General features: G+C 43.1%; 1 protein-coding gene across 1 annotated transcript; it reads left to right on the top strand.

Annotated features, from left to right (window-relative positions):
- The first annotated feature begins 776 nt into the window (after nt 1-776).
- On the top strand, nt 777-27,439 carry ADPRHL1 (ADP-ribosylhydrolase like 1). The gene is made up of 7 exons (XM_063392736.1): nt 777-3,830; nt 7,651-7,815; nt 12,815-12,940; nt 15,467-15,607; nt 18,650-18,777; nt 22,272-22,404; nt 23,384-27,439. Exons 1-7 carry the CDS (start codon nt 3,617-3,619, stop codon nt 23,539-23,541), a joined length of 1,065 nt encoding a protein of 354 aa, XP_063248806.1. The 5' UTR covers nt 777-3,616; the 3' UTR covers nt 23,542-27,439.
- The last annotated feature ends 25,613 nt before the right edge of the window (nt 27,440-53,052 follow it).

The following is a 53,052-nucleotide window of genomic DNA, read 5'->3' on the forward strand; positions in this document are numbered from 1 at the left end:
CATCCTTCTCCAGTGCTTTCACCAACCACGGGCTGCTGTGGTGTTGCACAAGTCTTGTCTTCCTTTTCTGTGACAGTGAATCTGCAGACACTGAGACTTGAACCATGGCAAGCCTTTTTTCTTTAACGTGTCAGCACCAGTAACTTCCCTCAGCTGATGCCAACCGGCATCTCAATTACCAAAAGGCACAGCCCTTCTGAAAGTGTAATGTATTTATAACCATAAACCTGTTCAGCAAAATATGTTTTCTGATCTTTTCGTTATCTGCAGTGTGCTGGGTAGAACTAGGTGACACACCTCCAAAATTAACTTTTTTGTTCTAGACTGTTGACAGAGGGCTCTGCAACTGCAGCTGCCTCTACAACCACATGAAAAAATACTGTATTTCAGATGAGCAGGTGCAATGTTCACCTCTTAATGAGAAGGGCTGGGGAAGTTAAGGGGCATTCACATTTTGATTGAATATTGGCATATCTCCTCTTGTTGGTGCATATACTTGACCAATTCCCATGGTCAGGGGGTTTGTGCCTCCTTTTCCAAGCAGTGAACTGTCCTATTGTTTGGCAAACCCTATAGGTTTCATGTCATTACCTCAGCTTTCTGTCAAGACAGTAAAGAAGTCCATCCTGTGGTGTTAAAGGATTCTTTTTCCTTCAAGGCAGTGGTGTAAAGCTGTATGGAAATAATTCATCTCCATTGTTAAAGAATTGAGTAAAACCAGTTTATTTTTTCCCTGGATCTCAATGAATGTATTTTAAAGGAGTAATCCTCATGCTCGAGTAAAATCCTTCACTTCAAGACCTGTAAAAATGCAGCTCTGACAGAAGTCTGGCACCCATCTGGTATTAACCTTACTTTTCTAGGATATGGCTCTGTGTCCTTTGGATGGGTGAACTTGGAAACGAGCATTTCTCTGCCGAGTGTCTTTGAATGGCAAAGGATCACTCACTCACTCATGGGGGAGGCATTTGTGGTGTAGTCCTCTTTTGACTGAAAAGGGCTGTGTGGACACAGCGTCAGTGCAGCTCCAGTTCCTTGGTTCAGAGCAGAGCTCAGTGCCTGTACGTGCACGGGCTCTGGCCTGGAGCCTGTCCATGCACATCCCTCTGCTGCAGGAGGCAGGAGCAGCCGCGTTTGCCAAAGGCTGCTTTCATGTTCTCACCTCGGGTTTCAAATGCACTTGAGCTGGAACATCAGGGTGTTGCCACCCGTACAGACAAGCCTTTTCTCTGTCCTGCCTTCCCATTCCCTTTTTTATGGATTCTCCCCATCTGAAAGCTGTCGAATGTACACTAATGAAAAGATACCAAAGATGCATTTTAATATGATTTACCAAGAAGTTCTGCCAGCTCTGCTCAGGTTTGTTTTGTTTTGTTTTGTTTTTTTCCCTATTGGGAATAGTTACCTATCTTCATGGAATTACTGTCTTTTATCTCTGTTTGAGACATGTAGGTATGATATTTTACAAACAATTGTCTCCTTTGTGGGGAGTAGGGGTAGTTCGGTGTTTTTCTCTGCCGAGAAAGCTCACAGTAGCTGGAAATACCACATGAGAAGGAGATCATGTCTAATTAAAAAATCAAATAAAAATGTCTTAACTGCATGTTCTGTTTTACAGAGTTGAAAAATAGAACTTCTCTGAAATTTTCTGGGTTTTTATCAGAGAATTATTCCTAATTTGGGCTGTGTTCCGAGCAGCTGAGTGTGTTGCAACAGAGTGAAGTCCATGGGAGGCAAAAGGGCAGTGCAACTGCCAGCCACATTCAGAAGAAAAAGATAAATGGAAAACTAAGAATAGCTTTGCTCATTTTCAGGGAGGAACCTTCCATGTGATGAGGCCCTTAGTAGCTCACCACAGTGCCTCAGCAGGTGATTCCTCCTGTCCCTGCTTTGCAAGTTCAGATCCCCACGTGCCTGCAAACCGTGATGCTATGCAGCAACAGAGAACAGGTGTGTGCCACAGAGGGGTGGACAGACCTGTAACAGAGACGTCAGTGTCAGTGCTTGTGCCTGGAGTGTCCTGTAAGCTGCCCTGGCCTTGGTTTGCCATTTTTAGTGTTTGATTTCAGAAACGTGGAACGTGAGGTAACCTGCACTGCAGGGGTGACTCTAAGATTACGTCTGTGTTGCATAAATGCCCTGGTTGTGGGAGATGATGCCTGTTCCCCCTGCCCCACACAGGGCAGTGGGGCTGGCATCCACCACCTATGGCAAACCAGCCCTAGAGCAGGCTGGATGTGCCCCACTGATACTTGTCCTTGCACATGTGCCTTTTTTTTTTTTTTTTTTTTTTTTCTTTTTCTTTTTTTTTTCTTTTTTCTTTTTTCTTTTTTCTTTTTTGGCTTTTTCAGTGCAGAGCTGTTACTTTCTAGCAATGAAAACACACTCCCAGTGTCCTTTTCAGCATTTCTCTCAATCAATCCCAATCTTTGAAACAGGAGTGCACTAACAAGAAGCTACTTTCACCATTTGGGCACTTTATCTCTTCTAATATAGAACAGGCATGGCAATACTTCTGTGTGTCCTGAAAATCCATTAAGTACAGAGATATTTCTACACAGGTCAATAATTTAGACCGTTATTAACTTATTGCTTATTGACTTGTTGCTTTGGGTGCCAGGATGATGCATCCCTTATGTTGCTGGCCTTTTCCATCTGAATAGCAATCAGTATTGCCCTCTGAAAAATATCAAAGAGAACAAAGACCTTTCCCTGGCTATCAGTTATCAATTACAGTCAAGTCAATCAATGCTTTCTGTTTACCTCTCTACATTTATATTTACATTTCTATGTAAAGTAGTAGTAATTTGTGAGTCTTTGGGATTTTATTAGACTTGCAGGATGCCGTTTCAATGCATCTTTCAAAACAGTTTCCTTCCAGAGTCCAAGTGTGGACTGACCTCAGCTTTAGGAAAAAGTCACTCTTTTCCAGGGAGTGAGAGGCATTGAAGTCGATGTTTTGCTCAGTGTTTATCCAGAATTAGCAGAACATTCTTGTAGTAGGTGGAACAGAACAAGAAAGCTGTTAACAAAATATCTCCATGTGGCTTAATTAGAAATGGGAGAGGTCATCTGCATTTCACTAGATTTCTTACTGCTTAATCCCTCCTTCTAGTGTATAGAGCCTGGAAAACTGCTTTTATAATTGCCTTTACTTCTGAGTGGTCCCTTAGAGGGAGGCTGACTTCAGCATATCAGGAATGGGCAGAAGAAAAAATATTCTTTTACAAGTTATTGAATAAATAAGCACCCCTGTGGAGGCATCTGTTTTTCTGGGTGTAGAGTTACTTTGGCTGGGTAGGGCTAAGGATCTCCTGGCTTGCTTTAAGCTGGGTTGCAGAAACAAGGATTTTGCAGGTCTGCTCTTACAGTTTCATTGAACAAAGCCCCTGAAAAATCCCTGGGTTATGAAATATTTCCTCTCTGTCGGGTCCCAGACAAGAGATGGCATCTGCAGAGCCAGAAAAGGAAGTCCTTGCCTTATAGAGAGAGCTCTTGGTGTGACACAATGGCTGATATAAAGTGTCGGGGGAGCTGAGTTGAAGGCAAAGGAACAAAGGAAGATCAAGATTCGGTGGCTGTCTCAGGCAAAAGGAAAGTGGAAAGTGTCTTGGGAATGGATAAATTTAAGGCTGCGCTAGTTCTGGCTGGGGTAGGGGATGCTCTTGGTTATCGCAATTTCTCCCGCGAAAACAATGCCTTAGGAGCAAAAATCCAGCAGGAGCTGAAGGAAATTGGAGGGCTTGAGAACCTGGTGCTGTCTCCCGACAAGTGGCCAGTAAGTGACAACACGCTCATGCACATGGCTACAGCTGAGGCTGTCATCACAGGTAGGTACGGCGGGAACAGCAAGCGCAGTCTGCAGAGGAACAGAGCTGTTGAGCTGCTGCATTTCTTAGAATAAGCCTGATTGCTGGGGAAATCATGGGAAAGCGTGTCAGAAATGCTGCTTATGTGAGTGACAATGTGCATTAGTTTGGCTGCTCCATCCTGTGAGCATCTCACAGATGGGGGTTCTTGATTTCTGGGGTGTGGAGGGGCTCTTCTTGTATTTTCCCTAGAGATGTACAGTTGGTTAGAGCTTAAAGACTAGAATACCACATTTTGTCCAGTGTAACAAAAATAATTGCTAAGTAGATTATCTGTATGCTGGAGTACATCAGGGAATAATATAGCCACTAGGGAGTGTTCTGTAACAGATAAGAATTCTTCTGAGTGCACTGTTTGTGTCCAGAACTCCAGGCTGGAGTAGAGTTACCTTAGTACCTCTTTCAGGCTAAAAGCACTAGTGCTGTCTCCTCTTTGCTGTCCCTCAGCCAAAGGGTTGCATCTGCAAAAACCTATTTGTTTTATAAGGAGAGCTCCATGTCATTAGTCCAAAAAGTATCCTAACATATTGTATTTATAATGAAATCTGTCAGAATTGTGGAAGTTATTAAGATGTCTTCTAAAATCACAATGGTTTGACAGAGGACATTTGTTTTTTCTTAAGGTAAGGAGTCTTTTTTAGGATAAGAGGTGTTTGTATCGACTTTACCCATCAAACTAGAGCTTTCTGAGACTGGCAAGATGGAAAGTACACCAGAGGACAGTGACTTCTCAAGTACATTTTGCCTCTTAAAATGGTTCAATTTTTAAAAATCTCTGTACAAGTATTCCTGATTTTTCTTAAAACTCGTAACACTGCATAACTAGCAGTAGCAGAAGCTCCCAGTGTAGCTAAGTATCCTTCACATCAATGAGATTTCCTTTGTGCTAGTATTTCACTCCTTTATCTGCCTGTTTCCAATCTGCTCTAAATTTAGTAGGTAGAGATCATTTGAAGAGTGTGTAGGACACTTCATACTTGGCTTTAGCTAACCAATGGTTTAAGGGGTAGCTAATACACTAAAGATAAGGGCAAGATGTCAGCCTATCAAGAAAAAAGATGACTAGCATATTTCTGAATATAGGCTATGATTAAATACATATTGTATGTTTCTTGCTTATTGAACCCTCTAAAATCGTAACTTCTGGGTAATCAAGTCTGACCAACAGTAAAATAATAATTCTTTTCTTAAATATAGCAGCCTGTAAATTGCTCTAAGAAAAAAGTTTAAGCTACTGTTTCCACTGATTGTGTTTACCCTACACTCTCATTTCTTTGACCTGATCAAACAAGCATTTTAAAAAGGTGCTTTCATGGGCTGGAGAATAAACAGCAAGATGGAGTAGTGAATTTTAGTAAAAAAAAATCTTCATTTCACAACATTGGTGAGTGGGATAAAACGAGTCCTTCTCCCTGCTTCCCACAAGGGAAACAAGAACCTCTCCTCCCGGCACAGTGTCTCCTGGCAGGGGGAATGCAGAAAAGCTCCTTGGCTTGCTCATGGCCCAGCCTAGGTGCCAAATCACCCATGTCAACAGAGTGAAGCTGAAGAAGGTGAATGTGAGGCTGAAGGCATCTCTGCCACCAGCCCTGGGGACCTGCCCTTACTGCCGTGGAAACAGATTTTAAAGAATATATTGGGCAGCTGGAATGTTACCAGCCAAAAAAAAAAAAAAAAAAAAAAAAAAAAAAAAAAAAAAAAAAAGAGGAGATAGGAAATAAGCAATAAAAATATCTGTGTCATTCACTGCCCTGCTTCCTGCACATCCTGTTTGCCTGCCTGGCTGCCTGTTGGCCACAGCATTCCCAGACACTCACCTGCGGGCAGTTGCAGGATACTTGTGGGCTGGGACAAACCTGCTCATGGCAGGTTTGAAGCCATGAAGTCCTGTTGTCACTGTCAGGGCACGGCCCTCAGGGGAGCTCCCAGCCTGAGGCTGAGGCAGCAGCCAAGCGTGAGGCGCAGGCTTGTGTTAAAGACAAAGGCAGTCCTCGCTGGGGAGGGGATTTTGGCCAGAGCCTTGGCAGCTGCACGGAGAACATCCTACAAGGGGCACGGCCACCAGCAACCAGAGCTGGGGCACTGCTGCAGACTGAGCTGGTGCTCCCCAAATCCACCATGTGCCCTGACTGGAAGATTGATCTGACAATGATGGATAGACCAAACATCTGCTTCCTGGAGGAATCTGTCCTGTAAGGGAGGAACAAGGACAGCATCATCAGACCCAAGGAAATTGTAACGACAAAAGGGTCATCGTTTTCCTCTCTTGCTTGCACACGGGTTAAAAAAAAAAGAGTTCATATCTAAAGAAAAAACCTGTCCTATTGATGGCTGAGACAGCAAACTGGCCCTGGGCATGGGAACCGTTGTGGCCTTGAACAGGCTGGAGGAGCTGGACCACAGGGACTCTCTGCTCTGGGGGCAAGGTTTCTGCAGGAGCTGCCAGGCAGTAAACCCTGCTCCTGCCTCCTGTCTGGATAAACTGTGACACCTGACTCCTAAATCTGGAAAGAGCTGGCAGCTTGAAAGTGTCTTGTTTCTTCAGGATTACACACTGTGGTGGCCAGTATAACTGGTAGGGTATTATTTTACATGAAAGAAGAGGAATCTTTGTTCTACCCTTCATCTTCTTTTTTGCCTGCCTCCATAACTGGTACTTCAGAATGCCTCTTACTTCCGAGACTTTCCAAACTTTCTCTTAAGATAAATTGTGGATTTCCAGAATTCACCATCTCTGACAAAATGAAGATATTTTTAGAAGAACTTCCCCTGTCATTCAACCTATGCAACTAACCAAGTATTAAATGGGGTTTTTCCAAGTATGTAGAAAATATGTAAGTGGATAAATCCCTTTGGCCTGTGTTTGCACTCATTACACAGCTGTAATAGATGCCAGTGGAAGCTTTTCCTTGTCACAAGTCAAGGGCAGGACTCTTCAGGACCAACAACAGACAACACCAGCCAAGAGAAGCAGCAATACTGAAGAAACAGTCTATGTTTAACAGGGAGAAGGTTCCTCCTTAGGTAACACTGTAGGAGTTCGTAGAAATAATCTATAAACAGATACTGTTAGTGAACTTATTACAGAGAGAAATTTATGTGCTGGAAACTGCCTTCAGGCAGTAGGGATTTACTACTCTTACTGATTTTTATACTATTTTTTTAAAACCTCACTGTTCATGATATTGTAAGATATTTGGATCCCTGCATGAAAGGCCGACAAATTTTAGACAAAATACTTATAAGGTACAGGTTTAAGAAAGGAGGTTACTAATTTGCTTTTGTATCTAGTCATACATCCCTCTTAAAAGTGATTCTCTAATGTGGTAATTAAAAAAAGAAAAAAAAGGCTTTCCCTTTTAAATTGGATTCACATCTGTAAAGGCAGGGGCTCAGCCAGGCACAGTTGGCTTTATCCTGACCCCATGGCAGCCACGCTGTCACCTGACAGTTGATCATCTCTGTAATGACTTCACACCAACAAAGCTTAAATAAAGGCCCTCAGCAGCTACTGTTGATTAACACAATGCTTCATCATTCCATTGAAGGAATAAACATGGAAATGAAAGGAGGGAAAGATGAGAACTGAAAGACAATTCTCCATCCAGCCTGCTGTCATGTTGTGTAAAAACGTGACAGTGGCACCAGAAACATGACTTGGTATATTGGAAGTGGAAACAGGAGTATTTCTCAAATGCACAGTGAGCTTGCTTGCATATTTTCTGTGTTTTTTTGCTGTTCTGCCTTCACACAGCAACCGTCTCTTCCCTCCTCTGTGCAGATTACTGGTGTTTAGAAGACCTGTACCGCGAGCTGGTGAAGCGCTACGTGGATGCTGTCGACAAGCTCTCGGGCAGGCGGCCGGACCCCGCCACCATCGAGGGCTGCAGGGAGCTGAAACCAGACAACCACCTCCTCGCTTGGCACACGCCCTTCAATGAAAAGGGTACGGCACCCCTTTCCTTTGGAGGGCCTGGACACAATAATGCATGCTCTAGGTGTTTGTGGCTATATGGAAATTGTTTCCTTTTCTGACATCAAAGGCCACTACCCCTGAATCGTTTCCATGTTTGCCTGAGGATGACAAGAGGTCTGCCAAGAATTCCTTCTGTAGGGCACTGTGTCCTCTTGTAAGCAACCCCCTCCCTCTTTAACATCTATTTAAAGAGACTTTGTCCTTGGCTCTGTGCCTTAGGGTCCAGAGCTTTGTCCTTGAGTTTAATGGTTATTTTAAGAAATATTTTCTGCCTTTTTTCCTTTAAACATTTGTAGACTTGGATCTTTTCAGTGACACCAGATCTGAAACAAGATGCCAAGCCTGTAAATTGCTCTCAGCACCAACACATCCACTGGAGGGAAAGCAGAGACTTTTCTCCATTTGGATGCCCTGCTACAAAACTATGATTGTTTTGTTGATAATCTCTAATATTCCTAGCCTGGTTTCCTACGCCTGACCCTCTCTTTCTTTCTCTTTATGATCATTTACTTTTACAATGAATAGAATTCTCACTTCAAGTTAAATTATGCGCACACAGCTATGCACACACACACACAGTGCCATTAATCTCGAAAGCCTGTAGAGACACCCCATTATCAGAGGGGGGAGACCCAGACAGCCATAAAACGGTGTCAGCTCACACTGGTGTTGGCTGTGTGGGTGACACTCAGCCTCTGCAGGACACACTGCCTCAACAGAGCTGCCTACTGATGCAACACCATGGCAAAGACCCGGTGGCACAATGCCACAGCTATTTTGGGCCTCTGCAGCCAGTTTGACAAAAAAAGCATCTCTCACTTGTCCCCTGCTCCCCACAACAGCTGCTGGGAGTGAAAAGGGTGTGTTCTTCCCACCCTGGTATCAGCCAGCCAGATCTGAGAAAGTGTCCCTTTGGCAGTTGTCATTTGTTTTGTGACTGACAGTGGATAAAATTTGGTGAAAATAATTGTGGGAGCTGCTGTTGGCCCCAGGTAGCTCAACATTGTTTGACAAGCAGTTGAGTATGGCTGTTTCCTGGTCCACTGTAGAGTTGGAGCTACCTCTCTTCTTTCAACCTTCTTCCTCCCCAGCTTTCCATGATGGACTATCTATTTTGGGAATACTCTGGGCTACAAGAATCTAAAATTAATTCCTGCCTTGAGATCTGGCAGCTAAAAGCCACCTTCTCCATCTGGTCTGACAAATAAGCATCCAGAACATTTCAGGAAGCCTTTTTTTCACCCTAAGATCAGAAAAACCAATGACCTCAAGCGGAGATGTTCTGTCTTCTGTGGGACCCAACACTGCTATGGACATAATTAACTTTTAATTGAATTTGCACAAAATTATTCTTCAGGCAAAAACATGACACAGGCAATAAATGCCTGGGATTGAATGCCTAGCAGGCAGATTATATTTTGGATGGGCTGGAACCAAAAGGCTGATTTGCTGTGGGCATTCTATCTTATCTTGCTTCCAGCAATAATTCATGTGCGAGCCTTCATGGGCTTATCTTAGGTAATTTTGCATTGCTTATGGATGCTTCCTTGCTCAAATTCTTGTGATTTTAGTTAGCAAACTGAATCCCTTAGTCAAACTGCCCTGTGTGTCTCTGCCATCTCATGGCATGCTCATTGCCACACTTGTTGCAGAGATACCTGGATTATGTTAGAAGCTGGTAAGATTCCTGTGAGCACCAGAAAACCTGCCCAAGATTGTCTAACACCTTCCATTTTAAGAGCTTGTTTACCATTTACAGCACTGATCAGCACAAGGCTAAAATACTCTCCATTAAGTGTTTGCCTCTGTTTGTCTGTAAGTATTGGTTTAAAGTTTTGATGCAGAGGAGTCTGCTGTTTCTGAGACATGGTAAAAATGTTTTGACCCATTGCCAAAAATTCAAATAGTTCAGAAGAGAATTGTTGATGTTGTAGAACTGGAACCAAAATCTGAGTAAGGTGGTACCCCCTGAGCCAGGGGTTTGCTTTTGGAGCCACTGTGAAAGGCCAGTCAAATGATGGGTCAAATAGCTGGGCTCTACCTGGATCATGTGTATTTCAGGCCAAGACTGCAGCATCTAAGCAGGTCTTTTTTGCAGTTGTGGAAGCAACTTCTGGGCTTCCTAGAAGCACTTGAGAATATTTTGCTGGTGGTATTGGCATAGGAGCCAATGAGGGAAAAGTGTGAGGAAAAATGCAGAAAGTTGAGGGGAACGTTGAAGAGAAGGTTAAGCTGCAGATGTGCAGGGGATAAAGGTGCTGGGCTCTAAGTTTTCATGCAGAATGATCCGCAGTCACAAAAGGCCCATCCTCTTCAGAGTTTAGCAGCCATTACCATAATCTTTGTTGTTCTACAGGTGCAGGGTGAAGAAAATCACACTGAGGTTAGACACAGTAAAAAAGAATAATGTAGTGCATGAATGAAAAGGAAAATAACTGGGAAACATGGATAGGTACAGCAAAAATTCACTGTCTCCTCCAGGACAGCAACTACAGACTTCACAGGAAACTAGGAGGTCATGACCTCAAAACAAGCAAAAAAAAGGACTTCTTCACACAACACCCACATAAGCTGTATAACTATTTTCCAATGCCAATTTGCAGATGCTAAAGTTCATGTGAGTCTGAAAATGAACTTGGCAAATTCACCCAGGGGAAATCTTTCAAGAGTTTTTAAGCAGAAAGATGAATAGCCAGCTGCCTCCTGGATCAGGGAGACAAATTGTCAGCAGCTTAGTCAGTACAAAGGGATAATGTCATTGTACTTCTCTTTAACGATTTCTTAAGTATCCTCTTCATTGTCAGACATGATGAGTTGGCTTGACCTTTGGTCTGATCATGGGGTCCTTATGTTGTCACATATGTCACTCCTGTTGCTTGGACTAGTCTTGCTGTCCTTTGCGTCCTTAGTTCAAATGGTAGACATGAGACATGGAGTTAGCTCCTTGAAGCTCTGTCTGGGTTTAATGTTACTCCATGTGATGGAATTTTTTGTTACCAAGTTTACTTGTCTAATTCTGTAGAAGATTTTAATGGAACTTCCCAGACTGTAGGGACACTATGAAGTGGGAAAGACAAGCTCCTCCAAACCAGCAGATTACTGTAGTACATCTTCCATTTCGGATATACTGAGAGATGTTATTTAATTAGCAGCTTTGTGCAGTGCAAGAGCCTCCCCTCTTGGATAACAAGCATGGACTGTTTCTTCTTTGGAGAAACCACATTTTCATAGTGAAGATTCTCATCTGCTACTCTATGGCAACAGATGGTTTAATGAAGAGTTTGGTCTTGCAAGCAGGAGAAGATATATTCTCCCAGTTGAGTGGTGCCCTGAAAGACTGGATTTCCTTCCTGACTTTTCCTTGTGGTTTCTATGTGATTTGTGGAATAGGCAGACAGTTTTATCTGTTCTTGAATAATGCTCTCAGAGGAGAAGTCTTTTCCTAAGAGGGAAGTTCAGATATTGCACCTGGAAATGCCAGTAGGTGGTTTATGTTCGTTTGGCTCAGGCTCCAGTTTGGCTTGGAGTAGACCTCACTGCCACCCTCACTACCCTACTTGGATTGCACTCATAATCTTAGAATATCAGAGCTGGAGCCACTTGGGATGAGACTTAATGGCAAGAGGTGTTCCAAAAAGAGCCCCTGGTGCTTTGCTCTCACAGCAGACAAAGCCCAGTGGAGCAGCTGAGGGCCCTTCTTCAGATAAGTGACTGAAAGCTGTGACCCTGGCTCCTTGGCATCTGCTGCTTCAATCCACTCTGGCCCCTGAGTTGTTCCTGCTGTGCCATCATACACACTAATGGACATCCAGCCTTTCTCCATGCTGCCTGTCTCAGAAAGACAAGGAGATTGGGCTCCTAATGCAGGTTCACATAGGCTAAAATTAGGTAGCATAAATATGCCCCTTATCTTCCAGGAACTAAGAAGAGAAATGCTGATTGCTCCCAGCTATTCCCAAGGTCACTGGGAAGTGTGACTGAGCAAAGACAGCGCTGAAAATGCCAAGTACTTTGAAAAATCGAAGCCTCAAGGTGATTGCCTGCAATGAGTTAATGCTTTTTTGGGCATTGGCTCACCAGCTGCGTAGAGGAGATAATCACCTCACTGGTGCCTGGTGAAGATAATCTCATTAAAACTTCTCTGGGATACTAAAATTACTGTGATAAGTACTGCAGAGAAACTCATTAGTAAGTTTAACTCCACTCAATGAAGTGTTTAAAACTTGAACACCTAGGATCACACTCTCAGTGCTAAGGATTAAAAGAAATTCTGAATTAGCTATTCAATAAATGAATTCTGTGCTGCATGGAGGTGGAGGTTCCCAAGATTAAGTTCAGTAAGTGTAGGCTGTAGCACAACAAGCACTAATTTCAGGTTGCATGGGAAACTTCAGTTCTGACATTGCTTAACTTCGTAGGATTTGGCTTGGTAGCCTTTAGTTTCTTTGGACATATTATTTTTGTGCTTAGCAGAAACTTGTGAGGTTCTCCAGGATGAAACATTGAAAGGTGAACTGTGAAGCTCATATAAAGTGTTTTAATTGTGTGCTTACAACTATAAAATAAGAGAGTGGGGAAATGTATCTGTTTCTCAAGGTTCTGTATCTGGTGTGGGTACCTGGAGCAAGCAAAACAGCAGTGTCAGGCAAAAATGAGCGAAGATGGGATGAGAGTTTGGATCAAACAAGTCCTGTGAACAAGGGAGTGCAAGGCTTTCTAAACCCACTATGCTCTTCATAGCACTTGATTATATTGGGATATACCTGCAAAATCAGAATGACTATATGCAAAATTCCTCACAGGAAACTTTCAAACCTTGTAACTCATTTTGGAGGGTAATTTCCTATTCCCTGAGAAGTTCCCTTCCCACACATGAGCTGAATTAATGGAGTGTGCTTGTCTCACATTTTATCATATTTGTGTGAGATCAGTCTCTGTTTAAATGCTTGGTGTTATCCTTTTACTTTAGGTTCTGGATTTGGAGCTTCCACAAAAGCCATGTGTTTAGGGATGCGGTACTGGAAGCCGGAAAGGCTGGAGTCACTGATTGAAGTGAGCATTGAATGTGGACGGATGACTCACAACCATCCCACAGGTAATGCCTGCGCTCTGACATCCCCTAAGGCAGCTCTGCTCTTCTGCTGGGACTAACATAGCTCCCCTGGTTAAACCACTTCTGCTTTGCAGGCTTCAACGCCTCCGTTTGAACTTTGCTTGGTTAATACACACATATGTATATTACTTCTATAAGCTTATATATTTGATTATATATTATGCTGACAGCATCCTCAGGCATATTTGTTTTCTCTCCTAAAATCCCAATATGTAAACATAACCTGCCTTGTCCAAAGCATATTCATGTTAGTTGCCCTGATCAAATTTTAGGATTCATGCATATCTAGATGACTCACTGTTATCATGCAAATTTATGGTTCAGGGGATAGCAACATTTTTCTCTTGGCAGGCTTTGTCATATCTAATCACTGTAGGTAAAGGTAGTAAGCCAAAAAAACCTAACTCCACATATTTTAGGATACAATCTGAAACATTTTCTAAACAAAATCTAAATAAGCAGATTTAATGTTGTTTTTAATATTCAGGTCTGTCATTCTGATAATTTTATGCTATGTAAACATGTATTCATTCTGTCTGTTTTAAACAGCAATAAATAAAACCATAATGAATGGTGACATGTTCAACACGCTCCGTGCTATGAAGCAGTCAGAAATGCCATCAGGATGCCATAAAGTTAGGGGGAAAGGGTTCAAAACAAAGAAGGAAATTAGGCTGGTATGTAAAGTCTGTGGTATATTAGTAGCTACTACTGCTTGTAGTCCTTGTCTGTCATACCAGAAAGGGCTTATGAGATACAGAAAATGGCAGCAAGGAGGATCCAGCTTGTCAGACACCTTCCACACAATGAGAAATTACATCCAGAAAGAGTTTTCAGATGGGAAAAGAAAACAAGTGGCACAGCAGGGACACAGGAAGGAGAGGGGTGGAAGGGCCACATGCACCTCACGGCCTTCCTGAACTGTGTCAGGGAAATGCCAGTTATGATCCTCATAGCTCAGACTCAGAAAACCCAACCAGTGTCTCAGCTGGGACTGAAACAAGCAGACAAAGGAAATACTTCCCCATGTTATGCACAGTGAAGCCTCAGACCTCGCTGCTACAGGCAGCTGCAAAGTCCATGGGTATGCCTGGGTTCAAAGGAGACCAGGCAAGAGGTTGTCTTGTCAAAATCAATCAAATGTGTAATTAAAATGGCTCCTCAAACTAGCCTAGCTGCTCTGGGGAATTGAGAAGCCAAACCATGTAGGGGCTCACCCTGTGTTGCAGAGGCAGACACCTCGGCCAGGGTGTGCTTTCCCCCCCAGTGAGGAGCAGCAGGCTGAGTGAGGTCTGCCGTGGGCAGGGGGAGCAGGGCAGCAGCACCAGAGGGATGGGCAGCCTGGGAAGCGCACAGGAGGGGACTGCCAGCCCCCACAAAACCTTCAGGGCACCCCAGCCTCTGCCACCCTCTGACTGAGTTGTCCCCCTGCCCTCTGCTAGCCCTTTAATTCACACTAAACCAGCGGCTGCCACCCTCACAGTAAATGTGGCACTCAGGGATCTTTGTGGCCTTTGGGCTAGATGCTGTCTATCTGAGTGAGACCCTTTGGCCTGGGTCTACAAGGGCTTTTATTCCTTATCAAAACATATACGGGACTCTAGTTGGATGTGCCTTGGGCCTGACCCAGTATTGCAGGTCTTGTAGCAGAGGGAATTAGTAATCACCTCATCTGGACTTGTCACCTCCTAAGATATTTTGGTTTACCTTCAGCAAAACACACAAAATTCACTATTACCTCTATGTATGAGTGAACACTTTTGGACCCATGCACCAAGAGAAGCACCTGCAACAATACTTTGCTCACCTGGGATTTATTTAAATGACTGACTGGTTTTCTTAAGCTTCTTTTGCACACTGCACCAGATTGGTTTTTTGCCCTTGACAGAATGCCAAGAGCATAAGCAAATAGAAGAAATGAGCCGACTGTTTCTGGTGTTGTTGAAGTGTTGCGTGCCCAACAACATATTTAAAATGTTTAAATATTTTTAACCAAAGTAGAAGACCTGTATGTCTTTCTTGGAAAATTTCTTGTTTCCTTTAAGGGGACATGGGTTTATTCCTTAGAGTCAAATGAGCCAGAAATAGTGTTAGATCTAGCAACCACCACTCTTGGGCTGGATGATGCTGTAAACAAGCTTGTAATTGAATCACTTTGTACAAGTCAATTATTTCATGTGACTTCAATTAGAAGATTTTCAGCACCCCATTGGTAGATGATGTTTATTTTTGACCCCTACCTCAATTATCTATCACATTACACCACTGAGAACAGAAGCTCCCTCCTATGTAAGGTAAGTTGCAAACCAATGGGCAGCACTCATTAGCCAATAATCTCAACATGCCACAACGCAGGCTGCAAACAGGCTGAGATGGCTCGTGTACATGTGTTCATCTACCTGACAGCCATGAGGCATTCCACTGGTGATTTTATGAGGAAAAACAAGGAAAAAAGTATGGTACCAGCACAGATGCACACTGGTAATCCTTGTTATTTGTGGATTCCAGGTTTTCTAGGGTCCCTTTGCACAGCTCTCTTCGTGGCGTATGCAATACAAGGGAAACCCCTTGTGCAGTGGGGAAGAGACATGATGAAGGTTGTGCCAATGGCTGAAGAATACTGTAAGAAGACCATTCGTCACATGGCAGGTACCGTGCCTGGATCAAGAGTTTATTTTCTTAAAGCTATGTTTAGCTGGAAAGGCACTGAAGAATTATTGCTCCCTAGTCTTTCCATCTTGCTGCTTTTCTCCCCCTCTCCTCCCTCCAAAGGTTGTCCTCCCTCTTCCTCTGCTCAGAGAAGTAAACTCTTCACACGTGGTGCCATCTTCTTCCACCACCATTTAGTTGCCTGGTGTATTGGTGGCAAAAATACAAACCAAAATAGCAATGACCATGCCCTACTGCACAGTTTTATTTTTAGGGAATCTTCAGAGATTGCTGGGCAAGGGGGAGGAAGGAAATTATATTTAGCAGGTTATTAGGCAAACTGACTGCTGAGATTAATTATTCAGCTGCCTCCCATCAATTAGTGCAGTTCAACATCTTCCAGAAGAAAAAACACTGACACTCCTCATCCTGCCAGGAAAATTTCACCTGCAGATGCCTCCTGAGTAAGAGTTAGCTTTTGACTACAATTCAGATTTGACTTGTTGCTTTTCTGAACAAATATTTAAAATACAACCTGTTGTATCCTTGTTTGAAACAACAGAGTGTCACCCAACTACTGAAGTTGATACTACTACTTTATTATTGCTATGCATGTGGACTTTGGGGCAAAGGCACTCTGGTCCCCTCTTGCCAGGAAGTGATGTCTGTAATGGTGAGACCTGCCATGGACAGATGAAACATCAAGGAAAGAGATTAAAGGATAGCTGTCGAGAAAGACTGAATTCAGTAGAAAACTTTACTCAGGAGCAATCAGAAATTAAAACTTACCCCTGAAGAAAAGCTGCTGCTTTAAAATCTGAAAGGAGCCCCAGGGAGGCTTTCTGAAAGACCCTGCGTTTTCATCTGTGTCTCATTGCACACCAGGATTTTTTTAGCAGAGACCCATGAGGAGCAGGTGCAGGATTAGTGTGATTGAGCGTCTCTCTGAGTGGCTTTGCAGCAGGTCCCTGTCACTCCACCCCAGCAGGACCCCTCAGCGTGGAGGTATGTGTGCTGGGCTCCTGAGGCATGCCCTCCAGCCAGTGCCCGTATTGTTGAGCTTCATCCTATTTTGGTAGTGGGAAAAGTGTCCTGCATTAAAGTTAAGCTCCTTGGCTGCTGAGATGCACTGCAAAGAAATCCTGCCAAACAGAGTCCTCCAGGTTTAGAAAATTCTATTTTAGCTATATTATCCCCCATGGATAACAAACAGAGAGTTCGACTCTACACCCCTCTCTGATATCCAGTTGCAATTGCTGGCCAGATGGTTCCATGGACCTGAATGTGACCATCACCTCAGCTGGGCTCCAGGGGTGGTGCAGAGCCTTGCTAGGGGTGGTGGCATGGGATAGGACCATGCTGCAGGTCCACCCAACAAAAATCTCCTTCAGCTGCTTGATGCCTCTACTTCTGAAACTGTGGAACAAGCACCTTGCTTGTTAAAGTGCTACATAGAAAACATGCATTTTTGAGGCATTTATGGTGTATTGTCATGGGGGAATCAGGAAAAAAAACCACAAACAAACAAACAGCTGACAAAAAAGAAAGAGATCAGTCAGGTCACTCATAGTTCTAAAAACTGTCATAACCAGCTGCTGTAGTGGGTGTTGATAGTTTACATTTGCTTTGATTACATTTGTTTTCCTCTAGATGCTGTAGATACATCTAGATGCTCTCTGTGGCCTGATGGCTGTAAATGCCCTTTCACTCTGTTTTTATAAACACCTACCCTTTTTAGGGTTCTGGTGAATGGTTTCTTTGAAATGAGGCCAAACTGGGTCACAGACCCAGAAAAAGGGCAGCTGACATTTCCAGATGTCTCGGGCATGTGGTTCAATGCCCATCACTGTCTGGGGCTGGGACACTGGCAGCTGACAACTTTGTGAAAGTCTCAGGTCCTACAAAGCAGCTTGAATTTTTACAGAAAAGCCCCTACTTAAAGATCTTAATTTCCAAAGAGTCACCACTTTGGCATTTTAGGAAAAGAAGCAAAATCAGATTATGTCCTTCAGGTGAATGCTTTGGTTGTGTGTGTGCTTCTCAGTCACTTGCAGCACACATCACTGGCCAGCCAAGCAGGAGAGAGACAGGGAAAAAGTGGGACTGTTAAATTTTAATTTAAACCCATAGTCCCATCCCAAACTGCTGGTTTGCCTTGGCATACTTAGCCATCTGGGCCACCTCACTGTTCTCTAGCTCCTTTTCCCCCTCAGCTTGCTAGGCAGGGTTCCCTCAGGCCTCAGTTCTGCAGGCAGGTCCAAGTGTATGTGCTTAACAGTTTGGTGTGACTGACTTAGGTGCCTTTTAAAGCCCTTATAAAAAGGCTGAACCAGAGTATTGGCTTGAAAATAAACTAAATTTAATAAGTTTATTTACATGGGAAACATTAGCATGATTAGAGATCACTTCCCAAAGTGACAGAAAAAAAGGAAAAAGACATATGGTTATTAAAAAAGGCTTATTTCTATAGGCACATAGCGGATATGTGTGTTATCTATCCCTTTGCTACATTTGAAATGTATTATAATATCTGCAAATGGGAATCTTGGAGTTTCCTATCTGTTTTTTCCTGAATGATGACACAATAAATGTGATGAAAATAAAACAGAAATACTGGAGAATTTATGCAATTAAAAATTGATAACTGAGGTAGGTGGCAAATTGTATTTAGAATGTGGAAGCATTTTTAGATATTCTTTAATCATAGTAAAGGAATAAAAACTGGCCAAGAATTGATTATTTTCTTTTTGTTGACTCTTTTCCTTGGAGTGCTCTTCAGTAAATTCTTGTAAAGTTTCATCTTGATATATCTTAAATGACATTAAAAAAGCACAAAATTCTGAAAGTATTTTCTTCATTGCCTCCTCTTTTTTCAATTAGATGTCTCACTCCATACATACCTAGTGTATATGCAGTACATTACTGTAAAATACCTGGGGTTTCATGTCAATCAGTATTGTTATTATCTTTAAAATATGTTAAAATAGAAATGAAAATGTTCTCGAAATGAAATAATACATCATAAATTTCTTTTGCCTTCAGAATATCAAGAGCACTGGTTTTACTTTGAAGCCAAGTGGCAGTTTTATTTGGAGGAGAGAGAAATCAATGAAGAAAACCAGAATCAACCTGTCTTTCCAGCCAACTATGATGCAGAGGAGAGAGAAAAGGTAACAGCAACTTCCAAAAGTTCTTGGGATGGCTCTGAACCAACAGAGGTATTTTCAAAGAGACACACCACTATTTTTCAACTGATTACACTGCCAGAGTAGTCAGGAAATCTTGTTGGGTCTTTTTTCCCTGAAATGTCAAGAAAGAAAAAACAACTCCCATCCTCAACTCAGGTACATGTTAGCTTAAAAAAATAAGCAGTTACCACCAATCCTGGGTTTGTTACAATGGGAGAAAACAGTGCAGAGGCAGGCTTAATAGTCTGGTACCCAGAGCAGGTACAAAACATGGGCCATGGCTATCTGAGGGTGGAAAAGGCAAATGTCCTGCCTGGGGCTCTCATTAAAACCTAATGGAGCTGTGGCCAGGGCCCCACAAAAATACCCCCAGGTATTAGAAGCTGGATTTGGTCATCTCTAGTGGAGGATGTCCCAGTCCAAGGCAGGTGACTGGAACTTAGTGATCTTTAAAGGTCCCTTCCAACCCATACCAGTCTATGATTTTTTGGTCCTTTGAGCAGAAGACAGACATCCCAAGTGGTTGATTCGCTGCCAACTTGGGCTGTGCCAAACTAGTTTTAAGTGTCTTGAGAGATGGTGTTTCACCACATTCCAGGAGATACTATTTAATAATGTACATGATCTTTTCTTTGCTGCTTATATCTTCTTAACTTGAGAGAAATAATGTGTCTTCTTCCCTGCTGTTTACAGCTATCTGATATGGGCTGGCACCCCCCAAAGCTCTCCACTTAGCAGCTAAGCAATAAATATGTGGTTCTTGTCATCTTTTGTCATAAATCAATCCTTTTTCTCCAGACTGTTTAAGCATAGGTCTATGCTGAGAAGTCACTTCGTGTATTTTTAGGTGATTATCTGTGCAGTGAAAGGTGCCTATGGAAATCTGATTGACTGTGGATAAAAAGAAATTGCTCACTCTAAATATAAAGAATAGATTCCCTTCCAGGTTTATTTTACTAATTCAGTGCCATGAATTCGCTACTAGTTTTATATTCCTTCCAGTACTACTGGAGTCTCAGCTAAGCTGTAGGAGAGATTAAACCAAGTAGTAATTTCCCTTGATCATTTCAGGAGAGAACTGTATGAATTCCTAATACAGAAGCAAAATTTACCTTCATTATCCTAGTCCAACTATTTTGGCCTACTGAGCTATTTATTTTGATGAACAAAAAAGGAAAAATGGTGCTTGACCCTCAAACTCCCCCACCAGGCAGAGATCATAGCCTGGCAGAAGTTGAGACACTTCATTAGTGTGCTAATAGCTATGGAAAGACTAGATGAGGAGAAGGTGACCATTCTGCCTGCCTTTTTCTCAGGAGTGCCTGAGAAAAAGGCATTTTGCCTCCCTCCAGCTGTCCCCTTGTGTTTGGGAGTATAGCCCGCTGCCTTTCCACATGTAGTCAATAAAGAACCAGTATCAGGCACAGCCCTTGCCCACAGGTCACCACATGCATGTTCCTGCTTGGCCAGGTGCACCTTTCTGCAGGCACAGTGCCAGCTGCACGTGAAAGTGAAGCCTTCAAACGTGGCTTGGATAGATCCAAGCATGTTTCAGAGGCTATTTCCCTCACAAAAAGAAATCACACCCTGAGGTGCTTAGCAGCAAAGGCCACATTCTCTACAAGCTGGTATAAATAATTTTTCAGTGTTGCACGTTTGGAAGATGTTAGAGACGTGGTGAATGGGCAGACATTGCTCAACACCTGGGATCAGCAAACAAAACTAATCTGATTCTGCAAACAAAACATACACCTGACTCGCTTTCCTGTGATGGACATAATGTGCTACAAAACGAGGGAGCAACAAAACCAAAGTCATCCAGGACAATTAGACTATAAGGACCTTGTTTCCTTAAGACTGAGTTGGTTAAACCAGCAGTGAGAATGAACCCAGAAAGGAGGAAAAAAAAAAGAATGGAAAAGGAGTGCTAGCCAGCAGCAGGTCAGCCCCTGAAGGGTGAGGAAGTCAGAGGCAGCTGTAATTACTGTGGCAGGGGTTGACAGCAAGGAAGGGACGTGTGAATTACCTCCTGGGCTTGGGAGCAGCTCAGTGCCTTCAGCAGGAAAGTGCATGCCGACACCCCATCCAAGTCCTGGGTCCTTGCTGGCCCGCCCAAGGGGAGCTGGGCTGGTGCCACAGCACAGCACAGGGCTGCACAAAGGCACCGGAGCTGAAAGGAGAAGGAAGGAGTTCGGGAAGTGCTGCCTTGGGGCAGTTAAGACCTGCCAGGTTCAGTCCTAGGACAGCCATCCCCTATATAAAGCCATTTCAGCAAGGCGAGATGACATCGGATGTGTGCAGAGCATCAGGGATGAGGAGGAATGGCCGGAGTGACACTTGGGCTGCCTGGTGAACACCCAGAACAGCCCCTCCAAGCTGAGCCCTCCTGCCATTGGTGGCACTGCATGTGTGTCCGTGCTGCTCCACCAGCACCCAAACTGCAGCAAAAGGCCTGGAAATCTGCATGGGGCGGAGAACAGCATAAAGGTATACATAATCCCTCTAAACAGTAAAAAAAAAAAAAAAAAAAGAAAAGAAAAAAGCAGAGTGAGCAGAGTGAAGCTGTAGTCCAACTCTGCCATGTTTGATGCATATGTAGATAAACCTCAACCAAGTATGGAACAGCTCAGGTGAAAATGAATATAGAGAAATACAAACCCTTCATACATGTTGCAGAAGCCAAGACCCAGCCAACCAGCAACACTGAACTTGCCATGATGTAAGTTAAATTTCAGGAAATAAAGCTGCCCATGTCTTAATAGGAAGGTATTTTTTAACTACAAATTTATTAGTGTCAGGGATTTGGGGCTGGAGGTACTTGCTCTAGAGAAAATACAATTTTCCTTTGCAAACCTCACTGTGGGTTTGGAGCTCTTTCCTCTTTCTTCTCCTGGGGAGGAACTGTTTCTTAATTTGCAAATTATTTTCTCTTTTGTTCAACAAGTGTTTTTAGAAGAGAAGAGAAAAGGCTTGGCAAGAAAAAGACAGAGAAAGGGGCTTGAATTACATAGTCTGAAACCAAAGCCCTAAAGAAATTACTGGATCAGAACATTTTCACCCCCCGTGAAAAAACTTGGCTAATTGAAACATTTGCAAATGTGCGGTAAGGGGAGTTGAAAATATTCCCAGAGGCAGGAAGAGGGCTGACGAAGTATGTCCTTACCAACCTTATTTTTTTATATGATAAGTAATTTCTAGGATGTGAACTTGAAATCTCTCTTGATTGGCATTTCTGGCTTGCTTAAGCCAGCCTGCAGCCCAGCCAAGGACTCGGTGCACTGATCTGGACCGCGGGCTGCCACCGGCGCCTCAGGCGCCACCGGGGCCGCTGGGGCGGGGCTGTGGCAGGTCCCAGGCCGGCCCACAGGGCCCGGCACTGCCCTGCCGCCCTTCCCCAGCCCAGGGAGCCACTCCCCGGGGGAGATCCCTCCCGGTATGGCCTGTGCCCCCAGCCTGACAGTGTGTCTCTCCCGCAGACGTACAGGCGCTGGAGCTCCGAAGGCCGGGGGGGAAGGCGAGGCCACGACGCCCCCATGATCGCGTACGACGCCCTGATGGGCTGCGGCGGGGACTGGACAGAGCTGTGCAACCGCTCCATGTTCCACGGAGGTGAGGCTGCCCTGCGCTTCCCGCCCTGCTCCCTCGCCAGGCCGGGATGGAGCCCTCCTGGCTGCCAGCTGCCTCTGTTGGCCAATCTGCCATGTTGTCCGTAACATTCTCACCTCGGGGTTCAGCCTCTAAAGCCCATTCTTCTGGCAGTAGCTGCCACACAAGCCACTTACAGCACTTTTCAAATGCTGCTCCATCTACATCTCATGGTTCTGCCAGGGGTGCTTGAGGAGTCCAGCACAGCTTTCTAAAGAGCTGGCAGATCCTTACAGAATACAAGCACCTCTGGCAAAAAAACCCACATTTAGCTGCATGTAATGAAGCCAAGTAAGGGAGAAAAATAATACAGAACCCAAATATGTGCCAGCCAAATAAAATCCAGCACTTGGAGGCACACAATTAAGTACTTCTACAGCTTTGTGAGGGAGAACTTTCTCATTAGCAGGTGCATCTTGCTGGGCATCCCTGTGTGGTGTGGGCCCCGTGCAGGGGCTCTGGGTCTCTCAGCTGCCCCAACACAGTGGTGAGAGCCCACAGTCCCTGCGTGCACAGAGCATCAGTGCTCCTCAGCAAGGCTGCGTGTACTAGAGCCTGCACAGTGCTGGGCTGTGCTGTGAGGAGGGAAAGGACGCTATCCAGTCCAGGACCTTTGTTGTATATTAGCCACCCCTCCAGCTATTATTCCCTCCTTTGTTCTTAGCAGAGGCCAGCTGCCTGCAAGGGCTGCAGTGCTGGGGTAGATTTTCCTGAAACCAAGTGAGCTCCCAGACCAGGAGTGCACACCACAGCGGCATCTCTATGTGCTTGCCTTGGCATCACTCTCTTGATCTTGCCTTAGGCATCCTTAGCCTTTAGGACTGACCCGACACGCTCCCACTGAGCTCCATCAGTGTGGAATGCTCCCTTCTCTGCCCGGTGCAGTTTTTGGTTGTGTTTTGTGGGCACTAAGAGACCACTGCAATTGTGCTTAAACCCACAGGGGAGAGCGCGGCCACCGGGTCCATCGCCGGCTGCCTGTTCGGCCTGGTGTACGGCCTGAGCAAGGTGCCCAAGGGCTTGTACCAGGACCTGGAACAAAGGGAGAGGCTCGAGTTCTTGGGCGAGAATCTTTACCGGCTATCCATGGAGGAAAAGTAAAGCAGTTTCTGCCATTTTCTCTTTCTATAAAGACTATATCAAACCCTGTAGATATCTGACTGGTGTTCATAGGGAAGGAAGTAGCCCTGAGTTAGTCTGAAGAGCTCTGTGTACATCGTGTGCAAGTGAAGATAGCTGAGTTATTAGACTGATTAGAATTATTAGATATATGTGATATTTGTGGGTTTTTTACAGATGTAGGTATTTCTAAATATAAGGAGTGCTGCTTAAACCTCAAATGGCAAAAAATAAATAAAATGTCTTTTGACTGATTTCAGTCTAACTTGCTATAATACCACTTCCTAAACAGCTGTTTCCGGTAATTACACGTACGAAATTAATTTTCAGAACTAATGCTTTCTTGCAAAACTAATGGTAGTACCCACTCACGGGGATATTCTCTGTATATTTGACAATCCTTTCACCACTGTGTCCCTCCTTGTTCTCAAATCTAATGTGTCTCTGACACTTGTAAACCTAATGTCTCGTGGATTAGCTTTTAATGAATCACTGATCCCTGTATCAGCACTGTGGTGTAAGGTATTGTTACATTAGAAGCTTCCAGAAAAGGAAAAGCCAACACTAAAAATACCTCCAAGGAACAGCAAAGCATCAGTGTGTCTAAAATTTCTGATCGGTGTGTCTAAAATTTCTGAATTATGCTTTTATTCTTCTTCAGTCTTCAGAACAAAAGTTTCTCTAAAATATAACTGGCTGAAATATTTGTAAATAAATTAATCTTGCACTATTTTCTAAGTATCAGTCTTTATTTTTAGATTAAACAGATTATATGTTGCTGTATCAGTATCGGAATCTTTGGCTGAGGTCTTCAAGCAGTTGTAATAGGTCAACAGTTAGGCTGTGATACATTTCACAAGTCTGAACACCACGTAAACCCCAAGAAGAAAAGTTACAACTGCTTTACCTTTTTCCTTTTTTTCCCCTTCCCTTTATTACCTTTTGTTCTTTTTCACCTCTCCTTGCCTGTCTTCATCTCACGTCTCCTCTCCAAGTTCTTCCTCAATATTTTTTCTTTTCTTTTTCTTTTTTCTTTTTTCTTTTTTCTTTTTTCTTTTTTCTTTTTTCTTTTTTCTTTTTTCTTTTTTCTTTTTTCTTTTTTCTTTTTTCTTTTTTTTCTTTTTTCTTTTTTCTCTTTTCTTTTTTCTTTTTTCCTTTTTTCTTTTCGTTTTTATATTTTCTTATCCTTTTTTTCATTCTTTTTTCTTTTCCTTTCTCTTTGCCTTTCCCTTTTTTCCCTTCTTTTCATTTTTCCTTTGTCTTTTATTTTCTCATTTTTCAAGAAAGCCAGCAAGCTACAATTGGGTTAAAAGTTGCGTACCGCAAACTAGGCAAACAGTAACCCTTATGAAGGAAATCCTAATGCCTCCAAGAGCAGTACAGGCACCAATATGGAATCCTCAATGAAATAACACAGAATTGAGCTCAGAATTTGTTCCCACATTTAACTTCATTTTTACCTTAGAAGTTCAGAAGGTGAGGTCCACGTACTACCTTCTAATTTCCACTCTGTGTGACTGCCTACGTGGTGTTGGTTTCTCCTGTCTTTCTCCAGCTGCTGAACTGTGTTTTAAAAAGATAGCTAAAAATACATGAGTACTTTCCTACGCCTTTTTCCATGTAAGCCATTGCTGGGATCATCCCTGGGATGTTATGTGACAGACACAGGAGCAGGTGATGCCTGTCAGTAGGAATAGCAGCCTGCATGACAATGTCTGTATGAAAAGGTTTTCAGTTCTGTGCGTTACCTCTCACCCTGTTGTTTTAGCATGTTTTCTCTTGGCAGCTTCGCAAGGTGCTTTCTTGTTTGCTTTGGAGATGTGTTAAATCAAAGGCAGCAATTGTGTCAGTAGCTTTTGGTGCCAGAGAATACCAAGACTTTCTGAAAACATTGCTTCTAGTTTAGGATGCCTCTAGCACTCCTGTAATAAATTCAGCAGTAGAGAAGAGAGAAGAACATATTCTGCATAAGGTAGGACTTTCTCTAGTACTTTGACTTTTCTTCTTCCTGTAGAAAAAAAAATAATCACTGACAAATATTAAGAGCATTCATAATTTTTCCCACTTTACCTTCTATCCTACCTGGTCAGGACCAAGTTGTGTTTCAGAGATCAGTAAGAGAATCTCATTGAAAAAAAAGACTGAACCTCTAAAGCACCATTTCTGCAGCTCTTGATGTGAGCAGCGCCTTGGCCATCATTTCACTGAACACACTCAAAAGGCCGGTGCAGTGTTTTGAGTGGGCAGAGCTGCTCCTGGTTGTCTTCCTTACCTAGGGGCAGGTCATTGGACCAAACAGCACACAGAGCCAGGTAGCGATGGGATGCCCAGGGATGAGGGAGGCTGAGATGCTGCACTTTGCACACTCTAGCTCATGGCCATTTCCCCAGAGCCAACCAACGGTAAGGCAGACCAATCCACTGATCTCTGACAGCTTTTGCAAGTTGGACAGTTTTTTTCAATTTTTTTCTTGTTTTTTGATGAGGCCTCCATAGTGCTGTTTCCTTCTGCCCATGCCAATGTCCCAGCCAGTCCTTTGGGCTGCCAGAGTGTCTGAAACAGTGATCAGATATTTAATGTGAAATTCAGGATCAGGAGACAGGGCCTTCTCTTTTCCACACCAGAGACACTAAACCAGAAAATCCTGCAGCTGTATGCTTTTAGCAAATGCCATGGGATGCCACCACACCCTGCTACTCATCTGGGGCCCTGACAGAATGAAAAGGCTGGAGTGCACTGGTGTAAGAGGCAGCAGGCAAGTCTGGGAGAGAGTGCCAGCTCCTCTCCCTTCGCCTTGGCACCTCAGCTCTCCTCTGCTCATGACACAGGTCCACTGCAGAGGTTTCTCTGGGACAAGTCAGCCAGCTGGATAGGGTTGCACTGCTGCCCATTAGCATATTAGGCTGTTACCACTCTGATGCTGCCTGTGACAAGTGTCCCCAAAGAACCTATAAATAAGTAACTAAGCAGCCTGTCTTATGCATCTTAATTATTTGTGGGCCAAGAAGACAGGAAACTTTTGAAAGTGGCCTTGCCTCCTCTACAAGTCCAAGCAGTTTGTCCTCCAGACACTGAAAACCATGCAGCAGCACTTTCAAAAAGCAGCAGCAAATTGAGGCACATCATACACATTAAAAAGAGTGGAAGCCAACATCTCCAGAGGAAGAGAGGGGTGAGAGAGAGGCCATTTTGCAGGATCAGGGAGGAGCCCAAGTATCTGCCTTGTCATATGGCAGTCATATGCCACAATGCTAGGAAGTGAATTCTGCTGGCCCGGGGTTCCCCCTGTGCATGGGATCTACCTGTCTGGATACTCCCAATGGGACAAGAATTGACTGTCTATAGTTGATATAGAGGTGACTGTATTTCACTGATAGATTACATAGTTTAAGAGCAGCAGGATGCAACTTGGGAAAAGACAGTAAGGAAAAATTAGGCACGATGACTTAGCCTGTTTAGAATGACAGTCATGCTCCCAAACATGAGAAGCCTCTTACTTAGGCCTCCTTCCTTGAGGGGAAACCATGGTGTTTCCTACCTCATCACTACCTCCATTTTCTGTGGTGGCCTCAGAATTCAGTGTCATTGTACCACTGCCCTTGCACAGAGTACATTTCAGATTTACATGGTCACGATGGTCATTTGCAGGTGACGTCATCTTGGAAGAGCTGCAGATGCCCTAAATAGGTGCCATAGCTGTTTGTTCATTTTCTCCTGCTGGCTGGTGAATATGGATCAAACACTCAACCCATGCAACATGTCTTGGTACTTAAGGCAATGCAGTATTCCCACAAATGCTACATTTCAGATGGCATCCTGTAATAACATTCTAACATGGAAAAGGAAATCCCTGAATAGAGCTCACTCATAGTATATTTTAACAAAGTTGTTTGAATTTTATAGCTCATATGTGATAATTTACTGTGAATATTCCTAGCAGAGAGGGTCTGATCTTCTTCCCTTCACAATCAATAGTAATTTGGTTATGCTGAAAGCAAGACTAGTCTGTATTTTACTGTGGCCATTTATAGCATCCAAAGCAGTCCAGAAGCGAGGGGTAAGCAGAGCATCTGGTTCTGCTGCTTTTCTGAGAGATCAGAGATGACCCTAAAGCACACTGGTTGATGGCTCAACTTGTTTTTGTGAGTACACCAGACACTAGTTAGGGAAGGGAGGGATGGCAAGCTTGCAGTTAAAATATCAGCAGACTTGCTAGGAGAGGGAATTAACCTGGATATTTTTAGCCAATTATACTCTGAATTCTGGTTCTTTCTTTATTCGGAAAATTCCTGTAGTTGGGATGAATGGGCTTCTTGGTGTAACATAGAAGCTTTGCCTACTTGGCTGTGGTCAGCTCAGTAAGGAGAGGGTGGATGATACCACCTGTGCTATGCTGAAATGTGGTTATTCCCTATCAAAACTTACAAGGTATTGTTTGTCACACTAGACATAGGCCAGTTGTCAGGCTTTTTCTTTTATTGGCCTTTAAAAATACCTACAAAGTCATTATAAATAGACCTTCTTCCATTCAAGATGTCAAATGCACCCCTTGGCTGAGGGAAGTAATTTTCAATATGTGCACTTGAAATGCAGCCAAGTGGAATCCAAATGTCACAACCCAACTGGAAAAGGACTAGCCCCTCACTTTGCAAACAGCCTCCATAATATTGCAGTGGGGGGCCGGATCCAGTTTCTTTCAGAGACCATGGGGTGCCAGCTGCTGGGACACAGCTGGGCTTTCCCCAGCCTTCTGAGCTTGACACTCCCTAAAGCATGAGCCTCTTTGCAGCCTTTCTTCATTTTCTACTTGTGGACTTAATTTAAAGAATTTTTTATTCCACTTCTGCATATAAAAATCAATCCCCTGCTGGTATGCAGGCTGCATTCTGTGCATGAAGTTATTTCACTGCATGGTGAAGTAACCTTCCAGCTTTTCATGGTGTCAGAAAGCTGACACCTCTTGATTTTTCCCTCCTAGACCCATCTATTGTTATTGACTTCAAGCTCCAGCTCTTGTGCTGAGTTCAGTATTTTATTTAGTAACAGATCCACACCAATTAAAGCATTGCCTAAATCCCCAGCTGTCCAAGGGCCTGATTCTTCAAACAAGCAAAGATCCAACATACCATCCTTCTTCCTCCAGATTAAAGAGACTGTAGTCAAGGGACATGGCCAGGGTTGTTGTTGTGGTGATAGCCTTCACAAAGCAGATCTAAAAGCATAGTCCTGACGTGGGATTTGAATGCTATCAAAAAGCAAGTAACAGCAACCCTGTTGTGTTTTTTTTTAAATTCCGGGGAAGTGTCTACTGTCTTCTAACCTGTACCAATAGTAAAAACCATCAGTGGCACATTTAGGCCCCTCAGCTTTGATATTTTGTTTTAATGGTTGTAAACCAGAGACAGAACCATGGTTTCCTGCTAAATGCAATTTCATCATATTTATCTGTGCCTACACTTTACCTAGCAGGAAAGGAAAGTACCTTTCGTGTTGCCCTCCCTTTAGGACATGGTAATTCTAAATGAGAGACTAGTGGCACAGAGGAGATGGGGTGACCCCGACTAGCATTGCTTGCTTCCCTAAGTGCTTCCGCTGTCCACAAAAGACAGAAGAAAGAGCTGACAGTGCTGTGTGGGACGATGTGAAGCCCTGACACTCCTGCTACACCATGCCTCATGAAGCTTGTCGAGCACTTTGCATGCTTTTTAACAGGCCACTAACATCAACTCTCTTGAGAAGTTCTAAATTTAAGTGGTTTTCTTTCCATTTCATGCGTAGCAGCATGCCATTAAAGCAAAGTAAGAAGGTAGTGACAATGTTGACAACTTGAAAAGACATTTATGTTTTCTCTTGCACAGCACCAAAAGCACACACTTCTGTGGAGATAAGATGCTTATAGACCCTCTGGTGCTGAAAAAGAAGCTCAATAGGATGGCAACAGAGCAAGGAGCCTTTGCTGTTCTCAGCAGCCTGCTGCTATACGTCACCGAGCTCGCAGCCGGCGATCCGCAGATCAGCAACAAGAGGACAAAATGGGCAGAAGGTAAAGAAAACCAGGTGAGCTCTAACCAGCCGTGTGCAGATCCAATTAGGGTTCAGTATCCAACCAGATTTCAGCTCTTGCGGTCCAGGTTTCTAAACAACAATCGGGAGCCGTACACCAAGAAAAGAAGAGAAGTTGGCAAACTGGTCATTAAAGAGAAGATGTGGATGAGCAGGGCCAGTAACAAGCTGGACAGAAGTAGAGACAGGAAGGGAGATGGGAGAGCAGTGGACGAGGATGCAGACACAGCACCCAGCGAGAGGGCAAGGTGGAGTAGTGTGCCTGGAAAAAACACAGTGAAGAATATCCTGAAGAAATTTTTAGCTGCTGAAGAAAAAGAAGCCAAGGAGAAGTCTCCTAGCTGGAAAAATAAGGGAGCAAACAGCAGTTTGCCAAAAAGAGTCAACAAGAATTCAGTCTTTTCCAAACTGAAGGAGCAGTTTGAACAGAGCACTCTCTGCTCTGCTGCAGAGGTGAAAGCATCGCTCTTGCTCAAAAGTGAGAGAAAGCCTAAACTCTTCCCCAGCAGAAAAGCTATTCATAAGCCTGAGGTCAGAGTGCTGCGTATGGCAGCAATGACAGCCACAGGTATAAAGAGTCCAGAGTCCCAAAATTTAGTGTGCTCCATGGTCCCAGTGCCCAGACTCAGCATGGCTACCAAAATTAACCATCCTTGGAGCTGGTCGAAAAACAATGCCACAAAGCAACCTTTTGGTCATGGCACACTACTGCAGGAAAAGGAGGAGTCCAAGAGAGACCATGGAGAGAACACAACACTGGCAAATGCAGCACAGGGCAGGGAGGACAAAGAAGAATTACTGGTGGCACCAGAGGCCATGTTAAATGCAAAGGACTGTGCTGAGGCTAAAATAGATTCCACAAAACAAGGACCCAACTTTCATCCTGTTCTAGATAACTCTTCAACTACTCATAAAAAAAAAGCTCTTGCAGATTACATTCCCCCCTTACCTGAAGGTGGTCTAGATTGTGACAGGACTAACATGGCAGCTGGGCCTGACACATCTTCACTATTGGGAATAACCAATGCTCTGCAACATATTAAGGAAGACAGCCCACCTTCTGACTCACCTGACTCTAGCACAGTTGAAGGGTCCCATGAACAAAGTCCTCAGGATACCAAATCAGGAGAGATTCCTGAAATATCTCTGTATGTATACGGTTCAGATGAAGATGACACAGAGCTCACAGAACCAGAAAAGGATCCTTGCTTTGCAGGGCAAAAATGGTTTCCAGAGCAGAAAGTACTGGAAAACATTCTGCCATTTTACTCTGCAAAATTTTCAGCATCTTGTGAAGTTGAGCCTTCAATGGATGATCAACAGCTAACTGTCCTAATACCAGCTTCTGGCACAAAGCCACCAATAGAGGCACTGGATTTAAGAGGCAAATGTTCTGAGGAAGCCAAAAAAGAAGCAGCATTTCACAGTGAAGGCAAAATATCTTCTAGCAAAAATTATAGTGATGTCCCAAATATAGAGGAGGAAAATAACACACCCAACAGCCAAATGCAAAATGAATTAAAAACCATGCAGCCTCAGCCTCCTCAAATGAATTTTAGCTCACAAAATAACTTTAATGTTTCCAATGGGGACATGCCAGTTCCAGATACAAATCAGAACAAACCTACACTCTCCTCCAATGAGAGCCTGGAGCCAAAGCCTGGTGCTGCAGGAGAAGAGGACACCTCTTCTCCTCTGGAAAAGACACAAAGCCCTTTGCCATGTGACCTTGTAAAGCACAGTTCCTTTATTTCAGAAGATTTTGGTAAGGACAAATTATCTTCATCAAATGAAGTGATGAATCACTCAAACAATCAAGCCCTGCAAAGGAGTTTCTTAACTGACCTGGAGACTTGCCACAAGCCATCTGAATCTTTCATTGAGCATGAAGAGGACACTGCAGATGAGATGCCCTGGCCTCACTCTGAGGCATGGCAGTCACCCTTGTCAACCCCTTTACCAGTATCAATGAGTGGGATTGCAGGACAAAGTATCCATCACACTCTTGGAAATCCTCAAGCACTTCAGCATATTGATTTGGTGGGACATGGAGCTGGTGCTGTGGAACATGAGCATGACAGCCATGGCTGTGAGAAGCACCCACTTCCCCCTTCAGATGAGTTGACAGATCATGGGAATGACACAATGGGGGAGAAGAAAATTGTGTGTGATTTTAAGAACCAAGCACTATTCCCAGATCATGCAATAGAAAATGGAAACTCTACAGAGAAAGAGACAAATACATGTCAGAGACTTGAGAAGTGTCTTTCACATTCAACCACAAAGCCAGGAAAACATGAAAATAAAACCACACTAGCAGGAAATCCCCTATTACCCTTGGAGAAGAGCCAAACACCAATATTAGATGATACCAAAAAGCAAGGATGTGATATGCTGGAAGAGAACCCGATTCCTCCATCAACTGAATCAGTCTCAGACCAAAAGAAGGATGCAAAAAGTAGAAATAAAATATCTGAACACACAAGGGATAAGCTCTTCTTCTCAGATGATTACATGAAGCATGAAAGTGATAGCATGGAGACAGATGAGAAAGAAGAGAGAAATGTGTTGCATAAATTTGAGCAGGAGCAAGTATTCACACCAAATGATACTGTGGACCATGATAATAACTCTTCAGAGAAAAATGATGCTCACAGTCCTCAAAAATCCCAGTTGCCTTCATCAGAGAATGATACCAACTTTCAAGGAGTGAAAAATACTGGACAGAGGCTGGAGCATCAAGCATCTCCAAGAAATTTTGTGAAACACAAACATGATATGACAGGAGATGAAAACATCTATTGCAATAATAGGAAAGAACACCTGGACTCATCAGATGAGCTAATGAAACACACAAATTACCAAGAAGGACTAGAAAACATCAAGTCAGACTTCAACAATTATTTAATGCCACCAAGAAGTACAGCAAGACAGGACAATAAGATGGCTGAGGAGGACAACACCACTCTAGAGACACAGAAACAGATGTCACCAGGTGACCTTGTAAAGCCTGAAACTAAGCCAGATGAAAAAGAGACTAAACATACCTCTGAGAAGTTCCAGTTGCCTTCTTCCAATGAAGTGCCAAATTGTCAAGACAGAAGCTCTTCAGGAGAGAGGAAGCAAAAGACACCAGCAGTAGAAGACACTGGATCACCTGAAACAGAAATAGTAAAAGAAGATATTGAGCAGCAGTTTTCTGGGAAACACCAGATACCTCCATCAAGAAAATCAGAAATGCATGAGGAAAATATTCCAGGAGACAAACAGCAAATGACATTTGAAGATTTTCTGACACCTGATACAAATACTGGAAAAGAGAAAGACAAACTTCCAAGTTCCAGGGAGTATCCATCAGTACTACCAGAAACATCGGTTAAGCCTCAAGAAAAAATTACTTCAGAACAAAAGCAAAGAACATCAGATTCTTCAGGTTTTAAGAAGCCTAGTACTAATTCTGTAAAAGAAAAGGGTGGAGATCCAAATTCTGAGAAGCTGCCTGCTTCAAAAGAAGTACCGAAGCCTCAAGAAAAAAGCATTTCAGGAGATAGGAAGCAAAAGACACCAGCAGGAGAGGACACCAGGTCACCTGAAGAAAAGACTATAAAAGAGAAAGATAAATACCAAGATTCTGGGAACCATCTGTTACCTCCTTCAAGTAAATTACTGAAGCCTGAGAAAAATATTCCAGGAGGAAAAAAATCACAAACTGTATCCGAAAGGTTTACAAAGCCCGATGCAAATGCTGTGAAAGATAAAAGCAAACATCCAGCTTCTGGGATGTGCCAGTCCCCACACTCAAATTTGCCCATGAAGTCTCAAGAAAATAACCCTACAGCCAAAAAGGAGCATTTGCCACCACCACATGATGAAAAACCCATGTATAAAATTGATAGTCCAGAAAAGAAGAGTGAACATGAGAGAAGAGAGAAATACCAGCTAGGCTCTTCAGCTCAATCAGAGAGGCACAGCAATGACGGCTCAGGAGAGGAGAGCCCTGGGAGTGATTTCAGAAGCTATCAAGCTCCATTGCCAAGCAATGGCATGAACTGTAAAAGCAGTGCTGTCCCAAAAGAGACCAGTTTGTCTAATACAGAGAAATCCCCCAAATCATCCTCATCATTACATGTTGCATCAAAAGATGAGGTAAATCCTACTGGAAACAGAGAAAAGCAGCCTGCATTTAAGAAGTACAAAGCACTCTCGTCAAAGACTTTGGTGAGGCATGAGAAAGGTGCTGCTGAAAGGGAGGGGAGCGGGCAGGCAGCTGGCAAAACAAATGAGAAAAAAGCAGAGCTGGAGGACTGTTCTAAAGCAACGCCATTCTCAAAATACACAGTGGAAAGCTACAGTGAAGGATCCTTAGATTCAGCTTTCAAACCACTGATCATTAGAGTAACTGACACATTTAAACATCACAGCTAAAAATTACAACTACAGCTTAGGCAAGAACTTACAACAGATCATGCTACCAATTCACTTGATCTCTCTTTTCTTCTTTTTTCTCCAGGGCATTATATTATCATTTTTTAATCACAAGGAGATTGATGTGCATCTATCAGAGCTAAGGTTTTTTTCTTTCTTAAACGTTAGCCTGAAGACATGAATTAAATTAATCACTGCAAGTGAATTAGCTAATCACTGAATTAATCATCAGTTTATAAATTAAATATGAGAAGAGCTTTGAGATCATCATGAATTCAGCCCTGCTTCAAATTCTCCTTGCTAACTAATGGGCTTTGTTTGTAACAAAGACAACTGTTCAGGCTGAACTCTATTTGTATTTACTTGTTCTAATGAAACTCAGCTACTACTTCTTCCAGAAATAGTGGTAGGCAGTGTAGCTTTCATTATGTCAAAAAGCACTTGTTCTAAGCTCTGCCTTTTCACAGATTAGCAGGAACTGTTGATCTATTGCTGCTCTGAGTGACACTGTTAGCAGTAGTAAGGGAAGGAGGGGAATGCTTCATTTATCTGCAGAAAAATCCTCAAAGGACGTTGATGTTACAAGGGGATTTACCACAAATGCAAATGGTCAGCCTCATTAATAGTAATACTAGAAAAATTGTGATTGAACCTCCTCTGAATCTATTTGTACTTTGGCCACACACACCGTATGCATTATTGTAAATGTACACCGTTTCAAGGGGCTCTTAATTACTACAAATGAATATGCAACAAGTGTAAGAGCTCAGAAAAGCTCAATGCTGAAAGGCCGTGAGGACAAGGTAAGCCAGAGGCTCTCAACACTTTGACATAGCAATTCAGCTTTTCCTGGGACATCTGTCCCATTCCAAATTCTGGGGCACACAGACATGAGGCAGGTGCCTCAGCTCGCATTTAAAGTCTTAGGAAGTTTTTATTTTACAATGGAATGTGAAACAGAGCAGTAAAAAGCAGCCAGTGTCACTGAATCCTACTAACAGGGTATGAAATTTTGTGTTTACAATAATAACATCTTCTGCAAAAGGTTTGTGTGTGAGGAACGTTGTTTTGGAACAATGAGGGCAACCCCAGGTTTTTGCCTGGGGTGTCTTAGTAAAGCTGTGACAGACAGAACATCTCACAGTGCCAACTCTCCCATACACGAGTTTGGCTGAGCATTGGAACTGCACATTCATATTAAAACTTAACTGTGGAGGGACCCTAAAGACATATCCTAAGGACTCAACTTCAGCAGGAGAGAAGGTTCATACAAACAAGGCCCTGCTTCCCTGTGACAGTGAATTCCCTTCCATTTTTATGATGCTCTCATGGCCACACTGCAGCCGAGGGCTGGCTGTTCCTTAAGCCCAGGCTGGCGGAATGCCTCCACCCACTGCCATCAAGAGACTGAGGACAAGAACAGGCTGGCAGCAAGCTGAGATCAAACCCATTTGCCAGCACAATGCACACGAGTCACATACGTGACAACTGGGCTGGCCCAGTCAGGGATATTACTGGGAGGAAGTGGGAACATGAGCATGGTGTCTCCTGACCACTGAAGAGGCTTACACTTGTGACTTCTTTTTCCTTCCCAACCTGCCAAGAATTAGGCTTTCTGGCATGCAGATGGTCACAAAATGAAAATTTTATTTGTTTATCACACCAGTCCTCAAAAACTAAAATAGATTTTATTGGAGATATAACACCACTCTTACACAAAGGGGTTTGCTTTGCTCACCAAACTTCTATAAGCTGGCAACTATAAAGGCCACTTTGTACTAAACTAAAAGCATAATTTACTTTCTATTGTCCATTATTCCATTTCACATTTGTGAAAAAAAAGTGAAATGAAAGAGCATAGAGAATTTGCACCAGACTTGGACAATAAATTCTCTATTAGCTGGCTTCTTCTGCCTGCACAGGAAAATCACAGAGTCAAAGAATTGTTGTGGTTGGGAAAGATTTCTAAGACTATTGTGTCCACACATTACCTAGCACCACCAAGACCACCACTAAGCCATGTCCCTAAGCATCACGTCCACATATTTTTTTAACACTTCCAGGGAATGTGGCTCCACCACTTCCCTGGGCAGCCTGTGTCAATGCCTGACACTCATTTTGGTGAAGAAAGTTTTCCTAATATCCAATCTAAACCTCCCCCAGCACAGCTTGAGACCATCTCCCCTTGTCTATTCCTTGTTACCTGGAAGAAGAGACCAACACCAACCTCACTACAACCTCCTTTCAAGTAGTTGTAGAGAGTGATGAGGTCCCTCCTCAGTTTTCTTTTCTCCAGGCTAAATGCCCTCAGCAGGTCCTCATCAGACTTGTGCTCCAGACCCTTCACCAGCTCCATTGCTCTTCTCTGGACACGTTCCAGTCCCACAATGTCCTTCTTGTAGCACAAAGCCAAAAAGTCAGCACAGAATTTGAGGTGTAGCCTCACCAGTGCTGAGTACCAGGGGACAATCACTGCCCTGGTCCTGCTGGCCACACTATTGCTGATGCAGGCCAGGATGCCCTTGGCCCTCTTGGCCACCTGGGCACTGCTGGCTCATGTTGACCCCCAGGTCCTTTTCTTCCAGGCACCTTTCCATCCTCCCTGCCCTGTAGGACTGCTTGAGGTTATAGTGACCCAAAGGCAGCACCCAGCACTTAGCATTGATGAACCTCACACCACTGATCTCAGTTCATTGATCCAGCCTGTCCAGACCCCTCTGCAGAGTCTTCCTGCCCTCCAGCAGATCAACCCTCTTGCCCAGCTTGGTGGTGAACTGACTGACAGAGGCTCAATCCCCTCATCCAGACCATTGATAAAGGTATTAAACAGGACTGGACCCAGTACTGAGCCCTGGGGAACATCACAGGTGACCAGACACAAGATGGATGCAATTCCATTCACCCTCACCCTCTGGGCCTGGCCATCCATCTCGTTTTTTACCCAGAAAACAGTTCATGCATCCTAGCCATGAGCAGCAAATTCCTTCAGGTCAATGCTATGGAAAACAGTGTCAAAGACTTTATTAAGGTCTAGTTTGACAACATACACAGCCTTTCTCTTATCCACTAGACAGGTCACCTTCTCATAGAGGGAGTTTTAATTAATCTTATTAGAATTTAATTATTGTAACTAGAAGCCATCTCAATTATACTTTTGCTAACCTTTTAAAAGAAATTGTGGGAGGACATTGCCCCTTATTCACACCTGGAAATATTAGTACTCTGTAACAAACTGAAGGAGTCTTGTCTGTGCCAGAAAGTTAGACAAATATTAAGCAGGTGCTTCCCAGCAGGGCTTGTCCTTGGGCACCAGGAGGCCCTAAGTCTTTCAGTTTACCCCTGCCTTGTTTGCTTTTCTCAGTAGAGATGCAACATTAGCAGGCTAAGAGGCATCATCCTGTGTTCAGGGTAAGCCAGGCAGGGTCATCTTGTGGGGGTCAACTTCTAGGTTGTTGCGTGGCTTAATCTCTGCTGATAAAACATCCATCCAAGTCAAATGACCCTCCCCAAAGTACACATAAAACCTGACATAGATTTGCATGAACTGCATCCTCATGGGTAAAGCCTCACTTAAGGAAATTACTTTGTTCTGGGAGTTAGCACATTTAATCCTTCAGGAAAGAAAAGAGCAAGGCCATAAAAATTCCAGTGATGATGGAACAGTAGAAGACTGGTGTGCCTTGCAGTAAACAAGTCACTCCAGACCATGTGGGCAGGAAATTTCGCACTGATGATAAGCAAAGAAATGCCAGAAACTAGTATTTCAGAAAGAAAGAGTTTGAGGAGTGATACATTAACCTATGCAAATGGTGCCAGGTGTGCAAATGGCCAGGCTTGAACTCTGATGAGATCTTTTCTGACACAACAGAAAACAGTTTAATTCCCAGTGTCCAGTAGTCCTTCAAAATTTTTTTACCCCCAGGAGCAGAGGCCTTCTGCCCCTGCTGTCCTTTAAGAACATCTCCCACTCCATCACAGGAGAGGCAGTGAATGGAGGCCTCCCAGCTGCTCTTTCAATTTGTCTAACCTAATAACAGAAATTTTTGAGGCATCTGCCAGCACATCTCTTTGCTTTTGTGACTCTGGATAATGGGTGTAATTCTGTGCAGTTCTGTTCCTTTTCCATACTAGAGCCCTCTGTTTTACTAAAATACAGTTCTCAAGGCAAGCATCTCTCAAGGTCACTGGAGGAATTAGATCCTTATCCTATACTAAAGGCAGCAGGAATTTTTTTAGTAATGATTCCTTAAAGCCCTGGCTTAGCTATAGACACAGATATACAATCACAATCAGGGAACAGGGAATATTAAAAAACCCCAAAGCCCAAGCAGACAAGGTTTTTCAAGGTTCCCCCTCTGTAGTGACATATTTTGAAATTTTGTATTCTTATGGAATTAGACTCTCATTGAAAGAGATTTTTAAGGAGACTGGGCAAAATTAATGACAATTATTGCCTCAAGCATAGTCCATTGCTTTGGAGTCTCCAAAGTGAAGCTTTCCAGAAGTTTATGAAACCCTGAATAAAAGAGGCATTTAAGGAGAGTCCAAACTCTGAGCTGGAGCTGGGGTATCTGAAAGGTCCCATCTGCAGAGGGGACTCAGTAGTTATTGGTGCATAGAGATTGAGGCAACAGAGAAGCCAGGCAGGCTCCCAGTACCAGCCATCAGTAAAATCCTTCAGGATTTTTATTTAAAGGATTTTTTTTAAATCCTTCAGGATTTTCTTAAAGTCCTCTCTAATTAGGCTATAGTCAAATTTCCTCTAGCTCTTCTTCTTGACGGACACCTGGCAGATGAGCTGAGTAATACAGAAATCCCAAAAGGATTGGTTTGGGGTGATTTGGATAGTCAAGCTTGGACCTGGCACATACCAATCCCGTTCACAGTGCTGGACAAGTGGCCACCACCTCCAGCAGCCCCATTCATCCTCCCACATTTCTGACTGAAGGACAAACCTCTGCCTTTGGGGCCCTCTCCAGGTCCCCAAACTCAGAACTAGTTCCACTGCCCTCTGGATGTTCTCCCTCCATCTCCTGCAGCAGTGCAGTCCTTTCTTAAAGTGCTTGGAGCTGACTGGGACAAACACAGGCCTCAGAATCCTGGGTTTGCAAAGAGACCATCACTTCCTCCAAAAGTTTCGTGAAGTGAAAGTGATGTTTTTATTTCTGGGACTTCAGGTGCTGGGAGAGCTCAGAGGGCCATAGGAGAGCTCAGAAAGGGCTGCTCAGCCATGCTGGATGAGCATTGTCTCTGTATAACAAAGAGCTCCTCATTGATTTTTGTTTGTTTGTTTGTTTTTAAAATTAAAAAGGGCACATAAAGCATAGCTATTCCCCCCAAAAGAAGCCCAAATCCCGTGAAGGTTTACTCCATGGAAGAACAGAGGCCAGTGCTGTATCTTGAGACACAACTGGTCCACTGCAGTGTCAGGAAATGTGTCACTGCTTTTACCCAGATATCAAAACCAGGAAGAAACAGTTGTCATGGTAGTGCTGTCTGATTACAAATTGCTCAAAGCAAATGAAAAAAATTAACAACTGCACACTTTTGGCTATGAACTGTATAACTTAGTACTTGATCAGCATCTTTTACAGTTGGATAAATCTTAACACATCACACATGACAAAAAAGATAGAAACCAAGACCATAAGGTATACCATTTGACTCAGGTTTCCCCCTTTGTACTATTTTGGGTGTCAATGGAGCTGATAAAAGGAGAAAGCACTAAAGATAACAGAAGAGACCTCATATCCCAGCACACGGAGCTATTCAGCATCTGTCCCGGGCACAAGGTGCTGCAGATGAAATCTGGGCTGCTGACAGTGGAAATGCCCCACCTAACGGCTGAACTTGTAAAGCAGGATGCAGGCAAGCAGTGGTGAAAGGAGAGGAAAAATAGTGCCAGGAACAGTAGGAAAATTTAGGGAAACATTTCTTCTCTTATTCCTGTGTCACTGTGGACACCATCCAAAAGAAGTTTGTCTGGTTGATCAGAGAAACCTGACAAGCAGTATTTCGTATCCTTACAGATTTTGGGGCAGAGGGTTTCTCTGGAACACTAAAGTAAATCTCTCTTACCTGAGAAATGAGCACAGGGATATGTATTATCAGCAAAACTGTTTTAACTATTGCACTCACTATGTGGTTTCCAAAATTTATTAGTCCCGTGAGCTTTATTTCTCCTTTTCATTTCCATAAACATCTTTTTATAGAATTGAAACATTTTTCACTCCTTGATGAAAATTTAGGAAAAATAGGGGGTAAAAAAGCTTGCTAGGTATCTACTTTCCTGCCAACTAAAAGATTTTTTGTATACTGAATAACCAAAGAATCAGCAGGTCAGTATTTTAGCTCTTATGACCTGAAGGACCTGAAACCATTTAGGGAATTGCTACACACCTCCTGTTACTGCGTTTGGTAACCTCAATGTGTCCTCAGTTGTAGGTGCAAAAACAACTGTGTAAAATGATGGGATTTTCATTTGGCAAACAAGCATTACAGCAGGCTCTCAATGGCTTGTCACGCAACAGCAGAAATGTACTGCCAGAGGGAAAAATCACTGGGAAACAAAACCATAAAAATCTATAATACACTGAACTGGTTATCCTCAAAAAGCCACAAAACAGCTGTCATGGGCTCTCTTTTAAAAAATTGATAGTGACCCCAAATATCCAAATAGGGGCAGCTTATCACAGATCTGATTTTTGGGGAAAGTGCTCAGCATTTGCTCTCTGAAAATCAAGATTCTTTCATAAGATGCCTCACGTTAGGCAACCAAAGCCCCTTCTAAACAAAGTACCTTAGATTCTGGAAATACAGGAGAGTTTCATGGGCACCTACTTGTCCCTGCACCTACAAAAGAAAAGCATGTAAGCCAAAGAATTGGTGTGCAGGGATGAGCAGCTCCCTGCAGCCCTGTGGGTGAATGCAGCCAGTGCCTCGCTTTTACCACAAAGAATTCCAACTACTTTCTGCAGGCTGCACACCATTTTGACCTGCACAACACCATTTGCTGCTGTTGCTGGTTGAGATGCAGTCTAAACAGTAGCTGGATCCTTTCCATCACTGTACTTCCCAAGACTTCTGGAAAGAATCAAAGAAAGAAGCCTTTTGGAACTTCAGAGCCAGTCCATCCTTCTCAAGAAACAACCTGTGAAGTCAAATTACACCATCAGAGTGAACTTTTTGTGCCCCTTGGGATTCGTACCAATGCAATGGACTATCAAAAGGCAGCTCTGGATTGCTAACCCAGTTACTGAGATCTTTCATTCTTCTCAGGAATGGCAACAGTGCAGGCAGCAGTGATCCAAACACCCAAATAAGGACCCACCAAATGTATCTCAACTCTGTCTCCAAGCTCCAGGACACTTATTACAGAAGACCAGAAGTCCCCAAAAGACATCTTCTTTATTATCTCGTTTAAATTACACACATCATATGACAAGACAGTCTGTACCATTGTCTTGCCATACAGATTTCTCAATAAAACTGTTTTCTTCCTCAGAGGGCTCCTTATTTCTACCACTGAGTCTTATTTGTATGTTGAGAAGATTAAAGTAGTTAAAGCATATAAAATAACAACCTTGTATTCATTCTGTCATTCTCAGGGAAGGAGCATGAGAAATAAAGACAAACAGCACCTGTAAATGTCTCATCAGTATACAAACTGTTTTCCTTATGCCCAAGAGACCTGACACATGTCAAGTTTCATGTGACAGCTAGGAATAGGTAGAAAATATGGAACATTAATTATGCAAAGGGCATGGCTTTGAGAAGAACCTTTTCTGCAGCAAACTACATTTTCTGCACCTTGTTCCCTGCTGTCTTTTCCCTGCTGGCTCCTCAGACATGGGCAATGGGAAAACTGTGTGTCAGGGAGGTGGCTCTGGCTATTGAAACAGGAGCAGTAACAGGCTATGGACCACGTTGGTTGGACCAACTTCCTCCTGTACTGCCCATCAAGGGGGGTGGCTGGCCAGGGCTGCACAACCTGACTCGACTGCCTGCCTTGCCTTTGCTTGGTGAGGGCAGTTTTAAGATGCACACCTGAAATAAACCCAGTGCTGTGGCAGGGCTGGATCAGGTTTGGCTGCCTGTGGTTCAAGGCTGGTAGAAGAGGTCAATAATCTGGTGACCAAATCAGTTTGTTAGAGCTGTGGAAAGGCCTGGGGCAGCTGCTCCTTCACATACAACCTTTGAGGAAAATAGCTTTTACTGTTCAGATTACCAGATGCTGTCCTCCCCAGAACAGGAAATTCCAGCAAAATTGAATCTTTGAACATGGACACACAGTTACCCATTGAGTAGTCCAGTGTGACCAGCAAGCATTCCAGCCCTGCCTGCTGCTCAGCCAGAGCATTTGGGCAAACCTGGGGCTGGTCTGTGAGGAGCAAAACCTGGGGAGACCCCCGACACCTGCCCTGGGCCTTTGTTCTGCTCCCACAAATGCCAGTGAAGGGAAGGATCTTGCTGAGGGTTCATTCTGCCCCATCTGAAGATGTTTTGGAGGAGCCAAATACAGTTCTGTTCTTTCTTGCAACAAACTCTCTATGAAATCATTGGTAATTAATCTATCCATGCATCCTGCCTGCAAAACAGAAGATGTACGTCCCAGGCAGCAGGGAGCTGAGGTGACAGCTGTGGGCAGGCTCCAGCAGCCAGCCAGCCTGGAGCCACTGCCTGGATGCAAACAGCACGGAGAAACCAGGACCATTCACCATTGTGCACCTGACTCCTTTCCCAAAACCCCCACCACTGACCCTCACCTCCCCTTCGGCTTTTCCAGTGCTATTTCTGCAGGAGGCATACATAGGTGACACTGAGTGGGACAAGTGTGGTGGGGAGTGAACAGAGTTACAGGGGGAGACAGCCCATGTGAGCACACAGGTCATCAGAGCAACCCCCTACTTTTTCAGCTTTAGGTTTAGCTGAGTTACAACTCCCCTGCTTTTACCCAAACCAATGCCAGAAGTCACTCAAGGGCTTCTGATGTCCTCTGGTGTTTTTCTTCACAGACTATACAAGCCATGTTTGAAAAAGGTACAAAGAGTGTGTGTAAACTGTGTGGGAACACAGTTCCCAGAAGGAGCATGTATGAAGCTGAATGTCACTAAGAATTAGAAGAAACAGACTTGTGTAAGTACCCCATGAAACCAAACACTTAAGCCCAGTGGGGTCCTAAGAAAATACAGTGAAAATGCAGTTAAGTCTTGATTCCAACACCCGCCCCCCCCAATGCAATAAGGCTTTCTGGTGTCAAAAGAATCAGCCTTGGTCTACGCTTTGCTTCTCCCCGTGTAATGGGGAAGGATGACTCTTGCCCTCACCATGTCTCTATACACTGAAGTTCTTTAGGTCATGGCAGTCTGCAACAAGCATATGTATGCAGATGTAGTACCCTTCTGACTGCAGCCAAGAGCTCACCTGATCTTTCCAGGCAATGTGAGAACTCAGTCTGAATACTATTTTCTATTAAATTTGGTCCCCTGTTTTCAGAATTCCCCCAGAAGCAGATACCTGGCAGAGGTACAACCTCTGGGTGCTTCCCTTTCAAACAAGCTAACACTGAGACTTAGTTTTGAATTAAAAAAATTGGTTCAGTCTTCTTTAAATATTTTTTTAAAAATAAGTGGACACTGCTCTCCAAGGTATACTACCAGTGCCTAGCTCTAGGCAAACAGAAATGCAAAATCAGGTCTTTCTTTATGCTTTATTCCTTAGAAACCTAGGTTTAAATGAAAATCATCTCCGCTTAGAGAGTTTTTATTCAAAATGGGAGCAAGCTGAGGTTGCTTCAGGTTTTTTTGAGGACTGAATGGAAACTTTATTATGAAAATGAAACATTTTCTTTAGGTTGTGACTTTCTATGGTTAATTGGATGCAACTAACATTGAAGAGCACTACAAAATAACCACTGAAAAAAGGTAAATATCCTCCTTAAGATTTATTTCAAATAGAAAAATGCATTCCAATAATATTCTTCCAGCCTGACAAAGAAAGCTCAAACTTCGTTGAAACACTATGTTTTAGTATCTTTAAAAATAAAACATGTTCTCATGGCAAAAATATGCTTATGAAACATTGTGTTCTAATCAAAACTGTGTTTCATGAGACAAAGCAGTGCTGATCTGTAGTAGCTGGGGGAGGATGTCAAGGCCTGGGCTGGGAAGCCGTGCTCTCTCCTTGCAGCTGAGGCCAGACATGAGTTAATAACGACAGGAGAAGCCTGCTGCAGAAGAACAGCAGATCTAATATTTTTTACATTTTTAAGCAATCCACCGGGATAGCATTAAGCTCCAGAGACAGACATTCTAAACTTCTTTGGGATAACACCCAGAAAGCGATTTCCTTTTGTTAAATGGGGCACAAAAGAGGAGGAACTCGTAAGACCACCATAAGCAAGGTGCCCTGAGCTTGTGGGGCTGTTTCTTCCCCGTCCCTGGCGAGTTGTCTCAGTGGCCTGCAGATGGCGAGGTTGCCATGTGGAGATGTGTCTTTTTGCTGACAAGGAAAAGCCCTTCATCCTTAAGGGAGTCTGGAAAACAAGTTCTGCCTGAAGATGATAGCTAAGAGTTAACTCTTCACCCTGCCCAACAGTTCTCCCACAATGCTTCGTTTTGTGTGCATGAGCAGCTGTGTACCAGGCACGGGGGAAATGGTAATATCGACACTTCAGCCGATCATTAAACATTCCTCTTTGTAATGGAAACAGGAATCTTTACTACCCACTCCAGCAGCCACAGTCCACAGCACAAAATCACTAAGACTGCTCTTGCAGGAGGTGAAGCAACATGACACGATGACCATCTGACCATTTTCTGGTCCCCCCTACAGTCTTTAGTAATACACAGACATGAATTAAGAGATACCGTATTGACAGCTCCAAAGACCTCACAGCAAGGTCCAAGATTAGGACTTAAGCAATGATTTGCGGTGTTACTGATCTCTGTGCCACAAGGAGTTAAATTCTCCAGAGTTTTTAAGTCTGGGCCCCATTGAATCATTACATCTTTCTAGGAAAACATGTTTTTCATATCTATTTTATGAAAATCCTTGTTTGTGTTTAAAACTCATATGGATTCCTTCACCAATTCACAAAAGAAAAATTACGAATGCTTCACAAAAGTAAAAATATGATGTTGCAAAGAGTACTTTTAATAGACAAAAGAATATATGTTTTTCCTTCACTGCTTACATGGAAACTCTGCTGAGCTTGTCCTGTGACACAGGCATTTCCCATTGCTGGCTTCCCTCTCCTCCTTTCCATTTTTCCTACTTTTCCCCTTACATTTCTGTCTTGTTCAAGGGCTACAAAATGAAACTGGAACATGAATCATGTGTTTCCAAGAAACATAGAGAACTTGCTCTCTGGGCCAAATTTTCCAGTTATTATTCAATAAAAACTCCTGAGCCCTCCCAAGAGCCTCATGAGAAAGAATTTCTTTCCAACATGCAGTTGCTCATTAATTCCTGGGAAAACCCTGAAAACAGAGTTTTCAGTAACATAGTAATCTTTCCATTCTGAAGTTTCACTGCTATTTTTTTTTAAAGAAAGCACTCATAGACATTAAAAAAACTCCATTGTTTTGAACGTGCTATTTTGATCAGCTAGACAGACGCACACATATACAGCATTCTGGCAGCAGATCTCAAATTTGGTGACAACTGGGTGCTCAAATAACTAAAATATTGGGGGGAGCAGAGAAAGTGTTCCCATCCCTCCTGTGCTCTAGGGCAGTACGCACTCATCCTTGGAATACCTTGGGATTTTCCCCTCTGCCACCACCCCAGCTGCAGGAGGAGCCTGGTAAGGAAGGCTGAGTCCTCTGCACCTTGGAGCCCTGGGCAGCACAAGGGACAGGCAGGTGGTGCTACTGCTACAAAGCAGGTAGCAGGATCCCACCCAACATTTCCAGCATGGCAGAAGGACATCTGGCACTCAGCTATCAGACCACAAATGCACAGCAAACAAGCCAGGCCTGTTATATTTGCACCAAGGCGTTCTGCCATCTTCTTCATCTCTACAAGCTACAAGACCATGAGAGCTGTGTTCTGTAATGCAGCCCCATCCGAAACCTCATACAAAGAGCAACCTCCTCTTGCTCTGCCACTGCCATCACTGTCCCCCACTTGCCCAAGGGAATGGGTGGGTTTTGAAAGAACCTGGACACATCCATGAGTGTATTTAAATGCTCATGGCTTTCCCTCTGCTCATCCAACTCCCAGTGCTGCAGAACTGCTGCCATGACAGGAGCTGTCCTGGGGCTGCTGCCGGGCTGCTCTCCATGATAAGGAGCAGCTGGGCAGCACAGAAGGGTGTGGAGGCTCCTACAGTACCAGGGAAGGGGAAATGCACAGCAAAGGCTGTGGTAACAAAGAGAAACCTTGATTTATGCCCAGAAGAGCATGTTGCAAAGAGCAGCACTCTGTAACTCCTCCCTCCCGCAATCCAGAGACTCTCTTTCATTCCTAGATTTTAATACTTTGTCTTTGACCCCACAACAGTTTGTGAGTCATGTGGGCAAAGCTAAGGGGAGCAGAGGCAATACCTCCACAACATATTTCACCAGCCTGGGGGCATTCCCTTTGCACACACAGCACTTTTTGGCTGATAAAACACAGCCATTTTGGCTGACTAAACCTCCTTTCCTTGCTGCAAGACATTTTATGTCATAACCTCTGCCTTTCCCAATGCACACAGGGCTTCCAGGCTCAGTTGAAAGTGAAGTTGCCACAGGGACTTAGGAGTACCAGATTATGGAGGTCATAAAGCCCTATTACCAGTTGGCACAGAGTGTACTCTTATATTTTATAGGATGGAAATCCTTCAACTGCTTTTCCAGATTACTGTGGACAAAAATAAGCCCAGGATTTGTTGTCATTTAGATGATGTGGTTGTGCAGGACTGAAAGGAAGACTGGTTTGTTCGGAGCCCCTCCCTCCCCGCCCTGTAATTTCCGTAAAGTTCTGCCACTTAAGGGCAAAAGGTGGATTTGGCAGTGCTGGATTAATGGTTGGACTCAATGATCTTAAAGGTCATTGCCAACAGAAATGATGCTCTGATACTCTTGTCAGATGCAAAGATTTCCATTGCACATACTGAAAATATGGTGCTGGAGAGTTTCTTTGATTCCCACAGTTTTGGTGACACTAAGATTCTTGATTCTACGTTGTGCCTGCAGTGGGCTCAGTACCTGCATTGAGCATGAACCAACAACTAAGTGGCTTTGCCTAATTGGAGCCCTTGCATTTTGTAGGTTCTGACTCTTTCTTTCCATCTGCTACAGCCGACAAGGTCTGGATGGTATTTTGCTGAGATCAACAATCAAGTCCTCCATGATTTACTTCAAGGCCCTTTTGACATTCACTGATAGTGTCTGCACAGTGATTTCTTTGGGTGTTACTCTGCTGCAGGCATAGATCAAAGTGCTCTCTCTGACTCCCTGCTGCTTTTCACTCAACTTGCATTCCCCAGACACCACTACCAGTCAGAAACTTTTCTAATGAGGCTGCTTTATCACTTATGAACATTATCATTCAGGACTGTGGGTAGATCTGTGCGTGAACAGCTTGCTAGTAGTAAACAGCGATAAGAAAGATGCCCTTGGCAAAGGCAGACTGAATTTTACCCTGCAATTCCTCCCTTATTCTGGGTCAGCTCAGGATGCCCCTCTTACAAATGTGAGTCTATATGGCAAATGTGTTCACATGTCTCCTGTCAGAGATTACAGAGTCTTCTTCTCTGCCCTTCTCACCATTTAGTAACGGGGGAGACAGGTTTCATTGTAGGGATTATCTGCTTCTCAAAATCTTAGAAGGATCACAGAATAGCAATAAAATGAAGGCAAAAGGAAATCGTGGTTTCTGTCCATAACACACACAAAACATAAAAAGTCCGAATTTTGTAGAAAAGTCATTAACTCTATTAGATAGTAGAACTAAAGGCTGTAAAACTACTCTCAGGACTAATTACTGAAAGGAAAAGAGAGGTAAAATAAAAGCATAATTCAATTTGATTGAAATAAAAAGAATATACTTTTTATTACTTTTCGCCAAACCCATGCTTAGTTTAATCCTGAGAGCTGCACATGATGTCACTGGCTTTAGGAACACGGTTGTCTCGTCCGGCAGTCATTAGTGTTGTTGGTATGTACAACAGGTCTTCTAAAAATAGTCATGTTCAAATTAGAGCTGCACAAACCCTGGTGCAGTGGTTCTCTGTGGTGTCTTGCCTCATCTCTCCTCACATTTGTCAAAGACATATTCTGTCTCTTCTAAATATTTTTACCCATCTTTAATAGTACAGGCCATCAACACAATTACTGTATTGCAGTATGTATGTTCAGGGAAGAGATCCAAGATGCCTTTGCGTTTTTTAGTGGCAAAATAGAAAGATAAGCATCTTGCATCATCCTTATTGTCAATATTTCAGCATTCACAGCTTTGGTCCTTGTAATCATCTGCTGCAAATTTGTCAAATATTATTTGATGCTACTCCACTGGTATTTAAAATTGTTTAGCAAGAATGTTAAATGCAGGCTGGACCCAGACAACTGCAGGTAGCTTTGTGAGTCAGGGGAGTGCAAATTGCCAATAAGTGCACAGGAAAATGTATTTACTGAAGGGTGCTGGAGCAGCAAATCAGACCATTGAAAAGCTAAAGCCAGACATAGATTCTCGTGTAAGTGATACCTAATTGTTAATTCTTCCCGGAAATCAGTCCACCAGAGCTTTTATTTCATTACAAATGACCCTTTGTGAAGACCCTTGACAGCAACTGTGAGGTTTTTAAGTACTGTTTATTATCACTACATAAGCCTGACTGCAGGGACCAGCATTAGCTTTCTCTCCTGGGAATATGAAAGGTATTGTCAGGGACGTACTATCATTGCTGTGGGAAATACAACACCTTCCTAATCCTGCATTTGCTTCATGCTAGAACCTACACCGTGAACTCTGACCACCCCTTGTAGTAACCACACAGCAGAACTCTAAAATCAGCCAGTGCAATCGAATAACTACAGTGTTTTTCCACACAGAATAAGTCCCAGTCATGCTCATGTATATTGCATGCAGTTTGAAAGCTGAGTTCTCCCTTGAAGAGGACTTCCAAGAGTCCCCTCTTTTTCTGTCTTTTTTTTTTCTTTTTTTCTTCTTTTTTTTCTTTTTTTTTTTCCCTTCTTTTTTTCTTTTCTGAAGCTCTGGGTGAATCTGAGGAAGTTCTCAGCAAGGTGTCCATCCACCTAGTATCTGACCATTTGATTCTCAGCTTGCATAGAGATGCTAGATTTGCAACGTTGCTGTGAGCAATAATTGATCCTGTAATGTGCAGGGGGGAAATTCTGCATTGTTCTGCTCAGTATCCAATGCACCAGCCGATTTTTTTTCTACCAGGTGGAAGGCTGAACTTGCTTTTGTTCTACTTGCAGCTCCTTCATGTTTACTTTCCCTGAGTACTCAGATATGAAGTAAAACTGTGACTATACTTTCACATTTATGGTCTGGCCTGCTTTAATGTATAGCTCCCATCTCTGCTTTTGTAACACAAAAAAAGAAATGCCATGTGAGAGACAGAGCAGCCACATGTAATATATTTCATGAGCAGAATATGTGTTAATAATATATATGTTACTCTAAAATGGGAAAGAACAGTATCAGAAATACCTGAAATATGAAAAAGAAAAATTAAATTATTTCAATTTTGACAATGTACCAGTTTGTCATAGTACTAGGAACACTTATCTGCAAATAAACACAAAATGAGAATGTAATTTTTCCTCCAGTATTAGTCATGTGATGTAATTTGTAACCTGACAAAGTAAGTCAGAAAAAAATAACAATTTGATCCTAGATGTTGCAATCACAGTTTCTTCTCTTCCAAAGGAATTTAAAAACATGATACTTCAGCTGATATCCTGATCCCATGTAAATACTGAGGCATGTCTGTACGGATGGTTGTTGCTATAACCTTGCAGTTCCAAGAAGCTTCATTCACTCTTGCTGTCAAACCTAGTTTTAGGTTTCCACAAAACTTCTTTTTCTTTCAGGCTGTGAGTTTGAAATACGTGTAGGGAATAAACGTGTGGAAAACTATGGTGAAGAACAGCCTGCTTGGGAGCACATTACCTTTTGCAGAGTTCAGCACTTCAAAGCTTGGAACTCACAGAAAGGGAATTTGCTGATCTGACTTAAACTAAGTACCCCTGTATGTATGCATTATAAAATAGTATTTAATTACAGAAACTTCACATCTGTGCTCCTACAAAACCCATCTTTATTCCATGTGTGAAATTGATGTCTGTTTCTGAGTTGGTAGATACACCTTCTTCTCTTTACACCAAATCTTGTTGTAACTTTAAGGATTTTTTTATTTAATGCACTATTTTTTGAGAAATACCTAACTGCATAGAGACAGCTAAGTGAAATAGCTAATGTTCTTCAAGCTAAGACCACATATTTACCTGCAAATACTGTATTTAAAGATCTGTAATGATAACTCTTCCTGTTTCTTACTGACTGGGATACTACTTGAGAAAACTGAGATGAGAGTCCTTGCATAGGAAACCTAATGCAGAAGCCATCAAAGGCCAGGAGGAGGTTTGCCTTAACTTTTCCCAACTAGGACCAAATGTGAAATCATAGTAGACAGAGAACATCTGAATTAAACCCCATCCCTAATGAGTAGATATTTGACATACCAGATTTGCCAGGCAGGGTACCTTCACAACTGGGGATAAGAAAGAAAAGGGGATGGGACAAGTAAGGAGTTAATAATCTCCAATCTTGCCAATCGTGTCTCCCTATGAAATTTCAAAGTTCAGTTATAAGCCTTGTGCTCATGCAGCCAGGAAGGTAAACATCATCATTCTGATTTACAGGGCTTTCAGCAAACCCTTCACGATCATTCAAGTAGATAAGGAAAAACAAGATAAACAGAAAAAAGCCATCTAGAAAATACTTTGCTCTGTCAGTTGAATAACAAACACGTTTTACAGAGTTGCAGCTTGACCTAAGGCAGATTCATTAATTTCTCTCCTGCTCTACTCAGTTCCACACTGTTGGGTTACTGATCTGTGATAGCTACTGACCTTTTTCCTGAGGACACCCTTGTCCCTGCCTTAGGAATGCTTCCTCCTAATAATGTTTAAGTGTCTTTCCCATATCATTTTTGACATATAATTTTGCTGTTTTTCACACCAACAGCGCTACCATATAATTTCTCTTCCCCTGCTGTTTCTAGTATTGTCACTTACAGCCTTGAGCCTTCTTTTCTGACGCAGCTGGAGGATGGCAGCTGAGTGCAGAAACCTTTCTGCAGAGGTTTCCATGGGTAATGTTGATTCTCCAGGCAGCTGCAGTGCTACACAGCAAGCTTTAGAGCTCCTTTTTATAGATGCTCTTATCAGTATGCTTTGACTCCCGGGGCCACAGTCATACCGAGAATAATCAAAATACTAGCGGTTCCCAGACTACACGTGGATGTCACTTGTCCTAACAGCTAGTAACCTGCACAGACATGGAGCTGTGAAGCCTTTAGGGAACAGTGGAAATTACCTCATAAAAATACATTTCTGTCCTTGCTATGCAGTCTGTTCTAAAGTTCAGTGAATGCCGATGGAACAATTCACGTGAACAGGTTTAATCAGACCCGCAGACTACAATTATGTAAACATGATGCAATTTGCTGGGACAAAAACATGGAGTGAGTTCAGCATTTCATTACATTTCATTATGGCTTGAGAGCCATATGTAGATGAGGATTGACTAAATTTGGTGGGTAGCTGGTTGTAACAGGAATTAAAGGCATCTGGATGTGATGGTTGCATTCCTTAACCTCATTAGCTGAATGAGTTGTCTGGTCCTGCAGCACATGGTGTCTATGTTAGAATACAGACAAACAGTGACATACACACACACACACATATGTTTTCTTCTTACTGGATATTCTAGACTGCCAAATCTACTTAACTTTAACAGTTTTCCCCAAGTATGGACAGCAGATTTATTTCGGGTCATGGGAAAGTAGCTCCAAGGAAGCAGGGTACTCTTGTGTGGCATGGTTAACTACATACAAACACAAAGATGAGTGGCTGTATGGAAAATCACATGAGCTAGGGAAGCCACGTATGCTGTGGGAATTTCATTCCTTACTTAGGATACTATAGCACCCAGTCAGTAGTGAGAATTATCTTTTTATCTCTTCTTCAATGCTGCTGCATTCATATTTTTTTAAACAGGGGCTATTAAACCATCTTGGAAGCAGTTAAGGTTTTTTTAAAAGTTTAAATTCCTGTCTGGATCTGAAAAAGCAAAGCTGCCACCTTTTCTGGAAATGGTGCTTCTTGCTGGTATTTCTTGTGAACAGATTCACCCGTGCTGTTTTAAAAATATTAGGCACACAATATCCATGTACACCTATATTCACACACACCTTATTCTTTCTCAGTCCTATGGTGCTTCTCTTTCCCTAACAATTTCTATTCTTTGGCTTCCCTGAAGCCAGCAAAAAAAAACCTTGGGGAAAAAAACCCCAGACACATATCTGATATGCAAAATAATAAATATATTTCTTCCATTTTTGAATGGATAAAGAATCCTTATGGTTCCCACAGCATTCAAAGATATACTTCTAGCAAAAATATTATTAAGGAATTTCTCCTTGTGCTCCTTCTCCACTTCTGGCCTTAAGAGTAACAATGGCTCTGGGGTGGTATATAAGGAGCTGGACCACATTTCAGCACTGCTGATACAACAAATGTAGGTGACATAGCACACGTCACTGTGTTAGGAAGCATAAAGCCACTCCAGAATAATTCCTGATAAGGCTGAGAATCATCCTGGTATTTTTTATTTAGCAACTGCTCTGCAAACACAAGAAGGGAGGCCTTGTGCACTAAAATGCAGGATATGAGACAAGCGAAGCTCTGAATGCCTCAGCCAGTGAAACACGTCTTCATCTGCCTTTGCAGGGAACATGTCTAAATGCCTACCCTTAAAGGGAAGTCA

Source organism: Prinia subflava, chromosome 3 (genome assembly GCF_021018805.1).
Source record: "Prinia subflava isolate CZ2003 ecotype Zambia chromosome 3, Cam_Psub_1.2, whole genome shotgun sequence".
In the NCBI taxonomy this organism is placed as follows: Eukaryota; Metazoa; Chordata; class Aves; order Passeriformes; family Cisticolidae; genus Prinia; species Prinia subflava.

Excerpts from the sequence above, each read along its gene's own strand:
- ADPRHL1 (XM_063392736.1), top strand. The coding sequence starts at position 3,617 with ATGGATAAATTTAAGGCTGCGCTAGTTCTGGCTGGGGTAGGGGATGCT. Across the intron at positions 3,831-7,650 it reads AGCTGAGGCTGTCATCACAG|ATTACTGGTGTTTAGAAGAC; the intron begins GTAGGTACGGCG and ends TCCTCTGTGCAG. Across the intron at positions 12,941-15,466 it reads GACTCACAACCATCCCACAG|GTTTTCTAGGGTCCCTTTGC; the intron begins GTAATGCCTGCG and ends TGTGGATTCCAG.